Source organism: Poecilia latipinna, unplaced genomic scaffold (assembly GCF_001443285.1).
Source record: "Poecilia latipinna isolate Pla-1442-1.1 unplaced genomic scaffold, P_latipinna-1.0 Scaffold1092, whole genome shotgun sequence".
NCBI lineage: Eukaryota > Metazoa > Chordata > Actinopteri > Cyprinodontiformes > Poeciliidae > Poecilia > Poecilia latipinna.
Window position 1 is genome coordinate 51,911 of NW_015113708.1, and position 72,089 is coordinate 123,999.

Below are 72,089 nucleotides of genomic sequence, written 5' to 3' on the forward strand. Positions count from 1 at the left end.
TTTGTGATAATGCCTGTAAGTTAAGTAAACATACTGGTCTTCAAAAAAATATTTATTTTGATTTAAATATTTCAAGTTGAAGTGTAGTTTGAAGCAGGCATAAAAATATCAATGTGTGCTGTTTTTTTCTGCAGTTTTTGGAAAGAGAACGTGTTATTGGTAAACGCACACTTGTCTGAAGAATAAACGCCTTAACAAAACTTCCAGTGTACGCTCACAGACATATGAACACACACTCCTCCCTCAGCAGTAATCTGCATCCCATAATTGCGTTTGGTGTTTATTTCTCTTCATCTGCTGCTTTCTGGTTTCAGCGCCGCCCTTCATTAACTCGCCTCCCAAGTCATCAACAAGGCACAAAAGGCAGAGCACCCATTTCAATGGAGGCTGAATAGACCCTAACTGGAGAAAAAGAGGCTTTAAACTGCAAAGACAAACAGGAAGTGGGCGAGAACGCATCCCAACAGCTGCATGTTTGTGTCTTCGTGTGTCTCAATCAAAGCCATCGGCACAAACTGTTGTTAGAGATCACTCTTTTACATTGGAGCTATTCTGTAACCCTGTGGCTCTGATTGGGCTTTCACTGTCTGACTTCAGTCATGATGAAAAAAGGAAACTTGAGAGGTCTTTCTGCTTCCGCTGAAAACCCTCGTCAGGATTTCTTTTCACGCCGAGCGCCTTCTTCTTCTGTGTGATTGAAGACAAAGGCGCCTCTGCTTTCAGACAGACAGCAGCTTCTGTCTTCAAAGCAATCAGAAGCTCTTTAAATTTGGCTTTTCTTAACTGTCAGCGTCTTGTTGTCAGCCCAAACATCAGGCTGGAGATGCTCAAGAGCTCCACCTGGACACAAGTCACCAGCAGCTCCAGAGGAGCACGGATGCTGCTACAGATGTTCATAATTTCAGTGATTAAAATAATAAATTGATCGGAAGACTGTTACAATCAATTTTGTACAGCATATAAAATATGTAACATAGCTTTGCACTCTAAAACTGACACAATCTGGACACAAGATTGAGTTTTTTTATACTTTTAGTTTTTAAATGGTGATTAAACTCAAAGGGTCAATGCTACACCCAGCCTGCGTTCATGAGAAGTTCATGTTTTGAAATACTGAATGCAGTATTATGTCTATTATGTCTGAAGGAAATGATACAACCATGCATGGCAGAATGTTCCCATCCCATCAGGGCCGCACTAAAAATCCACTTTATCTCATGAAGGATTTTCTATGATTTATATTAATACCATAAATTGTAGAAAAACCTGTGATTGCAGTAATAAACACTGTTATATAAAAACAAAATGCTGATAAATTCAAAAGTGCTAATTTACTTGACTGTTTTGTAAACTTAAAGCAGAACATGTGATATTAACATCTCTGCTGAAGTTTTGGTTATTACTTTTAAAATCACTTTTAAATTCATGCTCTTATTTTGAAGGGGGTGAAGACTGTTTACGCAGTAGCTCCATTTCCACTCCTCAAGTTCTCTCTCTTTTTTTTCCCCAATGACTTTATTTCAAACAAGAAACATACATGAACAAAATAAAATACAGACAGTTGAGAACAAGACATAATCATAAATGCAATATATCAGGGAATTATAGAGCATGTAAATTCTAATGTTATGATTAAATTGGTGCTTAAAGGTTTTAGTCATTCAGGGCCAGATCAATATAATTTAAAGTTAGCAATTTAGCAGATTAGCCTTAGCTTCCACAAAATACAGTGCCAGTGTTGTGCTTTAGCGTTAGCAAAACTACTGCTTACGCTTTTTTTAGTTAGTTGTGCCCACCATTGTTGCTGAGTAAGCAGCACCATGAAAACCAAGGAAAACACCATACCACTAAAGATTAAGTCATGAACGAATTAAAAGCCGCATTAAGCTGACAATGTCCAAAGCTTTGAACAACTAACAGAATGCTGTTCAATTCAAAACTTTGGCACAACCGCAAACCCACCAAGACATCAACTAATCTGGTTAATTGCTCCACAAATATCCTCTTAATGGAAGAGTTGAAAGAAGACAGAAATAAGAAATTCTACTTGCAGTTTTCAACAAGCCTTATAGAAGAGGTTTCTCTGATCATATGAGAACAAAATTTCAACTTTCTAGCTTACAATTACATGTTCTGAAAACACAATCCCCATTGTAAAACATGGTGTGGATGGCAACAGTGATTTTTCTTTTTCAGCAGTGTAAGGAAAACTTGTCAGAGTTGATGGGAGGATAAAGGGAGATAATTCTGAAAAAAAAAAAAAAAAACCTAGAGCCTGTCAAAGATTTGAAACTGGGGTGAAAGTTCACTTTCTGGCACAACAACACTATTAAATACATCTAGTGCTAGGTTAGGATGGCACAAATCAAAGAAACTTCATCTAGTTAGTAAAATGACCTAACACAAGTGGACCCAAAATCTAATTCAGCATCTCTGGAAAAGCATCTCATCTTTGTATTTAACTGCAAATAATGGTAGGATTGAGCAGAAGGTGGACGGATTAGGACTTAATCTGTGTAAATGAGACAACTTTGCTATGAAGAACAAAGGACAGACAAGGAAGATGATGCTTTCTGATACAGCTCTGTCTATCTGTGCTCCAACCCTCGCATATTATCATGCAATATGGAGCTTGGATCAATGAAAGACATTTGGATACATATTCTAAACTGGGTGGTTGGTCTCTGCAATAGAAATATGAAGAGGGGCTAAATAGTTGCCCCTCTACTCTAAAGAATAAATGGAAGAAAATGGATTGAATGCTAGATAAATATTTCTTCCCAGACTTTTTTTTTACTTTTAACACACAGAAAACAATCTCCTTCTCTACTTAAAATCTTTGCACTCCACCAAAGTTTTCTTCACATTATTGACTTCTTGCTTATTAACCTCATCAGTAAAACGATGTAGAGCCAGTCTCAGTATATTTAACCAATTTTGCTGGTGTTTACTGATACCCAAGTTCATACTTTTCAAAAATCTGATTAAAGTTGGTTGATTTTCTTTTGTAACTTTATAGAGGACTTTAAATCATCTGCAAGTAATTGCATTTTGCTTTTATTCATGTTTTTTTTTTTTTTTTCCTAAGTTGTTTAGGGACTTGAGTTGTCTAATTAAACATCTCGATTGAGTTTTAAATGAGTTTCTCTCACTTCTGGGAACCTCAGTATCACTTATGGTCTTTTGAGACTTCTTGCCAAAAAGAGAACAACATGCTGTTGAACTCAAACTCAACGGAGTTTGAGTTCAAAACTCTTTTTTTAGCTTTTTTGGTTATCAAAACAGAATCAAAATTGTATAAAAAATGCTTATGAACTAACTCAAAAATTCTAAACTCATTTTCTACCAGAGGAATATTTATATTTTACTTTTGACTTTTTTGAAAGGGGCACCAAAAAGTAGGAGTCTATCTGAATGTTTGTTTTTTTTTTTGTGCAGAATCAGAAACAGCACCAGATTCTTCTTATGTTCTGTCTTCGGGAGAACATACAGCATTCATGCATACGCTTGCTGATTCTTCTGTTTTTCAACTTGTGAGGTGGACTCTTTGTGCTTTAACAGATTATATGTTTTGTCCTCTGGCAAATTTTAATTAGCACAATATTGTTGAAAAATCCTCCTTTTAGTGAACAAAAACAACCAAAAAAAAAAAAAAAAACCTTGTGTGTGTGTGTGTCAGCTTTGCAATTATCACTCCCGTCGATCTCACATTAGAAAGAGAAACTTAATTAAAAAGATATTAGCACAGCTGTTGGGCTAAACTCTCGTTTTCACCACTTTCCCTGCATGTTTGAAGCTCTCAATCAGCAAGTATCCCAGCAGCAGCCTCGTCGTCCTGAACACTCAGTATCTGCACTTTCCCGCAGGCCTGAGCATCAAACTGTCTTAAGTTTCTATATTCTTTCTCTGATGGGGCTGTAGGCTTTCTTCTGAAGCTTATACACAAAGCAGAAAATATTCACACGAAGGAGAAGGGATGTCTTTTCATACCAAAAGAAGAATTTAATTGAAAATGAGGGCAAAATGACAATGGATACTTTTAAAGCCACAGAGTGAACTTTTTTGTTGTTGTTGTTTTTCAGGTGATCATTCATTGTTGTGGATTGTGGGTTGTGTTACTGATCCTACATCTGAGAGTCAGAAATGAGGCCATCCTCTGACAGCAGAGGCTTGACCCAAGCTTGATCATTAACTGCACAGTGATTCCAAACACAGATGCAAATTAACAAAAGATCAACTGTAAAATAAGTAAAAACACCTGAGTTATGTGTAAAGTATTGCAATGGCCCAGTCAAAGTCCAGACGTCATCACGGTCAAAATGCTGCGGTTGCAATGGTTCTTAAACAGGCTGTGTAAAAAAGAATATCTGCAACCCTTCATGATTTGGGGCAAAGTTAGTCACATGTCAAAGCTGGTAAAACTCTGAGACTTTCAGTTTGACATACAAACCTGTTTTGGACAGTCTACGTAATAAGCTAAATGTATGGAAAATGTGTGATTAAAGAGATATCCAAGTAATTGTTTGGGTAGATGTGAATGATCATTCACAGCTCAGCATGGCTGATGGATCTTCCCAAGAGCAAATCTAAAAGCCAGCAGAGGCACTGTCTAGTTTTATTCCACTTTATTTTTCCATAAAACACCTGCGGTGTGACATTAAAGTGGTACTGTAATAAGAGGCAGAAGCAAAGGACTGAGGAGGACAGGAGGGAGTGAAAGCTGATTCGTTGAGGATGCCTGGCAGCAGTAAACCCTCCTCCTGTTCCTTCTGCTCTGCAGCTCGTCAGGGCTCGATGTGGCAGAGCGAGACAAGCAGTGGCGTTTGGGCTCTCTGAGAGCACAGAGCCAGAGAGAGAGCGACAAGCTCATTTCAGGGCCGACTAATTTCTCCATTATAGGTGCACAATTATCCCAGTGTGACTGCGAACACTGAGATGGGAATATCGGGGAGGTGAGAGGAACAGAAGGGTGAGGCCAGCTTTTCCAGAACAAGGAAGATGAGAGCAGAAAATGCAAGAGACAGACGATGATTCTGGAAGTTTTTCTATATTCTTAATTGCAAAGCTGGAGGAGAGTTTAACACATTAATCTGCTCAAGGACATAAACTGAGGCAGCTTCAGTCTGGGAGCCTGGAACAGCCTTGCAAAGAAAACTCAATAGCTTCAATAGTGGCGGTTCTCTAACATCTTTGCACAGAGACTGTGCACAGTAGAAGAAAAATGTACCCAAATACCTCCAGTTACTATAAAGGTTCATTTTATTCCAAAGGGAAATTAACTTTTAGAGCAGGAGGAAGAGCGATAATGTATATAATGAAAACATGCACACATGGCGGATAACCAAAGCAGCACAGAAAGAAAGTCAGTAAAAAAAATGGTCTAATACACCAACAGACAGCAAGGATTAGGAAGCAGCAGAATTTCTCTTTTGTGAAAAGTTTCATTTAATTTTTGAGGATAAAGGAAATCAAACATCAAAACAACTCTTAAATTAACTTCAGGAATTTAATTAACTCAGGAAGTATTAGAGTTTGACATATGAGTTTCATATAGATACTTTCATAATGAGAAACTCTTTGCTCTCTTACCAGTTTCTTCTGTTTTTGCTTTTTTGTTACATCTAACTGTTTCAGCTCATCAAACATTTGTTTCTATATTTAAAAAAAGGACAAACTGAGTTAATACAATAAATTATTATGTTGTTTAGTAAGTGGAATAAAATCTATTCCACTTCCAAATCAATTAGGCCCTGCTCTAATGATCTTATGGATAAAAGCTGACTTTATACCATCTTTACTAGATCCATCCATCCATCCATCCATCCATCCATCCATCCATCCATCCATCCATCCATCCATCCATCCATCCATCCATCCATCCATCCATCCATACTGTCCACACCAACATTTTCCAGGTCATTCTGGGACTTTCAAGGTTTCCCAAAATACATTTAATTTCCATCACTGAGATCTCGGTTTTGTCCAGAGTCACTCAAAGCTGGTTTCTGCTAGAGGCTTCTTCCTGTTAAAACTGGAAGTTTTCCTTTCCACTTCTGCCACATGCATGCTCTGGTAGTCATTGCTGCAAAAGTTGACATTGCAGTGCAATTAAGTGTCCACTGTCACTTAATTGCTCAATCAGTCAGGTTGAGCTATTGCTTTAAAGGCACTCATCAGAAAGAAAACTTAGATTTTTTTACAAATTGCCAGACTAAGATGAACATGAATGCATTGTTTTATTGCTAAAATAGACTTGGGCTGTACAATTTTTATCTACTCTAAATTGATTAATTTTTTAGCTTTGTATAGTTAAATTTGTTTTGAATAAATGCTACGTTAAAAATAATTTATTCAAAGTTGTTGCCCAGACAGATATAGACCAAAATGTTAACTTCAAATTTCACACTACCACTGACCTTCATTGGAATTTGGGTGTGTAGGTGTGTGTGTAGCAAAAGATCTGTCACTCAGCTGCTTTCCAAGCACAAACTGAGTGGCAGTAGAGTGTGTGTTCCAAGATCTGAGGCAGGAAAATGTGTAATAATAATTGCTGAACTTCCATCTTGGTTTAATTTGCGTTGTTATTTAATGCTTCAGTTACTTAAATGGGTTCAGTCAGCTTCCTTCATTCTGAGCTCATTGACACAGCTTGCTGATGTACGGCATTGTGTGTGTATGCGTGTGTGTGCGCGAGCTTGTGTGTCCATTGTAAGACTGTTCTGTTGGAGCTTGATGAAGCTGCTGCCTGACACTTTGCTGCAGGGCTGCTTTCTAACTGAATGCAGATTTAGAAGGTTTTGCAGACATGATGACAGCTTGAAGTGTTTTTTTTTTCTTTTTTTTTCTGCTGACTTGAACAGTTTTCGAGGAAGTGGCTGACTGTATTTGGTGTTTGAGAGGAAGGATTTTTTTTAACCATTGCAGTGCGCTGCCCTGTTTGAACCGAGTTCACTACCTGCCTTTGTCATCACATTACGATTCATTTAGTTCCTGTTTTCACTCAGCACTTTTAATAGGAGCATTGTGATACTACAAAAGTGTCAAATTCTGCGTAATGTTGACATGATTTATCACTTCATCTTTGCAGCATTAACAGTCTCAACTTCTGTATACCTGAAAAGTTCACCTGGGGTTAGAATGGGTTCACTCACCTGTTTCTTGCTTTCTAAATCACTTCTACATGTTTTTTTTTTTTATATATATATAATGTTTAAACTATTCCTACCACAAAAGTTGTGATGCATCCAATTTTCAGTTTATCTTTTATTTGTTATCTGTTCACACAATTGTATTTATTCTGCCTGGTCTCCAGTTTCTTATACAGAGTCAAGGATTTTCAAAGCTAGTCCTTTTTCTTCATTATTCCATTCCTTTTATGCAATACACCGGTAGCACTATTGGCAAATAACACAAAGTACAAACTTTTGATCGCATTGAAGAAAAATCCACAATTTCTCTTAAAAATATAAACGTAACATGTCATATCAACAAAAATCTCATGAAAATGCATGTGTCTCAGTAAAATAGTAAAACAATTTAGCATTGATTTGCAGTCTTTGGATTACCTGGAAGCTATTGATTTCAGAATTTGAAGAATTTAATAATCTCGAGACAAACCAATGCATTCAGGAATGAGAACACAAAGCCGTACCAACCTCTGTCTCTCTGATAGCACAAGGTATAAAAAGTGCACTGACTTCACTTCCAGAGTAAAATATGGAAATGTGACAGGAAAGAGAAGCACTACCCAACAAAACGACCTGAGGATGGAGTCAGAAGTCAGAGCCCGCATCTAGACCCGTACAATGAACACTAACCAAAATGACTTATTAAATATATGTTACATGTTTGTGTATATGATAGTCTGTTTTAATCATTTTTACTATGTTAGTGTGGATCTGAGAAAATCACAATAAATTCAAACTTGTGCACCAAGACATAAGTATAATTTGTCCAGTTATGGACAACAGCATCAATAAGTTTGTCCAGTTGTCCTGGAGAAACTAAATAAGAATTTCACAGGTAAGGTGTTTTGTCTGCTGAAGTAAAGTTTTAACTCAAACTCCAAAAATAAAAACCTTTGCTTAATAATTTATGCAAGTACTGTGTTTATTTCTATTTTGACTTGTGGATTTTTGCTATTCACACATTCGGCATCCTTTGTAAAGCATCTTTCTTGTTTCCCTGTTTCCTCTCCTCCAATTAGAGAACTCTCCCAGGATCCAATGAAACATTTGTCTCCATTAGCAGTGTAGGTTTTGAGGAGAGAGCCGTGAGGTGCGGCTAAAACCCAGATGAAAACTTCCTGGAAGCCTCATACAGAGATCCAATTTCAAACAGCGAGCAGCGTGCTATGATAGGGGAAAAGCGGAGCGAGAATCCCCTTGCCGATGTGAAGCAGTTCATACTGCTGATTTCAGCAAACACTATAAATCACAGAGTCTAAGCATCGATTAGCTTGGCCCGCCAATATTCTGTGTGCTAGTCAGCGAGAAGGGAGGAGTTATACTGTGAGCTCAGAGAAAACACAAAGCACCTCAGGAAAAGTGTTCAGGTCTTAAAAGAAAAATAGAAACTACCAACGCTGCAGGAAGAAGAAGTCCAGCCATGTCAGGGTTTCAATCTGAAAGAGAGCAGGTTTTGTTAAGCTGGTTTCCACCAAATGTTGGTTAGATAACAAATCTGATTACTGTCCGTCAGTCAGAATCATTCCTATTCGACAAAGCTTCAGGTGTTTTCTAATTTCGAAATTATTTTTCAGTTCCTGCTGCAGAAATCAGACATGATAAAAATGACACCATTTAATAATGCAATGCAAATCTCAAAAACATGCTGTGTGATTTTGTTCACGGAAAAAACTGTAAAAGGTACATTTTTTTCATTTTAATGTATTTTATCAAATACATTAAAATTACATCATTTATTACAAATTGATGTAATACATGATGTAATTTATCTATTTTGAATGTGACCACATGAATAACATGCAGCTGCTCATTTGGGGTGGTATTACTTGAAATAAGTCTTGACCTGGAGGGGAAAAAAAACAGATCATAGGGGAAGAAATACATCTGCTTTAACCAGCTAAGTTGAAAGGAATTGGCCCACCTGGCTTGTATTTAGCAAAACAACCCAAAACCTGTGATGATATGGGACTCAACCAGTCTCCTTGGCGAAACTCAATACGAAATCTACAACAATGACCAAGACAAAGAAAAGCCAGATTGTGTTCAAATTCCAAAAGTGTAACTAAGAAACAAAAGGATATGACTTGCTGGTCTGGCCTGTCTGCAGTTTTGACTTGAAATCAAAATGTATAGAAGTTTTTTTTTATGAAAGCAACACATTTACCGTCTTCATAATGCTTGTATGTTTCCACTTTTAGGTGAGTTGGTAACACACAGGTAGCGTGTCCTCTGCTTGCTCTCAGGCAGAATTTCAGAAAAGGTCAGAAGTTGGACGACTGGCAGCTGATATTTCCCACGTAGTCAGCTTCCCCACCACTTGAGTTGTGTCTGTGACATGAACAGGCGCTTAATGTTGTACAGAAAGCTCTCCTGCCTGACACACAGTGCTCGAGGTATTTTTAAAAAGAATCCTCTTGACATGAAATGCACCACAGTTTTCACATTTAAAAAAAAAATGCAGAAAGATAGGACTTTTCTTCGTTTATTATTAGACTTCAGAGTCCACCTGACTTCGACCAGGTAGACGTTCTTTGTCAGGATGCTCTTAAATGCCAGATCTGAATGAGTGGGACGCTTCAAATTCAATCAGGCCTGAACAGGACCTCATTATGTGGCATTATTTTGTCTAGTATGGTGGATTGTGTATTTGCAACACCGTGGGGGTGGATACAATCAATAAACTCCATCAGAAGGCCCAGGTCCAAAATGCATGACCCATCAGTGGGGATTTAATGTGAGTGCCATAAAGTGACAAGTTTTTGTTGTTGTTGTTGTTGTTTTGTTTTGCATTTTTAGTTAATACTGTGTTCAAATTAATTTCATATGGGTTTGCTGTTGTGTTTGCTGACACATTCTTAATGTGTTGTTCAGGAAATTTCTACGAGGAGCTGAAAATGCATGACTTGAATGAGCTGCTCATATATTTCATGCTCAAAGCTGTGAAACAACAGAATAAAATAAATGCTCTCAATTGTAACAGTGACAGTATGCTGTAAACAAAGACATTTTATTGTATTCTCACAAGAATTGACCAAGAAGTTAAAATTAGGGGAAATGTTAAGAAAACAATTACTATTGTGAAACTGAACTGAGATGTGTGATTTTTATAAATACAGTCTTATAATAAAAAAAATCAGACACGAGCAAAATGAAGGAAGGCCCGTAACATTGGAAAGAAAACTGGCTCTATGCAAAAATATTAATGGGGAGTTAGACAAAAGCAAATGTGGGATAGAGAAAGGTACACAATGTGCATCAGTCATCTAATAAGATTTGTAATTATTTTGATTTGATGAGCAGCATCTTTTTGACATACTTTTCAGTAAACCAACTTTTTCCTGTCCTTTTCTAATAGTTAAATTCAAAGTTGTAATCCAAAGGTATCAAACTTCTCAATAATCTTCTAATTTATTACAATGCACTTTTACACAGAGGTGCCGTGGCAGAAAAGTTAACCTTCTACTGAGGTTAATGGGATCTTATGTTTTGACTGTAACCTCGACTGGACAGTGACAGATGTGCTTCAATCCAGATTTGGTTCATCTGTGAGTGAGTGAGTTGTCTCAGATTAAGGTCCTTGAGTTCACAGTTCTGAGAAGATACAATAAAAACACAGAAAACCTTTGACACATCTGCATATAGGAATACATAAATAGTTATTTTGAAAAAATAAAAATCATGAAATAAAACATTTTCCTTTCCATTGTTGCTTCCTGTTACCTTCCAGTACTACTGCTAATCTAGGGCAATACTGGCTTTTTTTCTAGCTGCAGATACAAACAATTTGACTGACAGTGGACACACAACATGCATAAATATGATTTCACAAACTGTCACACAAACAGAAATTTCCCTGTATTCTTTGCCAACTCTTTCCTCTACATCCCCCAGGACATCCTGCGGCTCTGTAGTCCCAGACCTCAGCCTGACATTTCCTTTCCTTTCCCTCCTTATTCCTCCTCGGAGCTTCCCTTTTTTCTCTTTCTGACCCTCATGGCTGCTCCCTGCCCTCTGAAATGTCACCCTGCTAGCAGCGGCCGAGCATTTGACAGTCAGGACGCTCTAAGCGCTGCAAGTGACGATGCTGCATCAGCGGCAAGTGTTTGCTGATGGCTTGCACTGCTGTCAGATTGAGTGAAGAATCAGGGCCACATGGTTTTAGTACAGCCTGTAAAACTCTATCGAACCTCCCACCGACTCTGAGGAAACAGCAGTTGGGATGGCGGGTGGATAAAAATTGAGTTAAATGGAAAGCAACATGGCAGATGGCAACTGGCCTTTAACATCAGTACGTCTTCCAAGTACATAAAAAAAGACAATGGTTTGGCCACAACACACAGCAGGAGCAAGTGGTTTGAGTGCATGAAACTGTTATTTGCTCCAACTGCCTGAACCAACAGGATTCAACCAGCCGAGGTGTGAACACACAGCGAGGCACTGTCCGTGATGCGATCAAAGCTTTACTTAGGGATTATCTGACTCTGTGCTAGCGCTCACACAAAACTGATGTCAATGACCAGAAGTCATTAAGAAACCCCACTAAGATTTCAGGGGCTTAAGTAGCAGAAAACTAGTCCTAGCAGAAGAGTGAGAGTGCCTGTGTTACGTTCTTAGTCATCTAGCTGAAATTTAAATACATTTTTTGCACAAAAGATGAGTCCTCTGTCTTTGTTACAAGGCCTCATTGTTTTGGAATAAAGTTTACTTTTATTTATTTATGTATTGATGTTATTATGTTATTAGCCAGTTCTCAAAGAGCAGCGGGGCATCAGCTAACCTATTGCTGCTCTGTAGATATTTGTTAATGAGACACTTAGTCCTCTCTTCCTGAACAAAGCAACTGAGAATTGATGCTGTTTTTCATCCCATAGATTTTCTTACTAGCTAATAATATATCTGATTAGCTGTGTTCCTTTCCCAGATGAAACTGGTTAGAGGGGTATGCAAGTTTACTTTTTCACAACTCTTATCTGTAAACTAAATTAAAAAAATAAATAAATAAAGTCAGAGGAGGGTGATTATTGGTGTGGAAAACTGAAAATCATCACATTGAGAGGTAGATAGTAGCTGCATAAAATAAAAAAAATAAAAAATGTTTAAAGTTGCAGTTATGCCAAAATTCGGTTTGCAAGCAAAAAGCTTACGCTTTTACACACACACACGCCAAAACATTAATACACATTATTACAAATTGATCAGGCTTGGTGCAACTGCTTTTAAAAGTTTGAAAAGCTTCTCTTTGGAAGATGCGTAGCATTTTGTGAGGCGCAGAAGCACCTCCAGGCTTCACTTTGTAAAACAAGCTGCTCCCTCTGCAACCTCAACCTGCAATATTTACCCTTAACGCATCGTGTTTGCCACAATAATAAAAGTAATCTCCAATCCAAATGTCAGAGGCGTCAGGGCAAGTGGTGGGAAGAGCTTTATAAATGGACAGAGTGGTTTCTGAAGCCCGAGGCAAATGTTTGTGATGCTGTGGAGCAGGAAGTGAGACGTGCATCACCCTTAATGAAATGATGCTTTCTCATTACTGTGCTGTCTGAAAGGACACAGGAGCATCTTTCTTCAGGTAACACCACTTGAAACTAACTCTGAGGCAATTTTCACCCCGAGAAGCGGCGATGGGAAAAAAAAAAAGAGGTCCGCTTGAAATTCAGTAACATTTACAACGACCGTGGGACGGTTTACATTGAGTTTGTCATTTTGTCATTTTTTTCAGTCGTAACTTTAATTTGATAAATTCATGCATCTAAGTTGTATTTAAAGACTTTGTAGAGAACTGTAGATATGCATATATACAAAGTAAGAGTTATTGTTTGTGTGCACAGATTTACCCAATAAAGCTCACTCTGAATCTGAACCAAACTTTGAGAAGTTCATGAATCTCTTTCTGATATCATATTTCTTTTCACTTTTCCAAAATGTTACATAAGAAAGCATGGAGTTGCCCTACAATACATCCACAAGTGTGTGGAAATCAGAAGCTTGCAAAGCCATGACATCATTTTTGATATTTATATATTCAAGACATAATTCCCCTCATTATGCTAAGTATTTAGCAAATAGAACTAATCTTGGTCAACCAAGTAACCTAATGAAGAAAAGGTTAAGTCAGGATTAATGTCTGACAGTGAGATGAAAATATGTCTTCCTAAACCGTTTAGACAAATGTCGGCAGAAAGCTGATCTATTTCATGAAAAAAAAAAAAATACTGTTTGGTGTTTTTTTTATGTTTTTTCTGACAAAAAAAACTTCACTTTAAATCAGTCATGCAGTGTCTGAATTTCATTTTACTTATTATTTTTTTTTTTTTAAGTAAGCAGTGACATAAGTGAAGAAACATTTTCTTTCCTCTTTATCCTCCCACATCTGGTCTCTCCAATCTGTGGTCAGCCAAAACTGGTTGACCAATTACCTCATTGTGAATACCATTTTCTTTTAACATTGGTTAATATCAATGTCTAGATGTATAACACATAGGGTCGACAAAGCGGTCTTCTTAGGACATTAGATGAATGGTGATGATCAACTACTGGGACAGAATCCACAATAAGGATGTCACCCTGGAAGAGGAGCAGCTCTGTTGTGTCCAATAATAATAATTATGGTAACTACCAGTTTTAACCCGGCCCCAGCTGCTCCTGCTGGGTCCACAGCTGTGTCCCCAGAGAAAGAGTTCTCCCTTATTTTGTTTTCCCACCCACAATGGGAGCCCGGAGTTCAGGAGATTTGGGCTGCTGCGAGTCAGAATGGATACTTCAGTGGTTTGTGGGAAACACAGGGTCTCTTGGGGGGAGAGGGTCAGTGTCTGTGCATCGTTTCCTCCCATTACAGTAATAAGAGCAAAGAGTGCGTTGCTGCTGTTTCCAGACAAACTGCTTCAACGCGCAGGCTCTCTCTTTGATGATTCAGTGGCTATGAGAAGGCAAAATTGCTCTCCTTTCATCTCCCTGCCTCCATCTTCTGTCCTTCCAACTTTTCATGAATGTTTTCCCAACAGGAAAAATTGGCACAGCACCGCCTCCTGTGGGAACAAGCTCATTTAGATTCTACATAAACACACACTGAGTACCCCTGTTTTCTTTCCCAGACGATGGTTCCGTTCGACCTGAGCTTCAACAGCTGGTCATCCTCCCCAATTCTGCTGAAAAAACAATCTTAATAATTTGTCATATAATTTTCCCAAATCCATTATGGGGTTATTCCTGGCAGGCTGCTGCTCTTGGAGCTTTGTGATTGCTTGTTGTGGATCTCTTTTGTTCATTGTGCATACACCGGCCACCCAGACGGTTCAGCTATAGAAAGTGAGTCATAAGCAGTGGGCCAAATGCCCTTGGACTTCTCGCTCTCAGGTTGCTTTCTTCAAAGAACATGACTCACCCTGCTTTCAGGTTCCTGTTCCTCTTTTTGTCAAGAAAGTTTCTCCTAGCTCTCAACGTTGGGTCATTAACCTCCCTGGGGGTACCCGCAAAGAATTCAGTCTACACCAGGAAAGATCTCATCATCATTGTCCAGAGCTCTGATTTTGGTTCCTGTAATCTACCAGTTTCACTTCCAAAACTCCTTCACGAGTTTCTCCAAAGGTTTTCGGGTCGGTTTTACAGGATTCAGGTTTCTGATCCATATTTCAGAGTCCTTCTGTGTGTTTCTGCAGTCAGTGGGCCACCCTCCAGTGCTTCAATGTGGGTTCTCTCGGTCATTTGGCCAGCCTGATTGGGCTCACCTTGTTTCCATGTCATCAATTGGTTCTGATTTTTCTTCTGTTGTTTGCACACTGGTTTTATATCATGGTCTCTGTGTTCCTAAGTTGACTTTGTGATCTTTCTTTATTAGATTCTTTTTATCGTTATGCTGCTTTTGACTTCACGTCTGCACTTTGATACTTCTCCTGCAGCACTACCCCTGAGTAAAGGAGGATGGATGTAAGTACATGTCACACTTTAATCTGTGGGGGGAAAAAAAAAACATGCATTTTATTTCTTCCACTTTTTACAATTATGCACTACTTTGATATGGGCGTAATTTATAAAATCTCAATAAAATTTACGTTGGTGCTTAAAACTCAGGCAGTATATGTACTTTTACAAGGCATGTTGCTAACAGAGTTTGATTTACTCCTCCAAAGTTGTTAAGGTTTTTGTTTTCATCCAGTTTCTGACACATAAAAATAACATATTTATAGACCAGTGCCTAAATTTTAATATAATGCTGCTATGGTTGAATGTGGCCACTCCATGCAAGGATATAAGCCATAAAATACCAGTTTTACTTCAACACCCCACAATTTTAGTTGTGTTTAAAACAAGATTTGCTATCATGCATAGTAATAAAGAAAAGTGTTTTGGCGACGGGATCTATTTTATTGTGTGTGCCGTAAACACAAACACACACTTATTGTAGTTAGCTTTATAACTTCCTCTTTTCCCACAATATTTCATGCCATTAATCTTCATCTGTGCCCATGATGGTGGGGAATAATGGCATTAAAACATAAATGGGTCAATGAAGCATGAGTTTTTTGTTTTTTTTTCTTCTTCGCTACCTTTAAAAAGGCTTGAGATGCAGCGTGTCAGGTCGGAGTTGCATGAAATATGATTACCGTAGCTCGTTTGTGTGACAGCCTGTATGTTTGGCCCCAGGTAATGAGTATATTTACACATATGTCATTTTGCATTCTTTCGTCCTTTGGGAAAAGCAGTCCAACAGTATTCAGACTAAAGAACAGAGTTGTAGAAGTGCTTCCCAACCTGTATCCTCAGGATTCAGGTGAATCCGACGCCTCTGATATGCTGTGAAGGGCCTTAACTGTTGGTCATTATGTTCTTCAGAGGCCTGACAATAACAACTCAACTTAGATCTGATCTTAAAGCGCATGCACTACTGCACCTTTCCATCCTTTCTTCATTTTTCAGGACAGCATCCCAGATCAGAGAAACACTGCGCTACAGGAAATTCAACGTAGAGAATTTTGTTTAGATATTTTGAGCCTAAACAAAACTGTTTACAAGACTTTCAAAAGCACATTTCATCAGGGCTCTTTTGGGGGCATGAGAAAAAGTTATTTCAGTCATGTCAAAGTCAGACAATAATACTTCTGCCTGAAGCATCTGTGCACTCATTGGTCAGCAGCTCATCTCCCATCTGGCCCCTATATGGCTGCCTGCAGCTCCTCTTCACCTGAGAAACCAAGCTCAACTCCTCAAACTGTAGGTGGGAAAAGATGAGACAACAGACAGGGAGTTTTCTCAAAGTGCCTGAGCAGTTTACTTTCACAAACTTTAGAGTGTTTCTGGGAACGTCACACAGAGGAGACCCCATGGCAAAGCCAGAACTCATTGGAGGTACTACATATCTGTTTCAGCCTGGGAACATCCTTGGACCCCTCGCAGAATGAGCTGCAGATTGTTGCTGTAGAAAGTGACTTCTAGGTTTCCCTTTCAGATCTATGATCTGTGTTATAGGTCTTGAAAAGGTGAAAGACTGTGGACATTTAGGAAAAAAAAAGGTCCAGCTATAAAAATCAACAACATTTAGGCAAAAGTATGTAATCCACTTAAATAAAATATTAAACATGTTTTATTCATTTATTTATTCAATTCTTCTTCATATCAACAGTGTGGAATTAAGAGTCTGTGGGAGGATTGCTGTTTCTACTCTTGTACACCTGAATTGACTGGGATTTCTAATCTCTCTGCTACTTGTAAACATTTTTTTTTCTTCTTCTGAATAACTCCTCACAACCTTTGACCCTCACACCTGAAGCCGTTCTGCAGACCAGTCACCTCTCCGTCGTAAGTCCAATTCTGTGAAATAAAGGAACAAAATTATGAGTTCTCGGTGGCTATTTGTCACAGGCAGCAACATGGTGTCAGATGGTATATCCAAGAGTGAACTTTGATTTTACCATTTGGAAACAGTGCAGGGGTGTTGGGTCAATATATAGCAAGTGGCAGATTTTATCCTCAGGGTGTTTCCATCTCCGCTCCCTCTGCTGGGGATGATATTATATGCTGTAATTCAGCTGCAGGAATAATTGACCTGTCAACGGGTTCGGGCCACCGGTCCCATCACTTGGCTGCAGCGACCCTGTTTCTGTAGATTGATACATCCTGTTTCCCCCTCAGAGGTCTAATAGTGTTTTAGCCAATCTACACTTACAGAATGATGAGCTGCTGCTAAACTAGTCCTCAACACAGAACTCATAAAAAAAAAAAAATAAAAAAATAAAAAAAAACAGGAGGGGATGCTGAACGCAGCCCACCTTCCCCTTGTTCAGGTTTTCTTTCAGGCTGATGCTCATATTCAGGACGTGGAGCAGCAGACTGTTACTAAGTCATCCAAAATCTAAACTCACCTGACAACTGAGGGTCGGAAAATGTCTGAAACGGATGATGCCTGGAAACAATTTCCTTATCATATTAGTGCTTTCCTTTTAACCCTCTAAAAGGAGCTTCATCAAAACTTAGAAAAGAATAGCAACACAAGAAGTAAGTTTATATATAGCTGTATTATATATTTTTTTCAATTACAACAGATATATTTTCCTCACAGTTTTAAGCCTTTAGTTACTGTAAATTTGTAGGCTGTTTTTTTTTTTTTTCCTATTCGACAAAGCAGGAGCACATTTCTAACAAAGATGATTGTTAGAAATAATCGTTTTAACAAAAGATGATTTTTTTTTTGTTAGACAGAACAAAAGACATAAATGTCTTTTTTTTATGTCATTTATAAAAAAGACATTTATAAATGTCTTTTTTCCCACTATCAAAATCTGACATTTTAGCAAGGCTGTGATGTTTGGCTGTGGAAATGTTTTGGTGTATCCCAGCTGCCACTGAGCCAAGGTAAGTGGATAAGGTTAACACAAGGGTTCTTTTCTGTTACTCCTTTGCCCAAGTGGTTCTTTCAATTATTGACGAATGAGGGTTCTTGATGCAGTGCCATCTAAAGGGATTAGAAATCATGGGTGTCCATCTTAGGCGTGCTCTGAAATTCCTCCCTGTTGCTTGAATGATTTTATGATATTCTCCACGGTAGAGGGAGAAATATGCAAATTCCTTCCAATTTTGCTTTGAAGAACTTTGTTTTCCATCAGTCTTTTAAAATTCTCACACATATATGTTGTCAAATGTGACATAATCTAAACAGCTTGGACCATCAGAGAAACTAACTCTCCACAGTGAAGCCTTTCTTTACATCTCCACAGAGAGGGCACCAAACAAGGCAGAATCCTGTTCAAAATAAACACTACTATACTTGACTGAATATTACTCACATGGCCAAGCCAAGGGCATTTTGAGAACAGACAAGAAAAAGATTGAGCAATACAGAGGCAGGAAGTATTTATTTATTTATTTTTCTTTAAGTAGCCAAGGTAAGACTGTCAAATTTGAGAACACCATACTAACTGCCCAGAGAGGTTGCAGCATCTTGCTGTGGGGCAGCTGCGTTCAATGAAGAGAATGGAACAAACAAGAAAAACTCTTTCTAAATCTTCCTTTTTCAGCTAAAGGGTAAATTCACACCTTCCAATCCGGTTGACCGAACAAAGAGTTGTAAATCAGTAATGTGTATCAGATCATGAGCAGAGAAAAAGAACAACACTGTTGTTCGTTTGAACAAAATCATCTTTTGTTAAAACGATTATTTCTAACAATCATCTTTGTTAGAAATGTGCTCCTGCTTTGATTGTTTAAAAAAAAAAAAAAAAAAAAAAACTGTGCAGTGTTATCTGCAGTTTTCCCTATCTTGCACATTTATCTATCAGGTAATACGAGAAAACACTGCAAAGGTAATGCTTTGGAAAATAACTAGTTTTCTTCCTAAGCAGACCAATGATTGGATATTCCAATCTGTGTAAAATAGTTTGAACTGATGAACATAGAACCTTCTAGCATCTGGAGATTGTTGGATGAACCAGACTTGTGCAGCGCCACAATTCAAGTAAACTCAAGTAAGATTTATCATCCCTAAGGGGCAACTTGTTGTGCACCTTGCTGATGTTTTGGCTGATTTTTTTATTTATTTATTTTTATTGTGTCCAATAATAAAGTGCCCCCTTGTTTTCCACACATGGCCTTAATCCACAGGTGTGCCTCTGAGTGTCAGTTAACCTATGAGAAATTTCCAAAGCCATAACATCATCTTGGTGTTACCTCGTAGTTGAAAAAGTTAGTAATCATTCTATCTTTTTTATTCAATAGAAGCTAATCATTATAAGTTCCATTCTTGGAAACTTTAATATTCAAATGTCTGACATATTATATTTCTCAGTGTTGTGGTATTTTGCAAATTGAACTAATTTTGGTAATTCTGACATTAAACAATAAAAGTTGGGCTTTTCTTGAGACAGTGAGGAAAGTGTATGCATCTTTTCTTGGAGTATGCTAATTTATGGTTTCAACTGGATTTCATTAAATAGTTTTAGTTCTGCTTGAGGACTAAACACTAGAAAATCCACATGAAATCTTGATTTCCTCACCCAATTGTTGTTTCTAAAAATATTGCAGTTAAATGTGGTATGATTAAAAAAAAATAACTTTCAGATAAATCACTAAAAAGCTTCTTATAGTAACTATGGTAACATCAATTCAACATTTTAAGCCGAAAGGTGACAGGTTTTTTTTTAATTAGTGTGACACAACTATATCTTGTACATCTGATTACTTTCAGTACTCAAATAATTGTAGTCAAATGTGTAATGTTTAATGTAAATTATACATCTGATAATCTAATTACGACATTATTAGGAAGGCTTCTCCGGGGAACATGTTTTTTGCAATCATGGGAATCTCAGTCTTTCTCAGTGAAGCCAGCCTTCTTCCTGTCCTTCCATCTTGTTACGGAACAGCAAAACCAACTGTGACTAACGAAGGAAACTTTTCACCTGAGTGCCGAGGATCAGCCATGTAGAGCGGGATATCACCAAGACAAACAAGATGGAGAATGTTGCTCCAGCTGCTGCGTGACAGGCATGACCGAGAATGCAGAAGATCCAGATTTTACCTTTGACAAAGACACCCTGCTCCCATTTGTTTTCTCTGCATCAACGAATGGATTTAATTTGTGAGACAATATTAAGAAAAGTTTGTGGGAAAAGTTGTCAGACTCTGAAGTGCCGGTGGGGTTCTTCCTTTACCTATACACTTTAGTTGTTTCTTTCTTTAAGCTGTCAGTCAGAGAAGAGCTGGAGGTCTTTTTCTTTGATTTGTATCCAACTCAAACAACATCTCTCCATGCAACCAAGTGCGTCTCGTGGGAAACGAGCGCCCTCCTGGCCCATGAAAAAGCAGCCTGAATCAACATTCACAGGACACATGGAATCAGATTCCAGACGCTCCATACTCCCTGTCTGACTCCCCTGCAGGTGTTTACATCCAGGCTGCAGATTAAAGTTGTACTGAGTTGTTTTTGTTTTTTTGTTTTTTTCACCCCCAAACTCTATACATCACCGTACACATCAGCAGATTGTCACTGGTGTGCTTTTTTTTTTTTTTAATATAGCTACTCTAACATTGTTTTTGCACAAGAGAAAATCCCAAACAAGATGTGTAAATAAAGTGTAATTAGATTTTTGAACTATTGGGTTGATATTAGCAGACATCAGGTTTTTCTAGACCCTACTTTGCAATAATACAAACAGCTACAAGAGATTCTTCTCATAGTTGTTTGTACTGTCTCTGAAGTACCTTGGATAAATATGAGTGATAATATTTATCTTCCCTTTGGGATCAATAAAGTATTTTCGGGTTGAATTTGAATTGAATTGAGCTGAATTGTGCCACTCGGCTCGTCACAATCTCATCACGAGTCATTGTGCAGAAGACAAGACCAATCTAGCCAATTGATCAGGAAATCAGATTTCTGTACTGTACTGCTGTAAGCATGGACCCACTGTTTGCCAGAACAATATGCCAGTGAATGATGAGCTGTGTCACTGATAGCAGTGGCGCTGATAAATAACAAACTGCAAAACAATCTCCTCACAGTCACAGCATAGAGTGAGAAAAACAACCTTCAAATCGTCATGAAAAGTTTCTGAGCAGAAATTAGACTTCAGAGAGAAACATTATAATTAACTAAATACTCCAAGGACATAAAAATCCATTCTCAGCCTCAGCAAAAATAATTGCACTATTATTTTCAGCCATAATTAAGTAGCTAAGGCCTCTTACAAGTGTAAAAAATTTAATCCGTTTTCTAAATCCTATATAATTTAATGTGGGAGAAATCAAATAAATAAGTGGCTCTGGCTCTTCTGTGACAGCGGTTGATATGGGTGATTAGGTGAGCAGGGCGTGAAGAAGCCCATTAGGATTGTATGGTGTCATCACAGCAGCTCCGGGGTGGCGTCCCTAATCCACTCCTCGACCCACAAACGCTCGCCACTTTCCCTCCAACGGCTGCAGCGGCGGCGGTGGCGGCGGCACCGCAAAGACGAGCGGCCGCTGATTGATTCTTATCCCGCTAAGAAGACGGGAGGCAGATAAATGCCGAGGTAATGAGAGGCAATTATGAGGCATGAAAAGCTTTATTATGGAGTAAAAGTGTCCTCGTGTCGCCTATGTTACAGTAAGAGCTGAAAAGCGGAGAGTTTTCAGGATAATCAGGTCCACGTTGAACAGGTCAGGTCCCGTAAATCTATTTACTTTTAAAACGCTCAGCTGCATCAAACACGAGATACACAAACACGTGGGAAGCTTCACATGACATAAATGTGTTGTGTGTTTCAGGTAGGGACATTTCAACCAGTTCTCCTGTGAGCGACCACATTTTCTGGATACGTTGGGTCTCAACATATGAAATAAGAAGCTCAAAAAAAGTTTTGATGGCAGAAAATGGTGACAGCAAAATTTTAGTGTTAGACTGTAGATCAGTGGTTCTCGATTCCAGTCCTTGAGGAATGGTGTCCTTTAGTTTCTAGATATATCTCTGCTTCAATACCTGAGCTAATAATAATGAGGTTATTAGAAGGAATCTGGAGAACTTCACTGCAACTGAGGAATGAATTCAGCCTGTGTTGGACAAGGGACACATCTAAAAGGTGCAGGACACCGTCCCTGGAGGCCTGGATTTGGCGACCTCTGTTATAGATGGATCCAAAACTTTGGGGAATTCTTCATAATAATTCACTCTTTAAAAAAAATAAAAACAGCTACAGTGATAGCATAGGAAAAACCTAAGGGGACTAATTATAAAAGTTTTATGTCTGAAAAACCCAACATAGCTGTGCAGCATAAATGCAACAAAAACATGGAATAGTTTTATTTTATCTCTGGTTGAGGGTATTTCCAGTTTCTGTAATGTTGACAGGCACAGAAGGAATTTCTTACAAAACTGTTTAATATGGTAAAAGATAAAACCATTTTTTTTTATTTTAGTACTAGACGCTAAAATAATGTTCTCTATGAAAAAACAAAAAACAAACAAACAAACAAAAAAAAAAAAAACTGGCTCAACATTTTCTTTCTATAGACGATTTTGTCCAAAGAGGAAAACCTCTCTCCTGTTTGGGTTTAAAGGTTTTCTGATTGTTATATTTTTTTAGTGTTGAAGCCTCACGCTAACATAATTAAAAAAAAATAATAATAAAAATCTAACAGAGATAATGAGATGTCAAAAACAAATGAAACCATCTTTCTTTTGACATCTCAGCAGATCAGATTCTGTTACTTGTGATCCTGTTTCCTTATTTATACCTTGGACCATGAATCCACAAATGAATGCCTGGCATTATAACCTATAGTAGACTACTGTGTTAAATTACGTGCATGAAAAATTTGCTTGGATCTGATTGATTCAAGAAACCTTTTCATCTGTGTGCAGTTATGCAAGCATATCAAGACCTTAAGATTCTGATTGATGTGAACTTGCATTAGTTAAAGATCTATGTATTTTGTCAGCAATTAATCAAACAAGCAACATGGATTTGTACAACTATTTTTTTTTTTTTTAAATACAGTGGGCATTTTCATGAGAACTCAAGAGTCTAAGCTGATTTTAATATTTATTGTTTTAGAAGCAATAGCAGTTTTTTTCCTTCCTCCAGGTTCTTAACATGAAGGTGGGAAAGCACACATTTTAGTTGGTGCACGCATTTTTAATATTCACGCAACCAGCCACTACTAAACTGAAATTCTTAACCTACGTGATCCACAAGAAAATCTGACTTAAAATGTACTTTCCACAGTGAACAAATAACAACATAGCTGGGCTTTACTGCTGTGCTGCCATACTCCAATGACATAAATCAGTCTGAGACCCGGAAAGGGAGGTAAGGGCATCATATGACACATGATAGATGTCTAAACTTATAAATCCAGAGATGAGTGAGAAACCCACCCTCCACCGTTTGCATGTTTGATTTGTGAGGGCCAGTAAAAGCAAACATCCACCATGAGATATTAAATGTTAAGAGAAGAAGAAGCAGACACAGCAAAATCCTGTAAACGGTGGGCCTGGTCTACTTCCTAGGGGAAAAATAATCAAGAGCACCATGTTATAGGTATGAGCGATACGCCACCAGTATGTTTTGTAGAAAGCTCTCTATAAGAAGGACATAACGCAAAGTTAATGGCAGCATGTAACTACAAACGTGGTGAGTAAGTCCATACTAGATGTTTGGAACATGAAGTGGTTTGATTAAAGCCATTCTTTCTGGTTCAGTAAGTTATCCCTCCTCGGGTTTGAATGGCAGCACTGATTAATGTATTCATCTCCTGAGAGTAGTTTCCTTCTTGAAATGCTGGGATAAATCTGTGAGTTGGACTGCCTGCAGTCAAGTCATTGGAATGTACATAATCAGTTTCTTACTGTTGTCCTGTTCCCTTAGGATTTCAACCCCTTGAGTTCTTCATATGAAAAAAAAAAAAAAACTAAAATAAAGTCATAAAAAGAATTCTTAACATGAGCTCGTCAAAACGGCACCAGAAACCTTAAAAGCACTTTTGATCAGACAGTTAAAAGTTTGATCAGAAGTGTGCGTCGTCAGATCAGCCGGAGATGAGAGAATAACGGAATGTTTTGATCCGGTAAATTGAATAAAGGTGGATAATACATAAAGGCACTGTTATTGCATAAAGAATGAAAGAGAAATCTAAATATCTCTTCCCAACTCAGAAACTCAGAATGTTTCTTTTTCTGCTGCCTCTTCCAGGTGTAACCCTGGAATGTGACTAAATGGATTAATGTGGCTCTCTCTTTGAGGTACAACACATCTTTGAGAAGACAGAAGGAGCTGAAACGGGGACTTTAATTGGCACATCCAACTGTTTTTGTTCTGGATGGCAGTCAAGCTTGATGGAGTACAAACTGCTTGACATGATGATCCGTTGATGTAAGCCGGCAGCAGTCGGACTGGGAGCTACGTCCATTACTGCTCCAGCTTTCTCCGCTCAGTATGGAGACAAACCGCTGCTGTCAGCTGAAAAACCAAAAGACAAAAAAAGGAAAGAAAGAGGAGGAAAAAAAAAACTCAACGATATCAATCTCTGCAACCCTCACTGAGTTTATGGTCTTCACTCCTCGTAGATAAAGCTTTTAATGGTCTCACTGTGCAGCCCGCATCTGAAAAAGATGTTTGGTCAGCAACGACTCATCTTCAACTCACCGCTGGCTAAAGCCACATTTAACATCAATGAAGCATTTGTTTCTATGCTCCTTTAACTTCTCTTAGAGACATAAGTTCCAGTCGTTGGCAGTCAAAGGTCTCATCCCTCTGGGTTAAACGCATCTTTTCAGCGAAAAGATGCGTTTAAAAAACAATAATATACTTTTTTCCTTTGTGACTTTTCTGATTTCAGAAGGCAAATAAAGGATAAACAGTTAAGAGCTTCTGTTTAAATACAGAAGAAAAGATAAATGGCTGCAGATAATCAGAGGATGGCCATCACATTTAGTCATAACTACTAGAAAGAGTGTGCATAAACATCAGACTAGAACATTTTTCCCCCTGCAATAACCCAGGAAAAGACTTCTTACAGAATATGTTCATGGGCTTTATTCCCAAAGCAATCTTCTCTTGGGAGCTCAGGCAGAACCTCAAAACTGAGACATATAAGCAGAAATCGAACTGGAATCAGAAATATGACTTTGATCTTTGTAATAAAAAACTGTTTAGCGATACCAGACACTCAAGACATCAGTGTAGACATGGGACATATCAAAGCGACTACTGAAGAAGCCTTTTGGAGTTTAGCTGTACACTACTGAATAGAAGCAAAGCAGAGCACAAAAGGGGTGTTTCTCTTTGTTGTTTCATACATACTTTTAAGAAGAGGTGAAGTGTCAAGTGGCATAGTAAAATTTATTTTATGTTATGTTTGATACAACATTTTTATAAGAACTGAAGGTAAAATAGTTACTTGACTCTGCTATAGATTGGCACTATACACAATACTGCCCCTTTAGTTACTTAACATACTTGTTACATTGTATATATTGTTAGATTTTAAAACTATAAAACCAAACCATTTAACATTTTTTTTATTAATTATGATACAGCAATCTATTATTTCTCAAAGCAGATCATTTTAATACATAGTGTTCCTATATAAAATAGCCTTAATAATGGATTTGCAGTGGCCTCCATAGATGTGCCGTCTGCAATTGCAGGGCTATGAAATACTTGGGTTCTTGACTTCAAATGAAGAAACTGCTGATGGATGGAGACATATTACACAATGAGAACAACTCCAAAAGTCTGCAGTCAGACCATAAAGTCAACCAAATGTGTTGTTTGTGAGCATAAAGCTTCTTTGGAAAGAAGATTTTTGCTTCCTCCTTTTAGAATATATTTTTTCTGTTTGAGATTCAGCAGAGAAGAAAAAAAAAAAAAAACCTTCAAGTCTAGATAAAACATTTTTCCTGACAAAAATTGTTGGTTGAAAAAAGTCTAATCTATTCAACATTCTACTTTAATCATCACATTGGGTGTCGACAACCGTTAAAGTTTTAAAAACTTTGTGTTTTCTCTAAGGAAAGAGACACGAGTCGGCTGATCTTCACAACATCAGGCCGATGGTGCAAGTCAGGCAAGAACCAGTCCCAGGCCGGAAAAGGCCCCGATTTAACATTTAGATCTTAGTTACATTAGTCAGATGACGTCAAATGAGATAAACATATTCTGTTAGTTTCACAGTTATTTCCTGCCCTAAACAAATTCATACATAGCACAGTACACGGTATGACATAAGTGGTGGGTGTTCTACATGGATACTCTACTGATACACTTCATTATCATTATATGGGCACTGTTCAGAACAATATGCACTGGGGGAGCCATCTTCTCTCTTTGCCTAGTGGTGTGTGGGGGCAGAGACAGATAACCCGGACAGTTATTTGCTAAAGTCCTGTCCGGTCTGACCCAAATAGTCGTATTTATCTAAACCATTGAGTCATAGCTGATTTTCCACATATACCTATCCTCCTTAAAATGACGCTTAAAGAAGTGTTCGTACAGAGGTATCAGGGCCGCCCTTCTCTAAGACTTCTTTTTTTTTTATCTTAACAGCTTACAGCTCAACATTGTCTTGCTGCTAAGTCCTTTCTCTCTGTGATGCTGCACCTTCTACACGCTCAGATAATTACTGTATCCTCATAACAGTCTGGAAATAAAACAAATGTTTGCTCCCTTTCAAACCAAATCATTTCAGTGGCACATAAACAGCAGTTCAATGACAGCATTAAGACAGTGACTGATCCCTAAATGAAATAAATAACGGTCAAATCGTTGTGAGATTTGTGGGCCATGCCAACAGGAACAATGATCAGGCATTCAGTCATGTGAAAGTTGATCCAAATGTAGTTATTACTCAGTTAAAACTCAAACAGCAAAAACCAGGACAGGAACAGGTAAATACAAGCAGCATGGAAACATAATTAACGCAATGAGCAGATGTGCTGTTCACATATTCATGACAGGCGTGAGATAAAGACAAAGGGTGAAGACAGAAAAAACAAATATCAGCCTTCTGAGTGGAAATATGCAAAACCCAGCAAACTGCATTCTGTGTTCTTTTTACAGATAAAAATGTGTGGTCTTTCTGTAAAAAAAAAACAAAAAAAAAACAGTGAATTTCAATGTAAAATCAGTTTGGCTTCAGGGTTTTTGTGATATTTCTCTTTTTAGCCCATGAACAGCCTGAGGCAGAAATCACAAGCTAATTTTAGTAAGATGTACATTTGAGCTAAACAGCATTAGAAAACATATTAAAAACTGATAAAAAAAAATAAATAAAAACAACAGTTAAAAAGAGTTGGGACCGTAAAGGCAAATGTTGTAAATTAAGGCAGTTTAAAACCCACATTTTGTCAACCTCTGCTCATTAATTACTCCACTGCCAAGCTGAGAAAGAAGTTCTTTGTTCCCACAGCAGAAACCACAGTTTGTGTCCTGCAGCTGAAAAACACTGGGTGTAAACTAATTTAGCTAGTTTCTCTCTCTCTCTGTGGTTAAACTTTTCTGTGATGCTCTTTGAAAATTCGCTCTGGCTTGAACTTTGCAAATAAACTTAAAAATCTCATATCCTACTTTTTTCCTTTTCCTGGAATGAGAAGCTATTTTCTCCCCATGTGTTTGGGAAATGATACAAGCAAAAATGATCGGGTGTCAGAAAACTGATTCAACAGAGGAAGAACAACAACTGAGCCTTTCACTGGGAACAAAAGGGAGAGAAATTGAGAGATGCAGCTGGGTGTTTTTGCTTCATTTTTTCCCCTTTTTTGTTTTTCTGCTTTATATGTTTTCATCTTCTGCTTATCCAGACTCAAGGTGATAAACACGGGAATAAAAACCTGGCTTTGTATATTTTCATATCCTGTTTTGAAGCGACGGAGCGCCTTTTCAGTGAGCGCTCGCAGAGCAGAGACAAGGGCACATCACACAATAATCAAGCTGCTGAGAGTTGATGTGACATCACACTAATGGCTAAAAAGCATCCGCCATTGAAAACTGGAATTTTAATAAGCTCCTAATAGAGTTTGAAATGAAAAAAGGTGAGAACTTTTCAAGGTTCCTCTAATTTCAGATGGGTGCCTTGATCGTCAAACTGCAAATTAAAGAGGTAATTAAAAGCAGTGGATAAAAAGTTAGCTCTGATGCTGTCAAAGACAAGCGACCCTGAGGATCTGTGACTAAGCAACACAGAAATAGTCAATTATACACAGATATTTGCATCAGTCTTACCTGTCATGTTGGTTTCTGAACAAGATGACAGAACAGTTTTATTTATAAGGAGATGAAAACAAACTCCTTATAACACTTCTATGGAAGCACCTGCGCCAATTGTTTCCACTTCCAGTCCTCACTGAATGTGCATGATCTTTGCTCTCTCCAAAACTCTAAGATCGTATTCTACATCTGTAGCACCTTTTTACATCTCTGCACTCAGCTACTGCCAGTGAGGTTAGAGGTTCCCCAATCTGTCAGAGATCAGAACTGGGTTGAATCACTGATTGCCAGGTCAAATACTGCAACAAATCATTCAGAATGTATTGTCGTATTTATTAAATCAATCGCAACTAAGCACTCTCGGTACGTTTGGCACCGACAAGTCAAGTCACAGTGTGTAATTTGATACTTTTTTTTTTTAATTTACAAGTTTACAGTCATAAGCTTCGATGCATGAATATAAATATTTCACAAATACTTTTTTACAATCTGCAACACAGGATCTTTTATCATATATACTTGGTTAAAGGTCAACTACTATTACAGACATTTTAGAAGATATTTAACATTCCAGCTGCATCTTTCAAATGATACAGAAATAAATTATCCCTTTGTTGTCTTGCAAATACTTACAGAAGCATGGCAAAAAGTATCTAAGGATGGATTTTTAGAGGATTCCTTTTTCACAAGAAATACAACAGCTGAAGACCATATATTGAATACGTCTGTGTTTGGTGGGCGCTAAAGCACCAGCAATTCTTGATCGGCCTCTAAAAGCCTCATCTGTAGCTTGCTCACCTTCAACTACAACACATTTTCCTTTTAATCAACTTCAGTTTAGATACGGCACATTCAGAACATTATTTTTCTGTGTGATCAATTTATATCTTAAAACGAGTTTCACTTTTTCAGGCGAAACAGGCCAACTTATCAACGGTGGTCTCATTTATCGAGCACCTGTACAACACATTTTAAGAATCAGATTTTACTGCAATGCTGCATGGACACCGTTTAGATAAATGAACAGATTTCACTTGCGGGGGAGACGACTCAATGAACAACTCTAAGAGAGAGAACACACCTAAATCTGTTAATGATGCATGCAGCAAAATTCTCCACTTTCTATGCTGTTCGCGTCTTTCCATTAGGACTCCACCCATGCTACTGTCAAGCAATCTCAACCAGGTGAACGTAGTTTGAAAATGCCCCTTGGTAACAGAACATATTAACAAAAGATGGAGAGACAGACAGTTCATTTCCCAGCACCCAGCTGAGCAGCAGCCGTTTGGTCTTCCAGCTCCCCTCACATCATTTTATGGCATTCGACTCGACAGGGAGCAGAAAGCCTTAGAGCTAAACTGTACCTACTGCTGGATGAATTTCCAGCTCTGATAATATTACATTTCCTTTGTGCAGAGAAGGAAATCAGTATTCTAACCCAAAGCAAAAATATGATTAATTGCTCCCTTCTCAAGCCCAGGCGCAAGGGTAATAAGCTCGACAGGAGGAGTTACTCTTTTCATGCAATTCAGCGTAGCTCGTGTATGTGCAAATACAGGTTTTTAATGCATGCACTACTTAGAAATATCCACAGAAAATTGAATTTGGATAGTTACACGTGTGAGTACCACACTCGCATCAGATGAGTCTAAATGAGAGCAGAGAGAGAGAAAGGAAAGTCTGCACCTCTTTGATACTCCGAACAAATAGCAGGACTGAAAGCTCCCGTTTTCTCTCTTGCTTTTAATGCGCCGTCTCAAATGCCAAAGCCGTGGAATCTTTTCATTAGTTCCTGGCTCAGACACTCGCTAAAATAAATGCTCCCTTTTCATTGTAAAGGCTGTTAAATATTACAGAGATTTCCAGGTGTTTTCACAGATGGAAGGAAGAGCAGTGCGGAGAGATGCTGTAAAAAAAAAAAAAAAAATGCTGAGGCAGAGAGGTGGAACAGGGTAGCATTTTTTTTTTTTTTTTAAATTGTGTTTTCAGAAAATAGTCAGCATATCATTGAGCTGGGCTGTCAGTTTGTTCAGTGCTGATGATGAGCCTCAAGGACCCCCGAAGTGAGATTACACTGAACATAATTGTTGCTACTGTGATTTCTAAGAAGCATCATCTACAGTATACATGCTGTGAGTCGTAGTGTCAGGTGCGACACACGATTCACTGCAGGTGAAGAAATTCTAACTTCTTCTAGCAGCAATTCCAGGCCAGGAATTTGTTGGAAGTTCCTGTAAAAAGGCATGGTTGGTTTGGGAATTGACTTAAGTAAAACAGGCCAATTCAGTCAGAACTGAAATGAAACAAAAAGTAAACAAGAACCAAAACCGCATTTTATGGGAATGGGACATGATTATACACAGTAAAATTAATTTTGACCTTACAATATAGCATTTTCATTATATCTCATTACTATGAATAATCACATATTACAATAACATTATAACATGACTTAAATTATACCATGTTATAACATTATTTTCCAATCAAAAACATAGCAGGAGAGTTGTCTTGATTCTTCCATGCATGTCTAAGAAATCATTGAATCTCCTTTGGCAGCCATTCAGGGGTGAACATGCGGTTGTTCAAACAACGCGCAGCCTCAGAGTCCGTGCAGCAGTCCCACAGATTGCATTCCCCTCCCTGTCTTCCCCACTTTGCTTGTGGCAGCATATACTAGCAAACATCGGGTGGAACTGCATCTGCTGAGCTTCTCATGTGAGCTACTTCTCAGTCCAGTGCTCCTACGAATGGTTGTAAACAGGAGCAGTGCTGTGATGATGTGATGATGTGATGAAGGGGGAGTGCTGGAAAGAATAGGAGCTTCTTAAAGAGACAGAAGCCACTTTAAAGGTTTCAAATTGTTTTTTTTTTGTTTTTTTTTTTTAACTTATTTTCACAAATATAGTGCAACTGACGGTAGCACAGTTACTTGATTGTGGAAATACGTGCCCAGAAAATACGTGACACCAATCAGTTGTCCAAAAACAAAAAGGTATTTTTCCCAATTTGTCTACATACTGAAAGAACAGTGAATTTAATAAAATCATGTAAGTAAAAACTGTAGTTTCTTTGTTCAAGTGACACACTCTATAAACAGTCAGATGCTGGTAAAAAGCTTTTAATGATGTAAAAATAAAAATATCCTAAAGCAGCAGTCTGTGCGCAGACAGTGAAGGCCAGTTAACCAAAGAGTATAAAATGGGTGGGCAGGTTTACATCCTGTAATGATTCTCACCATGATAAATAACATACAGCACATTTAAAGCCCTGACAACGGTGTGCATAATTAATTTAAACTTACCAAATCCAAGGTCAAATCCAAGGTTAAAAAAAAAGTGTGAAAAAAGTCTACTTTTTACACATTTAATGAAAATATATATTTTGTATATAGAAGATTGTTTTTCCATTTATTTAATCTATTGAATTACCAACATATGCATAATGAGACACATATTCATTTGGAGTACTTTTTTGCAGACTTAATAGCTGAGAGAAAGTGAGCTTTATTTTTTGTTTGACTGGAACTTATTTTAAATAACTTAATGATTTGTTTTGTGGGATTCACACGCACCAATGTGCAAGTGCCCAAACAAGTGCATTTTTTTCACTTGGAACTTATTCCAAGAAGACATGGTTTTAGATGAAACAGTGAAGAATTATTACAAAATTTGACTACGACATAATATTTTTCATACAAAGCCTTTCATTTGGTTGAAAAGAAGGGCTATGTTCGTCTTTCTGTGTACATAGCGATGGTAAAAATGGGCAAACGGTCACTACGGTGAAAAAGCTGCCACAGCTGGTTTTTTAAGGTTTACCAGGTAAACCAGCGAGGACAGGTTTGATGAAAAGAAAGAAAAGCCATAATGGATGAGGAATCATATTTTACTGTTTTGGGTTTGAACCCATATTTTAAACTCTTGCCAATCCACATATTCATAAATTATTTCTTTCTGCTTGTGTGAGAGAGATATGAGCTGGAAGCTTCTGGATATCAGCCATCAAGCCGGCGCTCTTGCAAGGCTGGATTATTCACACATTCGACCTCCAACCCTGAACAACAACAAACAGCTCAGTGCTCGCCGCTCGCTCTGCTCGCTGTTCGGCAGATTGGACGATTACGGGTCGCGACATCAGCGGTTTGGCGCTAACGTTCATCTCGCATCTCCTCTGAGGTCAGAAATAGACTCCATCGTCTCAGTAATTCCTCCCATATAGAGAATATTTGACATTTCCCTCTCACCAACACTCTTTTCTTTTGAAAGATTTTTTTTTATTTTTTTATTACCCTCTGCTGAGTGCAGAGTGACAGTGAAAGTAATACCAGAAAGAAAACAACCACAAGGATAAAGCTGAAGGTTCCTTTGTGTTGGCTGTGAAGGACCCTCTTATCTTTGTTCATACCTAATGAAGGCAGGGCCCTTTGCAACATGACTGGTTTGTTTCATAGAAAAATATTTTCATGAGTTCAGAGAACTTTTCTTCAGATGCTTTGAGTCTTCAGTTTAGTGCACACAGGTATAAAGAGAACAGTAAAGATCCTCATCAAAATGTCTGACCTGTTATGACCTGAAACTCCCTAATATCTTCTTGTACATACAATCAAAAGTTTCTAAGCACTCGTCAGCAGCACAAATGCCATATGAACTTGGGGCTTTTTGAACCAATCCTTTTCTGTGTTCATTGATTATACAACATTAAACTGCAAGAATCTGGTGTGAAAGTTCTCTAATTGACACTAGTAATGGGAGCAACCGTTTAGTTCAGTGCACTGAATCCAGGGGTGAGTTGATCATCTGGAGGTTCCTGAACCACTGGTCTGTTCTAAACACAGTGGACCAACACCAGCAGAGAGCAATGTGCCCCAAACCATCACTGACTGTGGAAACTTCACACTGACCAACGTGGATTCTGTGCTTTTCTCTCCATCTTTCTCCTGATATTGGATCCTTGATTTCCAAAGGAAATGCAGAATTTACTTCTATCTGTGAAGTGGACTCTGAACCTGTCCGGTTCCTTTTCTCTCAGCCCAGGTAAGATGCCTCTGATGTCTCTGGTCCAGCCTGTATTCATCTGTTTGTGGTGGCTCTTCTGCAATGGATGGATTTTGCTTGACAATCTTCTCAAGGTTCTCTCTGTTGCTGGTGCACTTTTTCCAACTACACTTGTTCCTTCCACTTAATTTTCTGTCAATATTCCTGGAAACAGAATGGTATGTGGCTTACCCTCATAGTGAAGGGTGTGGATGACTGGCTTCTGGACATCCATCAAGTCAGCACTCTTCCCTATGATTGACAGGAGGAATTGATGCTTTAATTTTTTTAAACAATTCAATACATATTTCTGTTAACAGTTTACTGGTAGCTCTTTCTATTTTGTGTTATTTTCTAAATGTTTACTATCCACCGCTCTGAACGTAACCTAGAAACCAGCATATACATTTACCTGTTAATCTTTGCAAGCTTTACAATATCATGAATTCAAACTTGTATATCAAGTTTGTGTAGAATATATTATATTATGTATATATTATACAGGATGTGTGAAAAGAAAGAGCAACAGTAATAACTTGTGTAATTGTTTGATCCTGGAAAAAGAATGGTTCAAATAAACAATTAAATAAATAAATGACATCTGATTTGAACTAAACTACAGTTCAAAGGCAGAGAAGGAAACAGAATAAAAGTGAAGTATAATGAAGAGTAGATGTTGCAAGATGCTTAGGCTTAAAATCCAAGAAAGAATCAAGATGTATGATGAGGCTGAACTTTTCTGACTTAACAAATTATGCATCTTATATTTATTCATACATATCTAAATGTATGTATCCTTTTTTTTATGTATCTTTGTTGTTGTTCCATTTAGTAATCGTGACTTAATGTCAGGGATTGATCCCGGAGCACAAGTCACTGAAGGTCTTTCGGCAAGCTCTGATATTGATGATGCTGAGATCTGAAACATATCCAAACATGCAGGAAGATCCAAAGTAAAGCGAAAGCATAACAGCAGTTCATTCACAAAGTGAGAGAATACAAGCTTTGAGTGTGGGAAGCAGAGGTTAAGCAGGATTTTCCCTCCGTCTGCTCTACACAGCGTGCAGAAACACAAACTCCAACACAACGACGAACAGCAGAGATCAAAGCCTGGAAATGTTTTGCCACCGTCAACCTGGAAGTGCTCCAAGAACATCAAGTGAGGAGCAAGAAGAGATCTGAAGGGAAAGCCCCTCAAAGTGCATCCATCACTCAACGACTATCCAAAAGCAGACAAGCGCATTCTCTGCTGACCCTTTAAAGAATGTGCTGCTATAAGTTCAGAGCTATTTATTCTGCTGAGCAGTTTTATTTGAAAAAAAAAAAAGAAACCTCATGTTCAAAGTTTTACTATAGCGCAAAAATATAGGCACCTAGAAAGTGCTCACAGCACTTCATCCTCTCTACATTTTGCTATGTTGTAGCCTTATTTCAAATTGTGTAAAATTAATTCTACACACAAATATGTGAATACTTTCTGGATGCTCTGTAGTTAAAAGAAAAGGTTTAGCATTTAAATGTGCATAACATTAAGTTTTAAGAAATCACCTTGTAAGTACCAATACTAAATTACAGAATATTTGTCCAAATATTAGAATCAAATTGCTATGAAAAAAAAAAAAAAAATGGAATAATTTTAGAGGGTGGACTTAAAAATGTGAAACAAGTTCTCTCACAGCATAAAACTGTTTACTATATGCAGTGGTAAACACATGAAAATAAGACTGGAAATAGAACAATTGTTGGGTTGGAATGAGATTAAGCAGACACTGTTCAGAAAGTCCCCAATGGAGAAATGTTCATTAGAAACTATTTGGATGTCAGTATTGTAATTTCACCCATTCAGTAAACAAAAAGCGAGAGAACTGTGCTCATTTGTGGTCTGACTGAGGCCTTGGACCTCCAGGATGGCAATCCATCCTCAGTTTTAGCAGCTCCTGACATTTTATTCCAGGTATGTCGTTGCGGTTCACACATAATGATGGAATTGATGAATACTGACGGTAATAATGCTCCCCCACTTTGTGCTCCATTGTGTCTCCATCCACTGCCTCTGTTCGCGGCCTTATCTGCTCGCCACCAGGTTATTAGTTCTTTTGCCATCGCTATGGCAACAAAGCACTGTGCCTGCTTCACCATCATCCATTATGTTTCAGAGCTGAGCAAGAGGAGCGGGGAAGGGGGGGGGAGGGGGTTGGGGTAGTGGATGAGATGTAGTGGAGAGAGGAGGATCAAAGCTGCTCGGTCACTACGGTGACAGACGAGGATGAAACCGACCGCAAGGCCCTTTCTACTCCAAACCGTAGTGGACCCCCTCTGTTTGTGCAGTGTTTAATGGAATAAGACGTGTGTGGAGGTGTCTGTGGGCTTGTGGGGAACACGGCATTACAAAAATATTATGATATGGTCAAACTCTGCTGCTGCTAGAACTTGTTCCTGCCAAAATGTACAAAGAAACAATCAGCTGAAACATTCAGGACACTTAAATGTTGATTTTGTCCAGAGCCACGGGACAAAATTAAGCTCCAGGTTTGATCCACATATTAAAATGTAAAGCTGCAGTATGTCACTTTTATTACATAAATATGTTCTTTACATAACTGTTAAAATTATCACTATGTTATCACAGATTCATATGAGACAATCTGGAAAAAAAAAAAAAAAAAAAAAAAAAGCTCCTCTGTTTTTTCTCTATGGTCAGAAACAGTCACGTTGCAGCATAACCAGGTACAACATTGGATAAACAGTTATCCTTAAACGATAAGTTGTTCCTTTGCCACTGGCACATTTAGCAGCGTGAACGCGATCATGATTGGCAGTCCTAAGACACTCCTCCTCAATATCATTTGTTATTTGTGACCAGGAATGGAGCATTTTTTCAGATAGCAATAGCACTTGGAGGAGCTTGATCTTTATACAAATTATTTGTCTCACATTGCACTGCGACAGTTTTTAACATATGTAAAAAAAAAAAAACATATTTTTGTAAGTTACATACTGCAGCTTTAACTGAGTTGCCATGCAACAGCAAAATTAATTTTGACATCAAACATTCAGTCTGGTATTTTAGAGAGAAATTTCAACTTCCTTTAGAATTTTTTTTTTCAGTATATTACTTTGGCTATGATATTTTTTCTTTGAAAAACAGATCAAATGAAAACACCTAAATGAAAACAAGTAATAGCCTTTAATTATCAATTTGAATAAAGTAATTTCAATCATGTTACTAATTAAGTCATTTATTTTCAATTAGAATGAAATAGGCAATAATTAATTTGTACATTAAACTTATCTTGGGGATTAAAAAACATGTTTCACCAAACCTAAATGACACTTTCTTTTTCTTTAAAGATTTAAATTGGTCTTACATTTATAATATCTTAAAGGTAAAAAAAAATTCTCCAAACTGACATTTACATTTCTGGTTTTGGAGTGCAACCGGCTGAGACCGTCTGCAGAAGGTCTGGAAGTGTTTAGTTTTGGCTGTAATGCATAATACAGATTGAATATGTATTAAATATTTATACATAATAGTGCAATAAATCCATATTTATGTCAGGTTTTTGTCTTTATCCATTGATTCAGTTTGTTCTTTCACACCACCAGCGGTTTACTGGAATCTTTATTTCTGACATTTGCCGGTCAGCAGATTCAATATCCTCAAGCGCGGTGCAACACATGGTAACTTTGCACAGGGGTTAGCTCTGTTGCCTCTCAGCTGGAAGGTCTCTGTTTCAATATCAGCCTTTCCTCCAGTGCACATGTGCAGTGGGTTTTCAACAATATGCTTTATAGGCCGACTGGTGATGTGAAAGTGCCATCTGGTTTGCATGTGTGTGTGTCTGTCTGTGTTTTTACATTGTCGGTTGTCTCGCCTGGTGTTTTGTTTATGGTGCAGCCTACCTAGAGAAACAGCCGAGCAAAACCCTGATCAGGATTAGATGGATGCAGAAAGTGAATGAATGATTATTTGCTCTCTTCATAGCATGATGGTAAAATTAGTTTTGAGATCAGTCCGACAGATTTGCACAACCATCTAAATGTAAATGTGGACATACATTCTACTGAATAACCGTGGTTGTCCTTGCTCAGACAGGTTATTACTGCATGAGAGAGCAAACACTGAGTAACTTGATAGCACAGACTAGCACAGATTCAACAGATATGAGAAATACTTAAGTTAAATTGTCAGACAGCTACAATTAGAAGCAGATATTTCAAAATATACTGTTTAAGGAGATATGCAAAGTGAGCACTGCTCATCTCTGCACGCACCATTTAACAATCCTACATTCAGGAGTAAATAAATGATTTATTGATAGACGTTTTTAAAAGAGTAAACTTTTATGCAAAAAATAGACTTCACATATTCCCTTGGGGTTGTGTTTTAGTGTCTGTAGTATAGACTTGCAGTTTAGTTGTTTGCAGTAGTGGTGATGGCGGTAGACAATCCCCGCTCCGTCACTGGGCCCTGTGGCACCAGTGCATGGCAGCCTCGCCTCTGTCAAACTGTCCCAGGACAACTGTGGCTACAATTCAGTAGCTTGCCACCATTAGTGTGTGAATATGTACCTGAATGGGTATAGTGTGAACTGCTTTGGGGTCCTCTAGCTTTTAAAAGTGACTCTTCATGCCACACGTCACATTTAAATCCTTCAGTGTGGTGCCGGTGTTTTATGTCTTCAGGTGCTGCTTTGGAACCATTTCCATCTTACTGGACAAATCACCATACAAAGGTTTGTGTTGTAAACTTACATTTTACTTGGAGACTATAAAATTACTTCTTTCTCTTAGGCTGGCTGTTTTATGCACTGATTCTTGAGGTTTGTGTTTTACGCAGTGATTTTTGGAAGCTTTCAGTTGTGTTCATGGCTGACTTGCACTTGGCTTCTTTTTTTTATACACATTCCTCAACTTCAGACATGTGAGTGAAAGTAACTATGGTAAGCTGAAAGCTTTAACACAAATGAAAAGAATAAGTTGTAAAGGTTATAATGCCCTTTAAAGTAGCAGATAGAGTTTATATTCCAAAAAGACAAAAATATGCCTAAGTGTTTATTTGTGTAGTTCTGGGGTAACTAGTGTTTATGGTGGAACTTTGTGTCTGTGGCTGTTTATAAAAGTCTATGAGTAAAGAAATAAAAGTGTTTTAACCTTCTGACTTTTCCTAAAGCAAGTGAATGCAGTAAAAAAAATGGAGCTGGGTGAAGCAGATAGACAAGCTGACAATGGAGAATGGATTTGAAAGAAGCACAAAAACTGCTACCTTTCATTTTAGTGTTCTGATTAAAAATCACAACAACAAAAAAAAACCCCATCAATGCTACCTCAAATAGTTGGCCAAGGCTTCTGAAAGAGATGACTTTAACTCAAAGCCTTTGAAACTCACAAGTGAGGTGGATCACTGTCTCCCTTGTGCCCCAATGTTGTACGACACAAATTCACCTAAATTCAGCAGAGAGAAGCAGTGAGACCAGATGAGTAAGCAACATTAAGAAAAGCCATGAAGCATATGAAACGTGCCTGTTGGAGAGGAAAGTGGAGGGAAAAATTAGGAAAGCTACTTAGAGCCGAGCTGCGGCACTTAGGCCCAATTAGAATGCATATTTTAAGTGGAGTTAAGCCTGGTGAAATATTCATGATGTGCCCCATGCTGCTGCAGCAGGAGGAGAAGTTTAAATGAAATTGAAAATTCAACCTCTGGGGGGCGCCATCCGACCACGGAGCGGGATGGGAGAAAGGGGATGCCGGTGATGCCACTGGTGAATGCTGCAGATGCAACGGGAAGACGAAGGAAAAGGAAGGCAGGCAGGTACGATGAACGAATAGAAAAAGAAAGAGAAGGTTTCTGCTCACTCAGATCCTCAGTGACTTATGATGGAGATCAGCAGAAAACAGCTTTCACCCTTCCAAACACTAATGTATACCTCTGACACACCACAGCCTCAAGTCACTGCTCATTATGACAATCACAACAGCAAAAAGGTTGAGACCCGCTCCACTCTGTTCTGTGTGACGCTACAGTAGCTTCAGATTCAGAGCACGTCACAAGTGAATGTGACAGCAGAGAGACACACAGATGAAAAGCTGTAAAAAATTTGCTGGTAAATTATTACAAACATGCCACCAGTGTTATGTATGCATCCATCCATCCATCGCAACGAAGGTTAATTACCTGCAGCTTGGAGTAAGCACTTTTGATAGCAGGTTGCTGTTTCAGAAACAAACATCCAGGAACGTAAACTTTGGTCTACAGATTCCTGCAACTCATTTTCATTTTGAGATTTTACAAGTGCCAAAAGCTAAAGCACGGAAGGTCATTCATCAAACATACAAACCAAATTTAGACAAAACAACTAGGTAGAAAAAGGTAGAGTTTTATTTCTTTGTCATTTTTCCTGTTTAGAATCTGGAAAAACTTTCTGATGGGTCAGCTGTGACTTCTGACCCATCAAATGGCGGTTGCACTGAAAACTGTCTTTCAAAATCGCTGGTGCACTTCAAGCATAAGAGCATAGAACATAAGCCTTATATTAAATTCATCCTAGGACGGCGTCCACTTTTCTGGGTTCAGAGGCCCATCACGTAGTATGAATATGATTTACAAGGTCAGTATTCCAGATCTTTGTTAGAAGAAATAGAAAAATTAGTAGAAAGAGTGGGTGGTCAGCATCAAGTTTCGGGAGCCACGTTCGATGATGGTATTGTAGGAGTGCCCTCATCTTTATTTCTGTGATGGTAGCGCTTATGCAGAAAAATCCCACACTAATTTCATAGCAGCACATGCTGCCTTATCGACCACGTTTAAAAATGTGGCTTAAGTGTTGGGAAAAGAAATGGAAATGTTACAAAAGTAAATTGCAAAATTGCAAAGCTGAGAAGCATAGTTGCTTAATGATTGTAGATTTCTCCATAAAATGTCAGATTCTCAAACAAATCCTGTTTAAGAACGGTCTATAATAAATTTGTTCCAACATTTCATTAAAGTGGTGTTGAAAAGGTTCTCAAATTTAATAACCTAAATGAACACAGGCAGTGTGGATTTAAATCAGTCAAATGTCAGTCTCTAAAATATTTGTCCATCTCGTGTGTGCTTTCTGTTCAAAGACTGCAGCACCTGGACTGACCTTCACTCCAATGTTCACTGGAAATGTTCCTCATAAGGTCTACTAAAATGTCCATAAATAGTCATGTTTTACTAATTAGTTTTAATTTTAGTATATCCACATGCACTGCAAAATTTAATCTGTTTCTGTTCTGTCTTCCATGCTTTAATCTTGTTAATAGAAAGATGAAAAAGCTCCATGTCAGAGAATTAGAGATTTATTTTTATTTCTTATTTCCTCCCTCGTCTTTGTCGAGTGGTGTGCGATTCTGTTTCACTGTTGAGATTCTCTGAACCTGGAAACCCAAACACCTTTCAGGAGCATGGACTTTAAACCTCTTCTAAGGATGTTCTCTTGTTCTCTTGCCTCTTTGTGTTTCTGCTCGAAGGTTTTGATGGCATGGAGGCTGCTGGGGGTGCTGACCTCGATGTGCCAGGTGCTTTCTGCGGTGAGGAAAAGACATTCCACTCAGACAAGGACAAAGTCATAAAAAAAAAAAAGTCTTCTGGCTCTCTGAGAAGTTCTCAAGGTTCTCTGTAAAAAGTGTTTATTTCATACTCGCATGAAGACGTCTAAGGAGCTTGTCCTTGGCCGCCTTCTGTGCAGGAAACGGCAGATTGTAATGAAATCTCAGGGCTGTCAGCGCGCCAGAATTTGACATGAATTTAATCTGATGATTCTTAAAAAAAAAAAGGAACACCTATACTCTTTTGTGTCTCATTCACATATTTCACTTTATACTTGAATGTTTTATAAAATGGACAAACGTATCCATCAAGTTCCTATTAGATGCAATCTCTTTCTACCTAAAGAAAAAGACTGAATCTTACACTATGAGGTTTAAATCTGAAGTTACATTAACATTACAAGGAGGGATCATAATCACCTATTTTAGCTTCCTTTTATTGACTCTGGTAAATCCAGAATAGAATTTAAGATTCTCCTTCTCACATATAAACCCTTAATAATCAGGTTCTATCATAGATCAGAGATACTATTATTTTATATGTTCACAACAGAGCACTTCGCTCTCAGACTGCACCCAGTTTTAGTCAGTTTACTCCTGTTTACTTTTAAGACAATGCTTAAAACTAAGAGTATGGCTTTGGTTATCCTGAGCTATCCCTGTAGTTATGCTGCTACCCAGCAATTAATAAAAAAAAAAAAAAAAAATGAAATTGTGTCCCTTGTTCTTGCCGTTATCCTCACAATAACTCCCACATCCTTGGCTCACAAAGTTCACACTCGTTTTTTGAAGTGAGTGTGAATTTATAAATCCCCTAATTTTGTAGTAAGTCTCTACACTCAGAGTTGCTGCATTGCAGATAATATCAAGCATTGCTCTTCATCTAAGTTAGCACACATGTAGCAAAACAAAGACTTTAAGTGATGCAATCCTTGATGGAATTTTGACAACTATTTACCATAGCAATTTTTTATTTTTTTTTTGGCACAGATTGTTGTGTTTTGTGGAAAAATTAAATTATTCAAGCACCGTTCAGATGAAAAGCACTCAGTCAGGTTTATTTGGAATCATGTTCAAGATGAGCGCAAATGACAGAGTGTCAGCCTGGACCAACAGAGTTCAAATCATCTTAAATACCCCAGGATAGCACAAGTACAAAAATATGAGACAGACTGTGAGAACTAGCATCTCAAAGGCTGCCGTGAAAACTTACTTCTGTTTATCTGTCACTTGCAGCTGCAGGGACCCATTTCTGACAGATTACCTCCAGAGTGGCAAAGCAGAGGTGTCTACTCCACACAAACCTTGTAAGCATAATTGAAATAAAGATATAAGATAAGCCATAAGTTCAATACACTCAGAAGACTTTAGCAAAAAAACATTGTTTGATTACACTAATTAAGTAAATTAATACATGTTCAATTAATAATTAAAAAAAAAAAAACTGGTAACCAGGACTATCTTTTTGCTCGTTTTTGAGTTGTTGGCTGCAGCATATTAAGTCACACCCTGCGGCAATGCACAATTCTTAATGTTTCCAGCTACATCCAAAATCAGGTCCAGGAGGGAAACACCATCATCCTCCTCTTCAGCAACACTCTGTAGAGAAATGTAATTCCTCCAGAATGTTCTGGGTTTACACCAGGGTATCCTTCCTGTGGGATGTGTCCATAAAACTTTAGAAGATGGACACATCAGAAGCATACTGATCAAATGCCTGAACCACCTCAACTGTCTCTTGCTAGTACTCTACTCGAAGCTCCCCCCCAGAAAACAAATCGGCTCAAATTATCTCTAAAGCTGAGCCCGGCCACCCTACAGACAAAGCTCATTTCAGCAGCCTGTATCTGGGATCTCGTTCTTTCACTATTCATATGACCATAGAGCAGGGTCAGAATGTAGATAGAGCATTAAATCAAGAGCTTCACCTTTTGGGTCAACTCTTTATTCACCACAACAGAGCAAAGCAGCACCCGCATCAATGCGTGTAAGGCTCTAATACATCTATCCATTTTACGTTACATTCTACCAATAACGTGAACAAGACAAGACATTTGAACTTCTCCGAATAAAAACATCTTGCAGCTAGTACCACGGCTTTACATTTAAGGGACATTCATATTCTTGAAGCATCAGTTGCCAGCCAATCGCAGACCAAATAGATTTAATTAGGACATTTTGATGAAATTTGTGATCAGGAACCACTTAGTCCAAGAGATAGGCCAGGTTTTACGTGAGAGCTGTTGTGAGTCGAAAAGCAGTGTTTGTGCATTTGTAAACCTCTTCCAGGTTGCTGACTGCCAAGAACAGAGAGACTCTCTGCAGGTGAAGCAGCCGACAGTTCAGAGGGTGTCAAGCTTCAGAGAGCAGAATCCAACCAGTCAGAACAAATAGGAACATGTTGTGTTCGGAGGATGACCGAGACCCTTAGACTCCAACAGCAGGAGTTGCTGCGGGGCTGTTTCTGAGAGACATTTACATATCTAGTGCAGACTGGATCTGCGTCACTTTATCAGAGCTGAGACACAAGCTGATAGGTAAGCATGATCACACTCCCTTCATGCCAAGACCCTACTGTGTCACGTATTAATAAAGAGGTGTTTTAATTTCCCTAATAACCTTTCATCTTCGGCTACAGCTCTTTAGAAATGCTCATTCTTTAAAAAGAGCTTCAAAAACCTGCAGCTTGAATCTCCACAACCCCTCAAAGCTGTAAGACTTAGCAGGAGTATGATTTTATAATGACTTACAAAGGTTATGTGCATACATTTAAGAAATTCACACAAAAAAAAGCTAAGTTATAAAGAGTGCAAAGTTGGATTTGAACTCAAAATGTACATCTATTCTCAGTTTAAAATGTGTCTGACATTTAAAAATGGGACAACTCAGTGAAAGCTGCAGTATGCAACTTACACAAATGTGTCTCGGATGAAACTGAAGTAACTGGAAAAAGATCTCCTTAAACCTTTGAATTAGTAAAAAGGCAAGACCATATTTAAGCAATCAGAGTAAAGCAAGATCACTAGGACAAAATACAATGATGGAAAAATACAAATAAGTACATCTACTGCTATGTATCGGACTCTTACAGAGCTCAGAATTTAATTTTTAACAAAGTACTTAACTATCAGACTCTGAAATCACTTGATCTCCAATTTCCAAGCTTTTTCTAGGCTGACGTACTGCTTGATGGCTTTTAGTTGGAAATCAATGAAATATAATTAAACCAACGTTTTTTTTTTTTTTTTTTTTTTTTGCAACCGAAAGAAAAAAAATGAATTGTAGTGTTACAGGACCCAAGTGTCAGGACTGCTGTAAAAGTGATATACACAATTTGAAGAATAGTAAAACAGGATTCAGCAATGACGACCAAAGCACTGCTTTTAGCATCCAGATTGTGTCACATTTGTTTACCAACAAATCTTTTACAATGTACAATACTAATGCTATCCATTACCTATGTTTTATAAACCTTGTTTACTTTTCTCATAAGTCATAATTAACTTCACACTTTACCTTTTTTCACATTGCCATCCTTCACTGAACCTCTAAATTCCCACACTTCATGTAAAAGAATAGTTTCTCTACCTTTAACTCCAGCTAGACTCACTTTACTCTCAGGCTCTAACCCGCTTTATGAGTCACCAAGCAACACATTCTGAGTACTACTCAAACAAAAGCAAAATGAAACTCCTAAAATCCTGATAGTCTTTTAATCACCTAACCCCATACAGACTTGCCTGGCACAGGTTTCATTCTCAGCTGATAAAAGTTACAACTATTAGCAGAAAGGTGTACAGAAATCGTAACACATTGCTATCTACTGACCAAATAAGAGGTAAACTTCTTACAGAGTAGATTTGGTATGTTTTTGCCATCTACTGACCTTTAGAATAATAAAACAGGATTCAGTCATGACGAAAAAAGCGCTGCTTTTAGAATCCAGATTTAGCGTCTGAGGCAAACAGGAAGTCCGCCCCCAAACCAACCCGGAAGCAACGCCCCCAAAACAAAGGTTCCGCTTCGCCACAACTGCTCCCATCCCAACCTCAGGAAACTGCTATATGTAGGCAGATTAACATGACAAAATGCAAACAAAATATAATTTGTTCATTTATGGAAAAAAAAAAAAAAACTGAATAAATTTTATATGAAAATATTTCAAAATTATAAAACAACCAAAATAATGTGGTGACATTTCTAGGTGCACCACACAGGTTTGTAGCCAATCTTGTCTTTCAGCATGGAGCCAGTTCTGTGAGAAGGTGTCAGAGACATCAAAAAGGTTACAACTCCTACCGGGAAAGACTTGAGATCTAATGCTAATAAATCTGTAGACTGTTTTAATGGTCCTTTCTGAGAAAAGCTTCATTTCTATTGGTCAGTTAATGATCAGAAAAATTAATCAACTTGTAAGAAGTAGAACAGCAGTTAGAGACAGAAGGACATTTAGAGCAGAAAAGCAGGGTAGGTACAGAAGTGAAGTATAAATGAGAAAGACCCTTTTTGAGGCAGAAGAAGCAACGGTGCCTCCACGTGTTAGCTGGAAGAGGACATTTAATCATGTTTCAGCAGCAGTTGGTGGCGGGCAAGCAGCAGATGCCTCACCATCCGCCGGCGATTAATCCTCCCACTGGCCGTCGGCTGGCAGCCCCTATCTTCCACCATTGCCGCGGCGACAGACAGCAGGAACACACGGCCGAGGTGAAGGTGGAATGGAGGGGAGGTGGACAGTCTCTCCGCTGGAGGGCGTTTCCCTCTATTTCCCTCAGCCCTAAATGACCAGTCTGCTCCCTGCTTGTCGTTCTTTGTGTCGACGCTGGTTTTCCTCATATACATCATCCCCTTTCTCCGTGTGTGTGTTGGGAATCTCATGGCAAAAAAGAAACAAACAAGTAGCTTGAGGAAACTTTTGAAGAACTTCTTAATAGCTTTGGACCAGTTACTGTTTTCAAGGTATACCGAATGATTAGAAAGTTTTACTTCCAAAATGACTAACATTTCTGAACAATATAGCCTGAACAAGATAAGAAATGAAAGCATGAACTGCTTCCTCAGCAGTTGTAGCACCCTGCTGATGAGCTGGCTGAAAAAGGCTTTTACACTTTCCCTTGCTTGCAAATTTGGTCGCATGGAAATATTAAAGGTAAAGGTGATTTTAATTATATAGCACATTTTCAGCAACACGGCAATACAAAGTGCTTTACAAGAATTAAAAGGAAATACAAACAAAATAAACCAAAGGAAAGAGCAAAAGAAGAAAAATAATCTAATGTTGATCTAAAGTATATAAACTAGGTGCTCCTGTTCAGGGTTGCCAAGTATCCTCTGGTCTAATTCTATTTCTGGGTTGGGAGAACAGGAGTCTGAAACATAGTCTAACAATGTTGATCCAAAAGTGTCCTCTGGGCTTCTGGTCGCTGCATCTAAATAGTGAGTACTCTACAGCTTCTGATAAAATAGATTAAAGAGTGACTAATCTAATTCTATTAGTGGTCATAAGAAATTCAGATACTTATAATGTGGAAGCCGATGGCATGCCAAACATCCCTTTTATTATGGTTACTGTCAGCTGAGGGACCACAGGTTGTTTTTCTGTATATAAAATCACTTGCATCATATTATGCATTTTTTATTATTTTTGTGTAATTTACACATGCAGTATATCTGTATGCTGAATTAATCTATTGTTAAAATAAACAGTAGAGTGGTTTAAGTATATAGTAAATATAAAAATATGGTATATGTGGTGATTAACTGTTCATGCCAGAATATATTATCTTTCTCTTGAAATGTCTATATTTTTCTAGTTAGTATGTAATATAGGTCTTTTCTAAACTACAATGTTTCCTTCCAATACTAATTAATTTTATTCACTTCCTAGCAAGTCCTTGCACACAAAGTCTATCCAAACATTTTCTAACACCCTTGTTGGGAGGGTTGCTGGTGCCTATCTCCAGCGAACGTTCCAGGCGAGAGGTGGGGTCACCCCGGACAGGTCGCCAGTCTGTCACAGGGCAACACAGAGACAGACAGGACATCCATACACACGCGCGCACACACACACCTAGGGAGAATGTAGAGAAACCAATTAACCTAACAGTCATCTTTTTGAACTGTGGGAGGAAGCCGGAGTACCTGGAGAGAACCCACGCATGCACAGGGAGAACATGCAAACTCCATCCAGAAAGACCCCGGGCCGGGAATCGAACCCAGAACCTTCCTGCTGCAAGACAACAGTGCTACCAACTGCTCCACTGTCCTGCCTGCATGCAAAATTATAGTAAGAAAAATATTTTTAATAGAGCACTCTTTCTTCTCCCTGTATATAAAAATACACTTTAGCTTTTCATGTTTCATAACTTTGCAGGAAGATAGACCACAGTTCCAAGTTCGGAGGTGCTTTCCCTAAAACCTTCCTGTCCTGTCTTTTTCCATGTTTCCTCATGTTCCTTTAGTTTTCTTTTTTTATTTACAAAAAAAATATTTGCTCGAGATTAGACAGTCACAGTATCAACTTTCCATACTTGTCAACTGACCGGTTGAATGTTTGTCATTCTAATAAATACATTTTTACTACAAACATTTTGTCGCTGTTTCTGTTGTACCTATCTGATATTAGGAGGACATTTATACCCAAGATCCTCTGAAGCTGAAAACAGAGGATCAAGTGCTTATCAGTTATTATAAACTATTAGAAGGTCTAGTGGATATATTGGACAAAGGATTGAATGAAGATCAGAATGGCCAGACTATCATACAACCAGTCTCAAACTGGGGTTGGTAATCAAAAGATGTTATATTCCAGTGTGACATTACAATGTGACTTCAAATTTTTCCATTTGACAGTGAAAATAAGTTAAGATTTTATTTTTCAAGAGACATTGCTTTTTGTGTTTAAATAAGCTGTTCCTGATCTGCCTGTAAAAGCCTGCTGGAGCCAGCGGTTTCATCCTGTGACTCGGCTGGATGGTAATCGTGTCCTGGCAGCAGCGGGACTCCTGGCTGCAGAGGCTGCCTCCTCACATACTGTCAGCAAGGTGATGCATGTTGTGCATGGCTGCCGTGTAGGAGGATGCAGAACAAGCCGGATGCCTGATGGACGAGGAGACAGAAACAGGCAGCAGATCTTGTTGCGTGTCATCATGGCAGCAGGAGCATCTGGACGGCTGCAGAGGATGTAATCTTGCTGGCATACATATGTATGGATGGATATTCTGGAGGTCTCAGGGAGCAGGGGGAAGCAGCTGCTGTCTGACGCTTGCTGTTAATTTACTTCTTCGATGCCAGACAACCTCCTTTCAGCTAGCTCCATCCAGGGGGGTCAGAGTGGAGCATGCTGCGACACTTTTTATTGAGCTTTAGACTTTTTTCACACCTAACCCACAGGTTAAGTGAACGCTGGTGTGTTCGCACATCAAGTCTGGCTCATTTAGAGCTAATTTAAGCTTTGACGTTTGACGAGGATGACAGCTTTTAATACAGGTTTAGGAAAAAAAATCTACATAAGCAAAATTAACTGCAAATGTTCTGCTTGATAGCAGAGCAGAGGTCTGAAAGTGACCTCACCTCTGGTGTCTTCATGTGTGTGTGTGTTTTTTTTTTAAAGATCCTATTACCAGGAGATTCCAATGGCTGTAAATCCTCAAAGCTCCTTCCAGTCAGGTTAGGATGGGCCGCTGAGGATCAATACCGAACTATAGAGGCTGGGCATTCTGCTATTCAGCTGCAGAATGAACACTTACCTGCTTAAATAATGCTCTCTAGGCTTTAAACTCCCTGTATTCCAGTGAAACTAAACAAACTTTGTGTTCAGAGCTCGCCACCGCAGTGGAGATATTTTGGTTTAGATGTGAACTGAAAGGAAGTCTGCCAGCATACAAAAATGCACCACTGGGCAGATAAGGAATTTATAGAAAATAAAAGGTGAGCAGAATGACGGAGACATGAGATTTTGTCCTTCACTGGTTTCAGTGTTTTAATTCTGTTATGATGAATGGGAAACGTGTGCACTCTAAATCTTCTATTGCCATATTATTCCTCTCCAGCAGATTTTATAAAACTGGAATTGTGATACTTGAGTAATTATGCTAATAAAGAGAAAACAAAAGCCAAACAAGCTCAGGTCCAAAAAGGAAACAAGTAAATAAACAAGAATCCTTTCAAAATCAATTCTGGCTGAAAACTGCTCTGGCTGAAAACTAAGAAATCTTGCAAAGACTGTTAAATGTTTTCTGATTTTAGGGGAAAAACAATATTTTTCTCTAATAAGTTCTGTTTACGTTTTATTTATTTTATTTTTTTTTTCTTTTACAGAACATCAAATCAATCCTTGAAGGAAGTTTGCAAGAGCAAACATATTTTCTGCTTTCAGGAATGTTTTCCATTCACTTATCACCTCACCTCACTAAAACCCAAGCTGTAGTCCTGCAAAAGTTTACTCTTGTTGCTTCAATGTGATGTAACAGAGAAAGTAGTGGTCAGACTTTACTGAACAAGTGATGATCATTGCTAAGGTATAGAGCTCTCAGAGCCCTTAGCGATAACTTTAAAGACGTAACTGTTGCTTTCTTATGAGGCCATTTCCATTTTATTTAAAGATTATCATTTCATTGTGAAATAGAATTATGAGAAGTAGAAATACTTAAGACAGCAGCCAATCTTACCTTCAATGGACATCCTTCTCAATTCACCACATAATGCCCAGTACCATGGTAAATGACAAGAAAACCCAAAAAATTTGACTTGTTAAAAAAAAAAAAAAAAAAAAAAAACTCTGAATTGCAGAATGCACAGTATTAACCAATCTTCATGACAGTTCCCAGCAAAGAGGTGCTCCACAGGTGGAATCCCACTGACATCATATACAGCTACAAAACTCAGTGAGAAGCAGCGTTTCTCCCCCTTTGCCCACAGCTCTCTGCAGGTCGTATTAGTCAGAACACAGGTGCAAACATTTTTATCTCGCTGGGTGAGTAGAAGACAGCATCTCTGAAAAAAAAAAAATCTTTGGATCCAAAGTACATTAAGACCTGCTGTCTGTGTAGCCGGTGACTGGAATTAAGACTAGCTGCCTCAAAACAGAAGCATCTCATTAGAGACAGCAAGGAGAAGTACAGGAAATAATTGGAGAAAAGCATACACAGGAATAATGTCAGATATGTGTGGTCAGGGATGAAGAAAATAATAGGCTTCAAGCAAAAAGAGGAGAAGATATATGAAAGTCTGGACAGAGCAAATGAGCTGAACACATTCTTCAACAGGTTTAGTTCAGGAGCAAGCTCAGCGTCATCCTCAGCCAAACAGACATCCCACCCTTTGGCCCACCCACTCTCATGTCACACCTCAGATGTTTTATTTTTCACCTCAGTCATGGACTCTTATGCTTCTATAAGTTTGTCTACAACCAAATCAGTAGATGCTTTTGCTTCCTTTGAGCCCCCCCTCTCACTGCATCTGTCTCTACGTCAGGTGAAGAGGCAGACAGAAAGGGAGCAAGGCTGCAGGTCCAGATGGTGTCAGCTCCACAGTCCTGGAGGCCTGTGCAGAGTACATCTGACAGAAAGGACTTTGCACATCTTCCACCCCAGCTTGACCCAAAAGGAGGTTCTATTGTTGTGGGAGACATCCTACCTTGTTCCAGTACGAAAGAAAACTTACCCATCAGCCATCATCGTGTTGCCCTGACATCCCACGTCATGATGATCCTGGGGAGACTCCAGTTGACCCACTGGAGAAACCAAACAGATCTAAAGCAGATCAGAGCTCAGACTATTGGTGATTCAAAATGTATCTTCGTGAGTGGTTTGAGTATTGATAGTCCAGCAATGTGAGCTTGTCCTACATTTAACTGTTTTCCCTTCCACTCATCAAACTAAATAGCAAAAAAATAGGTCTACATAGTTCTTTATAAATATTAATATATCTATAATTCTACTATTAATCAATAATATTAATTAATATTAGTAGTCATTAATATTTGTAATAGTAGCTACATGTGGGATTTACAGGGGTGGCTAAATAGTACAGCAGGCACCACTCTGTTGTTATATGACATTACTGCACTGTATGTCTGTCTACCATCTAATGAGTCTATAACCCAAGAACTGCTCTGTACACGAGAGCTTTCTCAACTTGAATATGAGGCTAGATGTCCAGGAGCAAAAGCTTCACCTTCTCGGGATGATCAACAGGACAATCATCTCTGACACAGCAGGAAATGTACAACGTAATAGTTGTAAAATAAACTGATCTAGACTTTGTCTCAAATTGAAAAACAAAGCAACAACCAAAAAGTTATTAGGCAGACAAAAAAACCTTTTAGCTCCTTTCAATTCCAACAAAATAACTTGAATGTGGACAAGAAATACTTAAGGTGTTTCCCCTCTAGTAGACTCAAACCTAAAGAAGACTGCAATTTTCTTTCACACTGCACTGTGTCAAACAACCTAATTTCTTTGGAAAACCTGTTGACCCCTCACTTGTGGTGACTGCACCAAGAACCACTGAAGGAAACAACACGAAAACCTTGGTAAAATACACAATCCAATTTTTCTCTCCTGGCCCTAGACACACAAGTTTGCTCTTGTTGTACTTAACCAGAATGCCTGCAATGTAGTTGCTTCCTGCTTTTGGAGTGGTATCCAGTCCTCTCGGCAGGATTCAAATCACTTCAAATGAATAGAGTTAGGATTTTAGGCAGACCAGAGTGTCTTTTTTTGGTCTGCATCAGTTTGATTGCACATTTACACCTCCCCACACACGCTGGACTTTCAAGGCAAATTAACTAGAGTTCAATTAAATATGACTAAACAAGGCTGGTACGAATGCACCCTTATTCACGTTTGATAATCTCTCAAAAAGCCTCTAAAATAGCTATGTAAGGTCAGCTCACACAATGGTGTTGTTTTTCAGCTCTATTTCTGTGCTTAACTTTAAAAAAATGACAGTTCAAAATTCTTGGGAGGCCCTTCTAAAGCAACTGAAATGCTTCCTTTAACCCGTGTATCCCGCATTTGGTCAGTGACTTTTATTTATTTATTTTTCTAGGACCCACTTCCTGTTTTGCTCCAAACTCACTAAATTATTTTAAGCCCCGCCCCCTGCTCGCACTTTTACTTGCTTCTCCGTCTCCACTGTGACAATGGCGCGCTCTGTTTGGCGTTTCCCAAACAAAGTCTTCAAATCTGCAAACTGAGTCTGTTGTCACCTTGTATCAGATTTTTTTCATGTCTAAAACTAATAGTTAATTGCTCATTGAAGCGTTGTTCTTACCAGCATTGCGGGCGCTGCTAGTTCAGAACTCCACTGATATGCTGCCATTAATATCCACCGGGCGCATATTGCTCCTCGTGTAACAAAGTTAAAAATGTACTTTATTAATTATTATTTCTAAGTCATGTTATATTGAGTATTTGTGAATTTTATCTCCTTGAGTTATTTTTATTTGTCGTTGTATTATTTTTGCCCCCGGGAATCGCCTTTCTGCACTCTGCCTTGTTTGTGCCTCCTGTCCTGCTGTAGTTTTTCCCGGCCCTCGTAGCTCTCCGCTCATGTCTCCCTTCCCATTTGCCCTCAGCCATGTCAATGCTCACAGCGTTGTTTTGCGCTGTCAAGGGAAAGTTCGTTGCTGCGATATACTTTTGTTTTCTGTATAGAAGTAGACGTCCATGCCGAGGAGTCTGGTAAATGTTGTTTATTATTGTTGTTTGTGTATTGTGTAACAGTTTTGACCGTTATTGTGGGTTTTACTGACAGTTTTATTGTCTTTTTTCTTTTTGGCGCAAACGTGTCCCCAGTGTGTGGCGGTGCAGCGCAGTTCGTTTGAATACTGTTTTTATTTTCAGGTTTATGATCGGGGTTCATGGAGAGAGGTGTAAAGGAGATCAATTTGTTTTAATATCTTCCAGGTATGTGTTTTTATTTTAAGTTATACACTTTATTTATATTTGTTTGTATAATTTTGTCCCACTGTTATTGTGGCCACTAGGTGGCGTTTTCCTCCTATTGTTCTTGGTTTGTTGTGATTTTTGTGAGATTTATTTATTTATTTACCTATTTATTTTGTTGACTTTGGAAGGAAATGTTTGGCAGCGTTGTTCTGCGCTACTGAGGTTTTAGGATCGGAGTGTGGGGAGAGATGTGAAAAGAAGATTAATTTGTTTTAATCTCTTCCAGATTAAATGGTCCATTTGTGCAGTCTGGCTGGATGATTTCTATGAGCACACCATCACAACCCTTTGCACTCTTTCTGTTGGAAAGGTATAATAATTATTTTTGGAAATATGGAAGTTGACAAAGGTCTGATATATGCACTCAGTTGTTATTTGGTTCACTGGTTTTATTTTGTGTGTGTTTTGGCACTTTTTGTACTGGCGCTAAAAAAGCAATACAAAAAGAACAAGGAAGTTTGATATGATGGTAAAATCAATTGAGAATGTAGAGCTACACATTCGTATAAATTTAATATTGAGTGGTATCTAATTTGTTTTCTCTCACTCTGCTTGAGTATTTGAAAGGCTTGTTAATTGATTTTAATTTTGATAATTGAGATTTTTGAAAGTGCGCTTTAAATTGATTGACCTGAAATCTATATATTTTTAAATTAAATGTTGGATCATTTTAAAATTATTAGAAATCTAATAATTGCATTTATTTGTTGTGTTTATATGTATCTGATGTAAAGACAGTTGGTTATTTTGTTTGGATCTTATTCTTAATGTGTATTTTTGATTGTATTTATTTATTTATTTTTTTGTACAATCACTTATTTACACCAATATCAAAAGCACTGCCTCCTGTTTTTCATTCACACTTCAGGTTCTTTTTAAGGAACACTCTTCTGATGCTGCTTTTGTAGCCGCAGTCAACTGCCTAGCCTTTATGTGTTACATGGAAATATGTTTTTAGAGGCAGGGTCATCATATATTTGAGAACGATTCATTTTCGTGTTTACTCATTTAGATATTGCTTTGAACTGGAAAGAGGCCCAGTGTCTGAGGGTTACACTGTGGGTTATTTGTGGTCTTGTCGTCAGCCCATGACCACTTCATTGAAATGAAATCAGAATTGTTTTATGGTTCCAATGCATTAATGTAAATTGCTATGTATATGTGTGTAATTTTATAGGAATTTTATTTATTTGCTATATAAAGTTCTGTGAGATGTTATGTGTTGGGAACTGACAGTATGTAAATTAAAGTTGATTGAATTGTCTTTGCCTCTATTTCTTCTGCTGTTGTTCAAAATCAAATTATCTGTAAGTTTTTGCATAATCCTGAATGAGGCTGGTTTTGTTTTCCATAATTAGTAAATGTGGGTTGCAATTATTTTTTAAAGATTTATCCTAACACTCAATGCTCAGTTTGATTTTTTTTTTATTTTTTATTTCTATTTTATGTTTGTTTTCCTGTTTACATAAACTTTATTATCTTCCATAAATATGACAGAACTATTTTAATTTTATTTACTTTTTGAGTAGAATTACAGCCAGACATTCACATGGTGTTTATACTTCCATTGTTTTAATGTATTTGGACCTTCAGACATCTGGAAAATATAGCCAAAGGTAGACTTCTACAATTTCTTTGTAATAGCTGCCCTGGTTTCTTTTGATTTGCTACATTATGTCACACTTGGAAGCATTATTTTTAAGCATTTTTCTTTAAATGTATCCACAGATTGCGGTTGACTGCTGACCTGTCTAGGGTGTACCCCATCTTTCGCCTCTTCCTTGCTGGAGATGGGCACCAGCACCCCTCATGACCCCACTCCGGATAAGCAGGTAAGATAATGGATGGATGGGCGCCTCTGCAGGTGAGTATCTGCTTCACTCAAGTGTTGTGAATTAGCCAAACACATTTTAGCAATTAAAAGTTTACAAATCATTGTAGCCTGGGATAGCCCATAGCTGTTACCAGTATGGTGAATGTGCATATGGCAGGAATAACTTTTTTTTTCATGCCCATAATGACAAAAATAAACAATTTCTGTCATTAGCGTTATTTGTGCATCCACGCATGTGATTGGCATTATTAATTGCGCTGTGCTGCTTGAATATGCTGGGAAAAACAAAACGTAAAGCTTTAGTAAGCATAAAAGCAAGATATGTAGAGTTAATACTTATTTTGACATTTTTTTATTGCAATTTTGTGGAATTGAACTGGCCCCTCTTCTACCTAGTGGTGGCGACCTTGATAAGTTACTCAAACCATGTTTTTTTTTATTTATTTATTTTTTATTTGGAAAGTGGGTAATTGCCTTTGTTTTTTAATGCTTAATGATTTAATCTTTTGGTAAGAGTACCTCTTAACTTATCACTCTACATAATGTTTATTTTAAGATTTTTATGTGCATAATGAAGTAACCAGTCTTTTTTATACATTTTATTAGTTGTATTTATTAGATAATATGAATTAACGTTTTTCCAATGGCAAGATATTGCATTTATTTTTATATCATGTTGATATTTGGATTTGATTGGTCAAACAAGTAGAGCACAAGTAGAGTGTGGAGATCTATGACTGAAACGCTGCACATTAACATTTTGCTCGCTTGTCTCTCTTTCCTAAAATGACACGTTTAAGAGTGTGCATGACTGTCCCTTTCTTGTCTTCTTAATTTGGTTCATTCTTCTAAATATTGTATCTGTTTCAGTTATAGATTTGAAAAGTTTTAATTATTTTTTTTTTGTAGAAGGCTCCATTAATAAAATTTTTGACAAAAGTAATTAATTCGTTCTCTCAATTTATGAAGAGGTGTGAGTTTTTTTTTTTTTAAAGCTGTAAGTGGTGGCTGAGTGCTTTTGAGCTGAACAGGCATCCTCCTCCTCTTCCTAAGCCTCCTCCTGCAGCACATTCAGCAGCTAACCAAGTTATGTCTGAATCGGATTATCAATTTCTGGGCTAAGTTGAAATCTACAGATTGCGAGCAGAAGCAGGAGTGACGGGCTAAGGAGCATGCTGTCAGGACAGATTGATGGAGCTGCTCATTCACAGCGACAACAGGCCCATTTATAAAGCAGTAATTGCTGCTGTGATATCGACACTCTTCCTGCTTCGACCTTAACTTCCCACCGCCCTTATCCTCCTCCCCCTCCTCCTCCTTTCTGCATTCAGACTCATCCGGCTCACATAATGGCTTCATCTTTTCCAAGAAGTGCATTTTGTGAATCAAACGGCTTATTTGCTTTTGCTAAGAGTTCCCGGAGCTAATGTTTTTAGCACTCCATTAATAAAATGTCCACCCTACAGACTTTTTCTAATCCATTACTGAGTTCATAAAGTTCTAACTGTGACAAAGTGTAGAAAAACAGAACATATTTTGCATTTTTAAAAGAGGCACTTTAATTTTAGAAAATTTGGTTGTGAATAAGACTTTCATTATAGTAAGATGGTTAGTGTGCTTCATGACCTGCTAGAACATACTGCAAATGTGAAAGACCTCTTAAAAAAATCCCTGCACTGCAAATACTCCTAGTCTAGAAATTGCGGTTCTGGATGACCCAAAAAATATCACCAAGACGACAATAGAGTAGAACAAACAAAACAAATTATTTTGGGGGCGTTTTCTGCGCCTGGTTAGAGCTTTAACTTCCATTTCCATGGAATATTCTTAAAACCTTCAGAAGACTTTTATAAAGAGTTGTGCTCCAAAATATCTCCAGAGATGTGAAAAAAAAAAACTGTAGTGAGCAACTACAAGAAGTATCTGACCTCTCCTTTGGTCAATACAATTTCTCAACCAAGACCTAGATCAGTGGTGTCCAAAGTCAGTCCTCATGGAATGACTTTGCAGGTTTTGATTGTTTCCCTGGTTCAACACATCTGGATCAAACGATGGCTAATTATCAGGCCTCTCCAGAAGATTTATATGCGAGGGTGGTAGTTGTTACCACCAGGGACAATTACCATACTCACTGAGACACTCCTTAGACCAATTGGTATTCTGAAGCAAGCAACCCATTATCAATTACTTTCAATATGAAATGGATCTCCTAAATAAATCAAGAACCTCCATTCCTTGGGACTGAGCATTGGATTGATTTTTGAATAATATGTCATCTTACTTACACAAACTTCCCTCAGCTCCACTTTCACGGAATCACACTGTCCTTCAGATGTGCTGTCCAACCACTGTCCTCGAGGGTTTGGATCCTGCTTGCTTTAGGTGTATCCCTGCACAACATGACTGATTCAAGTGACCAAATTAGACTTTTAGAATGTAGTCAGGTTCTCCAGAGGTATGATAAAGAACCATCTTGTTGAGTCATGGTTGTTGAACAAGAAGCACATCCAAAACAAGCAGGACATTGGCCTTAGAGACGTTGAACACCTTTGTTTAAAAGCTTCCAAGCACATCTTGTCTCTCCAGTCAATATTTTTAAGCCTGTATAAAATTGCATGAGACTCTGCGTGCACTTGCACAAGAAAATCTTTTTAATAAATTACCAAATCAGTTTTTGTAGTTCCTTTGGGAATGACTTTGTTATACAAATCGTGTTAGGAAATAAATAAACCCTCTTTTTAGAATTAAAAAAAAAAAAAACCTTTACAGTCGGTGGTGTCAATTCTGTCCTTTGTAAACACTTGAACATTATTTAAGAACCACACGCATTTATGAGGTTCAAGAACATATATTAATATTAATGCAGAGTCACAAAGGGAGCCGGGCTCCTGAAGTTTTAATATCGAGGGCCATGAAGCAAAAATAAGTCATTCATTAGTTTGTGTATGTGCTGCCCTGCAGTGCTGCAGAAACATGAGGAGAGAACGGAGGTGCTCCTCTCTAACTGCTGTTTTTCTGCAATATTTACTCAACATAATGAACTGAAGCAGAAAAACAACACTCTTCATCATATTGCTTCTTTATGATTGACAGCACCCATAAACTATTGTTGCTAATGCAAACAGATAGTGTAGGAAGAAAAGATCAAACTCCTCCTTATTTGACCCAGGAAAAATTCTCTTGCCCTCTCTGTGAAATTGGGGCTTTTCAGAGCTCATTAAAAGCCTGAATGGTTAGAATGACCATTTTTGCAAAGTGTTTGAAGCATCTGAGGAGATGAGAGGGAAGAAATGGGGGAGGAGGGAGGTGAGAGATTGCCTGGCATGGGCTGGCAGCTCTCTGCTGTTCCCCCAAGCGACACACAGACTAACACATTTAGTATTCTGACTCCACGCCGGCTCAGATCAGATGTGTTATCACACGCTGGAGTGCAGGAGATGGGATGCTAATTTAAACCTGAGGGGCGAGAAGGGAGGGGGGCAACCATTACAAAAAGCTAGCCCACATGAATGACAATTCTGTATAATTTCATATGCAATAATTCAGTTTTTTGGACATGAATGGAAACAAGAATTGGAGATAAAAAAAAAAAAAAGATTAGAAAGTATTTTCTTTAGTTTTGTGGAGGTGTTCATTTATGGTTTGCTGTTTGAGAATGTAAATCCTCCTTTAATTGTATTATATAAGCCTCATCAGGCAGATATCCATAAGCATCAACTGAGATGGAAAACTGTTTGACTGTATTTTTCCTGACAATCAGGTGGTGCCCTGACTAGGAAATTTTGATTTAAATTACTAATATTCTTAATTTCCTTTGGCATTTATTGATGCATATTGATGACAAAAACAAAACTATTCTTGCACAACAGCATACTTACAACTTTTTAAAAAGAAAATGCAGCTTAGGAAGCTGAAATACCTGCGTGCAATGCTATTGGCTAATCTATGCAAAGCAGCAAATCTAAGAGCGCCATTTTATTTTATTTTTTTCATTGGCGCTGATTGGCTGTATACCCAAGACCAGAAATAAGGAAGATCAGACCAGCCAATATTTGCTATTGTGTTTCAACTCTGTAAAACAGAACCCATCGAATGTATATAATAATATATACATATGTATAGGGGCTAGCTCAATAACAGAAAATCATGGAATGAGTCGTTCTTGGTTGGTTGATATAATAAATTGCACTGGTCAACCGGGCACTTTACCCAATTACCAGTCCAGCCCTGAAAACATGTGACAGAAACCTGTTGAACCTTAAGCCACGTTTTATTAGCGTTCATTTTAGCAGTAAATATTTGAAATTTTAAGCAACATCTGGCCTCTTCTGCTGTAGCTAAATCTCTCATCCAGAGTTTTTCTCCTCTTTTTCTTCTCAGCTGCGCCTGTTGAACATTGCTGCCAGTTTTCATCCTCTTTCATTACTCCCTCCCATTATTCCCTAATTTCCTTCCTCTTGCTCTTCAGGCACCTTTTGCACAAAGCAATCAGCCAGCGGTTAATGGCTGGGACTATCCTGCACCAAGTGTCTCTTTTCTTTCTTTTCACCGATCTCTCCGTCGTTTTTTTTTTTTTTAATTCTGTCTGGAGAAATGAAAGGAGACAAAGCAGAAGCCTCTCTCACCACCTTGGCCCGTGTCTTCACTATCATCACACAGAAATGAGTCTGACTAGAGGACAGTGGCGTTTTATTGAGCTCATAGTAATGAGTATGTTTTGTCTTCTTGGGGAGTTAGAGCAGTCGATTTGTGCTCAATGCATAAGATGCTCACTTCTGCTTGTAGACGGGAAGTAGCAGGTAGTTGGCACTAGCATCCAGAAAGGATAAACCTGCTGAATTACAGACTGCCAGATAAAATTAATCCACGGTTCTCTAACTTCAAAATGTTCCAATTAAAATGCTATGCTTAATGTAACATTATTTTTCTTATCCCTCTAAAAGAAAATGATACAAAACTAATCCTGTGAGATTTCTCTCTTTTGTGCATCATCTTGTTTAAGTTGTTGTCTGTATATCTGTTTAAATGCAAAACACATTTGAAGCAAAAAGTGTTTTTCCTCGTTAAAAATGATCACTACAGTTATTTCCTTCAACTTGTTTGAAGGAAATTGTACTTTTGTGGAAATGGCACACTCTCAGTTCCCCCTCTAAACATTATCCTCACTTAACACAGGAAAAATGTGTAGAAATGTATATTTTGCTGCCAAATTGTCTTGTCCGAGTTTAAAGTAGATACAGTTGCCGAGACTTGTACTTGGTTCGCCCATACGATCAACCACATTTAAAGATCAATGGAGTTTTATCAACAATTACATATTTAGATGGGGAAACAAAATTGTCCTTTGTCTTTTTTTATTATTATTTTTCCTTTGAGGTCATATATTTGTATGATATGTACTGGTAGAGCAGTACTTGCTCTACCATCATCCATACAGAATAGCATGGCTCCTGTCATATGGCTGTTGTCCCTGACCCCACTACTCGTGTCACAAGACCAAGCCAATAGCTAATATTCACAATTTTTCATCTGAATGGGGTTTCCTGGTGGTGCACATCCTAAGTGACGGATGTCAGAAAATTAAGAACACCAAACAGAGTGAAGTCGACTCCAAAAGGCAGTTCAGGCACTGACGTAGTTAAATATAATCAAAGAAGTCACATTTTATTGTAACATTTTACATAACCCTCCACAAATGCCAAATTAGAGGCATATAAGATCAAGCGATGTATTTCCTATTTTAAAGCTCAAAATACTTACCTGGAACTTGGATGCTGGACCATTATTTCTGATTTGTCAAAGTGCACAAATAGATGTCCAGCACAGTGATTGATTGAGGATTCACCTGGAATATAATTTAACTTACACCTAAACGCTCTATTATACCGTGTTACAGATAGGAAGCTGTGCCACAACCTCAGAAACACAGATGGAAAGTATTATGCAATCAAACCAAAGCTGAGGTGTTTTAAAATCTTACATGCTTATTAGCACCATACGTTCTCTGGCCATGCTTTGTTTTCTCCTGAAGAGAAATCCGACGCATAAAAAGTCATTACTTTCCATTCTGCTCTCAGGATTTCTTTTCAGATGGCACAACAACTGATTGCCATCAGCTTCTGTCCTGATCATCTTTCTCTTTCCAGCTTCCTCGTCCTATCCACCATCATCTTCCTTTTCCTCCTCCTCTCTTTCGCAGTCCCGTTTTTAATCCTGGTCGTTATTGTCGGCACATTTTCATTATCTTTGAGAGGCTCCGTGCTCACTGTGCTTTGATGAGTTTATGAACAGTGGCACCTCTAATCCGAAGGAAGATGCTCTCGAGAATGCAGTGATCAGTGCGCATCGCATTGCTAGCAGCCAGGGGACGGGCTGATGTAATTTTACATTTGTAATAATAATCTTGGAAGTCTTTAATGTGATTCAAAGGCAGACTTGTCAAAACTAATACTGCGGAGTTAATATGAGATGAGGGACGGCAGAGGGAGGACTCGGCGGCTGCTGCTGCAGGAGAAATGTACATTGGTTAGATTGGAAGTGTGCTGGCAGTAATTGAAGGCTTTGTTGTTGCCTTGTCCACAAATGGATTTCTCATTACAGTGAATGCAGCAGCATGTTCTCGGCACTGAATGGTTGCCATAGGAGCTGTAACCACACGTAATGCTGCGTGACCCTGAGTTGCCTGCACTTTTGAGAATAGTCAGAGCATGCACGCAATTAGACTGCCATTTACATTACAGTGTTAATACAAATATCTGGACCAGTGATGAATAAACACTCCTGTGTTGGGTGTTCCTTTATTCTTCCCTGTTGTGAGGAGAAAAGATTTAACTGCCACTCTGTTTTTATGTTTTCTCTGCAGAGCTGCGCCATTAAAGCCCATAAATAGCTAAATCAAAACACTGATCAACATGCGCAGCACCAGAACCCTTCATCCTAAGTTAGCGGCTTTCATTCTTTCCCAATAAAATTTTGGCCACAGGTTACCCTGCCTGATCAAATATGTCCAAGTGAAATAATTAAGGAATAGAGAGGAAAGTAAATGTCTCCTTTTAGCAACTTGCCAGGTTTCCTGTTATGACATTCATGGGCGCTATAAATGTTCTCTGTTCCTCCCCTGGAAGCCTGCACACGCTAACCGCTCCTCTTCTTGTGGATTCTCCCCCGTCCCCCTCGCCGTTTGCTGTGTGCTGTTTTGTTGCCATCTGTCCACTTAACATTTCATGAGCAGTGGTGTTTCTAAAGAACCAAATACGGGGGCGGGGGGGAAGCTTGTGGAAATGTATAATTCACATCCTCACCATTTGTCCTGACGAGCTGCCGTAGAGTGTGCTTCCTCCTCCTACTTCCGCTTGCAATTACAGAACAAACGCGCCTCGAATGGCTCAGCTCAGCGTCTCTGCTTATTAATTTATCCCTGTGTTTTTCTTTGTTCCTCTGTTTTGTTTCTTTGCTATGTGCAGCTGTTTGTGCTGACTGTTGTTGGGCCGACTACAGTAATTAAGCACCAATTAGCCCACCTTCAGAGCTGTATTAACGAGGCTCAACAGCCCACGGCTGGGGCAAAAGCCTGTAATCACCCGGCGGCCCTTCAACACCATAATGGTTCAACCATGAACTGCTACTTACTCATTCAAGGAGGTGCCACATCATTTGAGCTGCATGACTTTCAGCACTCTGTTGATCTTCTTACCTCCAGTCAGGCTGTTGAAGCAATGCTGACTACTCGGCAAATAAGCTCTTTGATCCTCTCTCTGTTGTGTGGGTGAACTTTTATTTCTCTGGTGGGCCATAATTAGTGTTTTCAAAGTGTTTGCTGGATAGTGTTTGTGAGGCTCGAGAAGAAGCTTTGACTAAAGAAAGTGTTCAGAGTTTCCAGATTTTCCACAACAAACTTTCTTCAGTTTTCTTTTTTTCTTAATCTTGTTGCTGCAAATTTTTCTCAAAAGTATAAAAGTGACTAGCTCTGTTCAGTGGATTAAGACAAAACAATGACACTAGGTCTTCATGCAACGGTGAAGAAAATCGCTGACTTGACAGTTGTCCAGGAGGCCGTCATTGGCATGATCCATCAGGGTGATGAGATGCAAAAAGTAATTATTAAAAAGGCTGACGGTTTAAACAGTGCTACATATTTACATCTTAGTGGGAAGTTAAGTTGAAAGAAACAAATACTGTTTCAGAAGATGCGAAAAAAAATAAATACAAATTCCTGGGGTAAACAAATCTTTGGCAAAATTGTGGTGGAGATTTTAGCTGTGTTGCAGATTGTCTCCCTGTTCTGTCGCTACACCACAACATCCCAAAGAACAAATTTCAAATATAATGTGTATAGCAAAAAATCCTAAATTATGTCATAATATAAAATTTTAGTCAGTTTTGCCTGCATTGACCTAGAATGAAATGAGAATGTGAAATGAGCTGCAGAAGCCTTTTGGGTGAGAGGTGTAAGTTTATAAAAACAAGAGAAAAAGTCGATTCAAGTACTTTGGTACAAAAATGGCAAGAAACAAAATAGTACTGTTACATTATTACCCTTAGTGTAAATACTTCCATTTAGAAAATTACTGTGAAATGCAGCTGAGGCAGTAGAACATTTACCACACTGGTTTGATTTTGACATGTGGATTCATGAAGCTGGAAAATAGACTTTTATACCTATGGTTCTGAACTCTGACTGATACACGGTGTGGTAAACAGCAGAGCAAAAACCGTTGGCATGTGGTCAGAGTCTGTGTGCACAGCTGCTGCTGGTCAACACTGACATGAAGCAGAAGGAGCTCGATGTGTTTCATACTGAATACTAAGCAAAGAAAGTGCTTCCCTTTTAGTCATTGGAGAAAAGGTTTAAATTTTTCATAAACACCTGCAGCGATTAATCGCTGGGTATCTCGGTACCGATGAAAGCTTGAGGATGCATAAATAGTCATGTTCCTACAATTTAAGTCATTAAACTGAGGTAATTTTTTTTTTCCTTTTTCTCAGTTTTCAGTCAAAATATGTGGTGTCATTATTTATTTAGTGAAACATAAATTTAAAAAGGACCAAAACATCCCAACAGCTTGTAGAACCACAATTAGCAGCACTTGCTCTGTGCTTATTTTCTGCTTTTAAGTAGTTTTTTTTTTTTTTTGTTATTTTTTATAACTTTTTCCTGACTCATCTTTTCAACTCCACTACCATTTAGCTCAAAATAACCTCTACGAACAATTCAAGTCCTGTTTCCTGGACATGGTACTGAAAGTGTTGTAATAAAAATCAATCAGCCCTCTTATGGTTGCCAACAAGGCCTGGATTGGCTAATCTCAGGAGTAGGACATCTCCTGGTGTGCTGGTCTGACATTTGGGCTGCCATACCCACTTTACCTGAACTCCATTCACCTCCATTGGCAAAACAGTTTTTTTTATTTTTTTTTATTTGGTTTTGTTTTTTTTGTTTTTTGATTTGGTTTTGTTTTTGAAGGCACACTCTGAAGTAACATGTAAGTGCTCTTTATCAGGAGTGTTTAAAAGATGGAAAGCAGAAAACATAAGACTGGTGCAGAGAGGATGAACAATAAAGAAACCTCTGGAAACGTACACAGCTAAATGTGCAACAATTGGTTAGTAAAGTCAAATAAGGATGATGAAACTGGCAGGGCAAAATGTACTTGCTTGTAAACCACTGTTCAGTCAGATCACTGACTGGTGTGGCGTTGTGGCAGATATATAATTGAATATTTTAATGTGTGATGTTACATAACAGTCAGAAAAAAATATACAGCTCCAAGCACCAGCCAAGGGCCACAAGTCCAGGTAGGATTACTCATTGAGTGAATATTGATAGAATTAATATAATGAAGAGTATGGTTTAGAAATTATTTTTATGAAAAGAAAGATGCGAGATGATTCAGCATGTTACAACTGACCTGAATTGATCAAAGGACTTTGTAAAAATATGATATTTGTGCTGAGAATTATGACCAATTTCAAAATGAGATTTAGTGTCATAAGAAGAGACAGGAACTGATGAAGACATTCTAATGTTTTTACTCTCCAGTGGAGGAAAAAGGACAATAGGGCCATTAGAAAGTTAATTTCATACTGTGAATAACAAACTTGTAGAAAATAATGTATTTTTTTTTATTCTTTGATATATTAAGCATTAAATATCTTTGGACACTAATTTGATTGATATTTGATATTGCAGAAGAGGAAATTCTGATGTTGTGAAGAATAGTTTTGATGACTTGCCCTTAAAGTCAAGTTCTTGTGAAAATCTAAATTGTGATCGAAGAGGAAAAGCATATGATTGTGTTATAAGAGAGTGCAACATGGTTTATTTTATTTTCTTCAGGGCTTTACAATACAGCTGATACATGCTTTGTGTTGTAATATCATTGTCGACAGGTTTCCATCTTGGCATTGTTTTTTCAATTGCTATTATTTACTGCTTAGTTGAGAATCATTTTCTATGGAAAACAAAGTTAAAGTTGTTGCTTTCTAATATACTGTCCAGACATATTTTTTTTTTTATCCACATAGTCGGTGTATTTGTAGACGAAAGATCTTCAGTGCACTTTCAGCTGTGCGACAGACACAGTTTGCTCCAGGAGAGAAATGTTGAAAGGTCCAGCATGTGGTGGCTCTGAATCACCAGCTTCCTCACCTGCTTCAGTCACATAGAAGGAAACATCATCCTAAGAGAGTAAGAGGCCTTTCAGGTCACACTGCCCGCCCCCAACAGCCAAGCAGTGTCTGTTTATGGATGTTCTGACCTCTGACACTCTAGACTGCATGCTTTCTGAAGGCGCTTATTTGCCAATGGAGACGAGCTTTTCCATTCCCGTGGCTCCTGTCAGCAGGGGACAGACAGTGGCTGACAGACGGGGTCGACCCTGGCCACTGAAATGATGCAGTCCTGGAGGGATAATTGGTCTGCAGCAGGGTCATGTTTGATGGAAACACACTTTGCAAATTTATCTGGGGGTGGTGGTGTCAGAGCGGCATTGGTGTCACAGTCAAACACTGTATTTAAAGCCTTCTTTTTTGTCTCTTCCTCTTCTCTCTGCTAAGGCCTGATATGCCAAAGCAGAACAAATCCTCATCCTTTGATTGTAACAGCACTCAGAAAATTCCCCACCACACTCATTAACGATATGATTCAGACCACATTAAAGAGCATTTAGGCTGAATTACCAGCTACACAGAGCAAATACAATATACCACTCACTTTTTAGTTTGCTTTCATAACAGTATGACCCTGGTTTTCTGTTCTGAATAGTCACAATTATCATTTCAATGTCATCAGCTGAATACAAAGCTTTCTATTAGAAGATCTGTTTTGAAAACTGAGCCAACTTAGGACTTGCAGAGATTTTAGAGTCCAAGTCAGCCTTGGCAGCAACTTTTAGGAGTTTTCTTGTTGTTGTGGCTGCAATGTAATAAAGCACCGTTTACAAAGGAGCCATTCTTTGGTAAATGAAACCAGGAAAACGTGTGCCGCTTGTGTGGAGTTCACTAATTGTACAAATCCAGAAGAATGATTTGAACAAGTTCTGATTCTACACAGCCATTCTAAACAAAAACAGTATTGAGTTTCTTTGTGATGATCTTTTTTCTTGTTTAAATATAACAAACGATGATTACTTGCAGTTCTGTGCTACAGACGTCCATTCCCTAACTCTGTACGCTGCTCACACAGAGCAAGATTACTGTTCTGTAGAAGTTGTACAAATACTTTGTCTGGATGAGACTGTAAATTTCAGGCTGAAGAAATATATATGGTCTCTGAAGTGATTTCTGTGGCCTGGTTTCAGATGTGCCTCTTTTTGATGAACAATTATGAGTTCAAGAACCTTTTTTCTTTGCAGATGGCTGGTAGTACAAGCAATTTTGTTGTAACTTAAAATACAAACAACAACAAAAAACTGTCTTGTAGTGTCTTGAATAGGTTTTAAAACTCCTTGAACCTTTTCACATATTGGCATGTTAGTTATTTTCCAGGAAGTTGATTCAGGAGTGCTTTTTCTTGGCATCTTCTCTTCCAATGGCATTAAATTAAAGTTTGATATGCAATGTGACTGGACACGAAACAGAAATTTTGGAAATTCTTCTTTGCAAAAAAGGTCAAGTAGAGTCAAATGGAAAGTATTTGTAAAACTCAATCTTAAAAATCATATTAAAGGTCATTGTCCTGCCGCAAGGGAAACCTCTGTCCCAGTATCAAGTCTTTGTGCAGCCTCTAGAGCCCAATGTGATTTTAAAAATCAAACATGACTTGAGCATCTGTATGCTAACTATGACAGTACTTTTGTCAAACTGCACAATTAAGATGCCACTCTGCACTGCTTGATGCTGCAGCACAATCATGTCAGACGTATCACTTTAACAATAAATAAAAAGTAAGGCATCGGCGTTATTGTGGTCATTATTGGAGTCCGTCTTCAGAAATAAGACTTTGTAAAAGCCTTATTTATATATTATTTTAAATGCTAATAGTTAAATGTTATGTCCATATTTAAATTTTCACTAATACTTAAATTTTCTTTTTTTAAATTCAGGCTTTTAATTTAGTTCAAATAAAGCTGTGTTTAATACAAGAACAATCAGCTTTTAGTAATAAATTCAAATATACAGACCTAGTGTGTTTAGTTGAGTTGATGCAACCAAATTAATTGTAAACTGTTAAATGTTGAAAAGCTTCGAAACAAACTGACTTATCTTGAAACTTCTCATCTCTGCTTATGTTTCGGCTCCCACAGTCCCTAAAAAAAAAAATCGTATCTCACCAATTCTGTTCACACTGTGCGGTTTCCATTGAAGTAGGGAATCCATTCCCATACTGTGCTATTGTGTCAATGTGCAAGATGAATATAAATTGCACCAATTTCCAGTGATAAATGCAGAGACATTGTGCTGTGGATGCAGCATTAGTGAATAATGGGAAGGAAATGTCAGGCACAGATTACAATATGCAGCAGTATACTAATGTGTTTATATCCTGCTATTCTGTTGAATGCTGCTTCGTGCTGATGGTATGATACAGAAAAACAGCAGCTCAGCTGCAAAATATCATGACATGGACACTTTTTTATTTTCCTTTCCTGTGACTGAACCTTAATAGATCATAAATCATTAATTGACAACTCTTATCTTTTTGAAAAGATTTAAAATGCACCTAAGAATTTTTCTTTTTTTTTTTTTCACAAATTCATAAAACAGTTGATACAGTTTCAAACTAATCGATTTAGGGCAAAAAATTGATCTATGGCCATTTTTTTGTTTTTATTGTAATTATGCTGCTGTCTTGGAAGAGTCTCCTTTATAAAATCTTCAATCTCAGGATAAATACAAGCTAAATAAAATAAGATAATGCTTTATATTATATTCTCAAGTGACACTTATTAGCTAAAAAATACTAAAAATCCAAATTTCTTCTGAGTGTCGAACAAGAATGTTGGCACAGCTAAAATTGTGATGTGTGAAATGCACAGTTGTCATTTTTTTAAAATATTCTTTTAGAAATGTTCTAAAGGACATTGAAGAGCTCATCTTGGGGCTTATTATGTGGTATTTTCTGTCATTCAGCGATGGTGATGGAGGATCCAGATACAGGCAAACAGTCAGGAACTGGGTTACAGGTCATCTTAACACATTCAAACTCAAATTATGCAGTGGGGAAAATAAAGATGGGAAAAGTTGCAAGACACAGGCCAGGAACCATAAAATTATCCAACTAAATCTGATTCCAGAGTTTGGAGGAATGGAGAGGCTCAGTATCTAAGCTGCTGGATGTCCAGTGGGATGGTTCCACAGCCAGTGGTGATTTTGGGAGTCATGTCATCTGCTGGTGTTGGTCACTGTTCAAAGTAGATCAACACCAGCAAACCCAAAGTCGCTCCTGCCAGCCACCAAGACATTTTATAGCAATTCATGCTTTTCTCTTCTAAGAAGCTTTACAGAAATGTTGATTTTTATTGGCTGTTAGTCATAATCATTAAAGAAAGAAATGCTTATAAAATATCACCTTGTGAGTAATGAATCTATAATGTATTTGGAATTTCAAATTTTGCCAAGCTCTAAATCAAGATGCACACGTAACCACAAAAATCCTCCTGGAAGATTATTAAAAAAAAATCCTTGAAGCAGCATTATGAAACATATCTTAAACAATGACGACAAAGAAATGTCAGTATTGACATCGACAAAGGATGCTGTGCTATTTTAAAATGAGATTTGCTGTGCGCACACCATGTGACTGCTGTTCCCGCATCTGTGTTAAATGCAGCTTTTGGAAAACATAATTTAATGTTAGATTTGTAAACCAACAGCATTTAAGCTGTGTTTTATAACGGACTCATCGGAATTCATCCAGAACTCAAAGTAAAATCATTAACGCAATTTATATCAAACGTCAGCTGTTAAAGCAATCAACTTAAATTCTTTACAGAAGTCTTTATCCCTCTGCGTGTCCACGGTACAAGTCTGAGGCTGTGGGTTGCACATCATTAAAGCTCTGGTGCTTCTCAAAATCAGAGCTTCATTATAATAAGATGGATTGACATTAGTGAAGAAAAAAAATAATGAATTAATTAAAAAAGGAGGAGGGAGCTGCAGGGCTGGTGATGGTGTGGACGGAACAAATCAGGTCTGATTGGGTGGAAGGTCAGTGAACTGTTAGAGACTGTTAGTCAGTTGTCCTCCCCCACTTCAGTCTGTCCAAATGGAACAGACAGGCCTTCATGTTATCGTTGGGAGTGGAATGGTGAAGAGGGTGAGGGGTCAAACATGAAATGAACTCGGGGATCTACAAGCTCCTCATTAAAATTAAAGCTCTTATTAAAGCTAATTGCCAATTTAAGGAATCTGGAGAATGTGACCAGCTCACATGGCGCTCTTGATCTTTCCTTCAGCAACGGTCAGAGGAGACGTCTGCCCTTGCCCCACTGAAACGTACGAGGATTACTGCATGTGTTTTGTGGGGTTTCATTGTCTACTCCTCATTTCATATAGCTTGAGTGTTTTTATAATGTCAACTATTTTGGAAACAATCTTTTTTTTTTTTTTTTTTTTTTTTAGTTTTAGCACAAAAATCTAACGTAAGCTTGGGTCACGCCTCAGGTGAAAACACAAAAAATCCTGGGAAGGACAATTTACTCTTTAAATTTGCAAATCAATGTAAAATCTAGATGATGGTTAAAAAATAATAATAAATTTGAGAATGTCTAGATATTTTATTGTCTAGACACGGAGGAACAGGATACTAGTAAGTATTGCAGGGAGGAAAAGAAAGCCAACTGAGTGCATATCTTGTTATGCCATCAGCTACTGCTGTGTTTTAAAAACATTAAATGGGAAAACTGGCCCAACCAGCTGCCAGTACTCATAGCGGTAGTGAATGGAATTGGGCACTAATTAGAAGTAACTTCAGTCAGTTCTCCTGAATTTTGGCAAAAAAGCGAGCTGCTGGTTTGAAGTAACTTAAGCCCTGCTGGGTCTTTCCTTCCCTCCTGCCTTGTGGAAGCGGGTCATCCCTCTTGCTCCTGGCAGGAGGAGTGGCGATGAAAGCCAGAGTGACAACTTAACCAGCCAACATCCAGACCACCAGGCGCAGGAGATGACGAGGGCTTCCAGCATCCACAGCAGAGAGTCATTAATTTCTGCAGAGCACCTCCTGGCAGACGATCTGCTTACTGACTCACAGAAAAAGGACATACGGTACATACAACACACATATGAGCCTGAGGCAGGGAATCAACAGTGTGTGAAGCAGCAGGATGGAAGGTTTTAGATCGGTTTATATTTCTCTGAAAAAAAAAAAAGAAAAACAGTTTGGGTGGACACTGAGTATACATATTTCTGCAGATGCCATGGCCACCTCACATTGATCAATGGTGGGGTCATGTCTCGCTGAAAGTTTAACCTGCTTTTATGTTAGAATTTTTTCACTAGATGGAGGATGTCAGAACGGCTAAAGACCAGATTGTTATAAAAGGTCTGTTGAATATTCATGATCTCCTGGCCTTCCCAACACTTATTTTTGATAAAAAAAAATAAATAAATACTAAAACTGGGGTAGTTTATTTTGGGGTCTTTAATGCTCTAACACTTCATTCTATCTAGAATGTGCATTGTCTAAAAGATTTGCAGTCATAACACGTTCCTGTTCGTCTGGGGATCATACCCCTATCTTTATCCAGACCTGAAAAAGAAGCTTTGTATTTTTTTTTTTTATTTTACTCTGAAGGAAATATGTTTACATTTTATTTGCTTGGCCTGTCTAACCCCGACAACACAACCTCAAAAGAAATTGAGATGGTTTGTTTTCTTTTTTTAACTTTAAAACATGAAGATAACCTAACAATTATTCAAAATAATAGTTTTTCCAAACCCCAAGTCCTCTTCTGAACTGATATTGCCTCATTTTTATTTTTATTTTTTATTTTTTTTTAAATAAAACGTCCTGTACAGATTTGCATGCTATGGTTTCTGATTTCTGAAGGTATCCATTGTACATTTTCTACTTGTTATGATGACTGGTCACGCTGACAGGATGGTTGTTTTCATGTGGAACCAAGTGACAAGTAGAAAGCAGCAAAGCCAATCTTGTGGAAATGAATACAATCACTCATACATTTATGAGATGTCACAGTTGTAGGTTGGAAACAATCTTATAAGGAAGAGGCCTAAGCAATTTATAGTCTTGAGTTTCACATTGAGTAAAACAGTTTCCAGCCTTTTATCCACTCTGTTGTACATTTGCTGCCATATTTAGGATTATTGTCCTGTGGAGGGTTCAGTTTAGGCTAAGCTCCAGTCGTTGGAAAGATATTATCATATTATATTTTATTGTCCTTTGGTAAGATACTGTGACTGCGTCCAGGTCTGATGTCTCCAAAACAAACCCACATACCTGTGAAACACTGCTGTGCCTCACATGGTGCTGTGCAATGCAAACATTTTAGGATTGGTCTCAACGGTCAATTGGACAACATGATCTGGTTAAATCAGATGGCAAGAACGCAAATTTTTTCCAGTGTGTTCTGTTCCACAAATAGATCTCCAAGAGAAGAAGAGGTTTTGCAATATTTTTTTTGTATCACACAAGTCTTCAAAAAAGTCTCAAGTTTGTATTGAGAACAAAGACCTAGGGTTGTGGGGTGGCTCAGCTGGCAAAGTGCATCTGCAAGAACTCAACATGGTTGTCCTGGGTTCAGTTCCCAGTCTCTATCAGCTCCATGCTGTGTGATTTCCCCCTATTTCCTGTCTCTCCACTGCCATCTTAAGTATTACTCTCTTTTTTTCTTCAAGTAAAAGTTGTGATATGAATAACTGCTACCGTGACATTCCTGAAGTAA

At 38.2% G+C, this 72,089-nt stretch overlaps 3 long non-coding RNA genes across 4 annotated transcripts; 1 reads left to right on the top strand and 2 right to left on the bottom strand.

The window, feature by feature from the left end:
- Positions 1 to 16,430: 16,430 nt before the first annotated feature.
- Positions 16,431 to 33,835, bottom strand: LOC106959531 (uncharacterized). The gene is made up of 3 exons (XR_001427381.1): positions 33,586 to 33,835; positions 17,093 to 17,179; positions 16,431 to 16,991 (listed from the first exon to the last, which is right to left on the bottom strand). It is a non-coding gene; the product is annotated as an uncharacterized LOC106959531 (long non-coding RNA).
- Positions 32,288 to 35,011, top strand: LOC106959530 (uncharacterized). 2 transcript variants are annotated; one of them, XR_001427380.1, is made up of 4 exons: positions 32,288 to 32,535; positions 33,324 to 33,393; positions 34,226 to 34,346; positions 34,454 to 35,011. It is a non-coding gene; the product is annotated as an uncharacterized LOC106959530 (long non-coding RNA). The 2 variants fall into 2 exon arrangements; XR_001427379.1 differs by having other exon boundaries at positions 32,288 to 33,393.
- Positions 35,012 to 40,700: 5,689 nt separating this feature from the next.
- Positions 40,701 to 44,999, bottom strand: LOC106959532 (uncharacterized). Its single transcript, XR_001427382.1, has 3 exons — positions 44,852 to 44,999; positions 42,179 to 42,269; positions 40,701 to 40,942 (listed from the first exon to the last, which is right to left on the bottom strand). It is a non-coding gene; the product is annotated as an uncharacterized LOC106959532 (long non-coding RNA).
- Between the last annotated feature and the right edge of the window lie 27,090 nt (positions 45,000 to 72,089).